Source organism: Lycium barbarum, chromosome 1 (genome assembly GCF_019175385.1).
Source record: "Lycium barbarum isolate Lr01 chromosome 1, ASM1917538v2, whole genome shotgun sequence".
NCBI lineage: Eukaryota > Viridiplantae > Streptophyta > Magnoliopsida > Solanales > Solanaceae > Lycium > Lycium barbarum.
Window position 1 is genome coordinate 3,508,471 of NC_083337.1, and position 50,567 is coordinate 3,559,037.

Below are 50,567 nucleotides of genomic sequence, written 5' to 3' on the forward strand. Positions count from 1 at the left end.
GTTTACGGACCGTATAGCAATTTACGGTCCGTATTTTGCAATTTACGACCACTGGGCAGTTGCAATTCTGCAACTTCTCATATTTCTTAGACTTCTCATTTTAATCACCCCCGTCCATGCACATGCATTGCTCACCTTGTATCTCATCTTAACTTAGCCAACTTCCTCGTCTCACATCGGATACTTTCGAAATCTCGCCTAAGGTCATCAAACGTCGTTTCTTGCTCATGGACATCATGCACTCATATTCATCACTAGTTCATTCTCTTGCGTACCAACGGAAAATTTTCCGAGGTGTAACAGTGTGTGTTTAAGTTATACATATATATAAGTTATATATATATATATATATATATATATATATATATATATATATATATATATGTATAACTTATATATATGTATAACTTACATATATATATATATATATAAGTTATATATAAATTAAACACACACACACACACAGATATATATATATATATATATATATATATATATATATATATATATATATGCTTAAGTTATATGTATACTATATATTATAAGTATATTCTTAGTATATTTTAGTTATTTTTCAAGTATATAACTTTCTAGTTTTTAATTTAAGTAGATGTAGACCATAAGTATATTCTTAGTATATTTTAGGTCTATTCCCAACTTAATATAAGTAAAAATATGAACACAAGTAAATAGAATAAAGCTCAAAGAGCCATATATTTTATTCATTCTTAGATAACATTTATTTGCAAGTTGTAGTTTTTTTTTAACTTGCAAATAATACATGAGTTGTAAAGAAATAGTAGAATAAAAAATCACCAATTCTCAATCATTTCGTTAATTTCCCCCATATCATATTCGGCCATGGAGATATCTACAAATTCTTCCATTTGGTCCGGTCCACTTGCTATCAATTCTTCAATTTCTTCCTCTTCGCCTTCTTCCGCTTCTAATTTTTGGTTGCGTCGCTCCGATCTAATCCAATCGCGAATGCACACTAGTACTTGCAAGCTAAAGCCGGATAATGAATGTCTATGGTCTCCAATTTGCTGTCTTCCTTGGCTAAATGCGCTCTCCGAAGTCACGGTTGATACTTGAACCGTAAGGATATCTCGAGCCATTCTTGAGAGTATCGGATGACTTGCCTTGTAGTTCTTCCACCATGCTAAGACGTCCAATTCATCCAGTTCCTTGATATCCACATTTGGCTGCATCAAATAAATGTTATATTCATCAAAGTTTGCACTACAAGAAGAAGTTGGCTGTGAATGTAAAACTTTTAAATGCGACAAACCCGACAAGCCCTTTTTGCTACTTTGAGAAGTAGTAGGGCGTGGAGCAACGGGTGTAGCACGTTCTTCCAAATTGGAATAATGAGTAAAAACTTTTCTAAACTCGTCATCAATAGCGAGTTCGGCTTCAACTAAAGATGGTTGAAGTCCCTGTTCAATTTCTAAAAATGTATAAATTTGACCAACCAATGCTTTAGTATAAGACACTTTTAAACAAGGATTTAAAAGAGAACCCAATATAAATAAAGTTGGGATGAGAAAAAAATACTTCTTAAATTTGATTATCATTTCAAAAATAGCCGCTTGATAACCGGGTTTATATTTATACTCTTGTAAAACTCTAGCTATTTCCGCTAAGTAGGCTAAAATTCCGGTTACCGTAGGATAGAATTGTCTAGAAAAAGCAAGAGTTGCATTATAAAAAAATTCTAAGAGTTCAACACATTCTTTAACATCTTCTTTATGCGTAAAATTTAACCAATCATCACTATTAATATTATATTTGTTGTGAACTTGTTGTATGAGAATCCTATACTCATATGCTTGTTGTAGCATAATGTAAGTGTAGTTCCACCTAGTCTCAATTTCTACTTGAATTTTCCTAGGTCTAAGGTTATTTTCCACACAAGCATTCTTAAAATCTCTAAGTCTTCCCCTATTAGCATTACAAAAAAGAAACGCAACCGCATCTCTAACTTTTTGAATAGAATCGTCAAAACACACAAGACCATCTTTAACAATTAAATTTAAAATGTGACAACTACATCTCACATGATTTATTTATTTTTAGCGGAGGGTTTAATTCTCTTTTTAAAAGACCAATCGCCTTTGTATTATTAGAAGCATTATCTAAAACAATACAAAGTGTTTTTCTATAAATATTAAAAAACCTCATAATAGTAGACATTGAATCCGCTAAAAATTTTTCATCGTGACGACCTTTTCCTTCATCATATAAAAAAACTATAATTCTTTTTTGCATAACCCAATTGTCATCAACCCAATGACATGTAATAGCAAAAAAATCTAACTTGTTAAGACTAAGACCCAAATCAGCGGTAAGAGAAACATTACAATTTAAAGAATTAAATACATGGCGCAAATAAAATCTATATTTTTTATACAAATCTATAACATCCGCTCTACAAGTAATCTAGGAATACCCTCAAATAACGGATTATAACAACGTTGAATGTAAGTAACAAACCCCAAACCCGAAGGAAAGGAAAATGGTAAACAATCATAAGCTACCATTTTAGTTATTTCTACACGCTCTTTTTTCTTGTCATACTTAAAATTTCTACTGGTTCGTGGGTCTATCGTCATTTGAATACCCCCACATTTGAACCCGTTTGCTCTCCCCAAACATCCATATGTTTCTTTCTCATATGACCATTTAGTGTACACGTTCCATCATCCTTACTAGTTCCTTGCCTAAAAGCAAATACTTGTCCACATAGGGAACATTTAACTGTTTGGCTTTTCCTATCCTTAGTCATAAATTTTCAAATTTTAGCGGTTGGCTTACAAGTTCTAGGCGGTTTGTTTTGTGTATGTGATTGTGTAGGACATGTATCTCCTTTGGGATTTTCGGGGGCTTGTGCTTCATCATCATCATCATCAATTTCATTAAAAGTGTCGGTAAAATGTTGTTGCATTGCCTCATGACCTAAAAGTGGATTATTTCCACCAACATCAATACCTAAATTATGTGTTTTTTCCACAAATTTTTCCTCATTAAGCCCACCCCTAACAATACCACTACTACTACCGGCACCACGTCTAAATCTCTTTGCCATTATTAAATAGAATTAATTTAAATCACACTGAAATAAATCACAAGAAAATAAATTGCAACAAATTAAATTGCGTAAATTAAATTGCGAAAAAATAAAGATAGAGTTGGAACGAAGGTACCAAATTGCCGGATTAATTTCCAACAAAGTGAAGGCGGCTAGAATTGCAAATCCACCAAAGCTACTTCGGATTGTTGCAAAATCACTAACTCCACCAACAATATTATAATTGCAAAATTAATAATTGAAACTATAATAAGACTTTATAATATTTATTTGAGAGGAATTTGAAGTGGCTAATTGTTACAAAATAACTATAATTGAGAGATTGAGATTTGAGAGAAAGAGAAGAGTGAATTGGTGTGGATTAAAATGAAAATGAAGAAGGGTTTATATAGGGGTGGGGGATGGGTTAAAGTGTTAAAAAAAAAAATTGGGGGGTTGGGGGGGGCAAAAAATGAGTTTATGGCCGTTTGGCAACGGCCATTTTTGCAAATGGACTGTTGCCAACGGTCCAATAACGGACAGCCCAACGGCTATATTAATTTTATTTTTTTTAATTTCACCGGTTTAACCGGTCTGGTTTCGGTTTTACCGGTTCTGGTTTCAAAAAAATCGAAACCTGACCGGTAAGTAATATATGGTTAACCGGAACCGGTTAACCGGTTCAACCAGTTCCGGTTCCGATTTTACCGGTAAAACCGAACCGGTTGACGGGTTTAGTATGTACTCTTCGAAAGAAGATCCAGAGCACATAGTTTCAGAACTAATTAAAAGTGGGGGAATATTCTTTTATTAGTTAGGTGAAGAAAGAAAACAAATAACAAAAATTGTCACGCATGTAATCGCTTAAATCAAATATGGCCGACAGATATATAATATATGTATAATTTATATATAATATATGTATAACTGTGTAATAATTAGTGTATAATTTATTAATATTGTCTAGGAAAAATAAGTTTTTGAGCCGAGGGTCTATCAGAAATAATCTTTCAACCTCCAAGGTAGAAATAAGGCATGCATACACTCTACCCTCCCTAGAACCCACTTTATGAGATTACACATTTACACTGGGTATGTTGTTGGCTAGGAAAAGTAAACAGTAAAATCGGACTGTTTATTATGTAAAGATCCAAAAAATAATAATAATAAAATAAATAATCAAATCAGTTTGGTGAAAAAGAAAAGAGATCCGTATATATTTTGCTGGTATTTTCTTGATGTCTGATTCTTACTTTCAGTGTGCTTGCCTTACTTTTTGTAGTCAAAAAAACAGAAAGTAAAAGAAAAGAACCGAAACTATGACGATAGTAGCTGCAAAAATCGACATATTCCCACTTTTTTTTCGTGGTAAGTTGGTTTAGACAAATGGTGTCATCTATTAAAAGCTGTGCATGTAAGTAATTAATAGTCCTGGCGGATCAAAAAAAGGGTGGTTTGATCTCACTATTAAAAAACCATTATTTTTTCACTGAAAAATGTTCAGTGGCTCTTCCCACTGAATATCGGTCGAGAAAACCTAAATAGTAGTATTTTCACATGAAAAAAATAAGAAAGTTTTCCAAGATTTCAATGGGAAACGATTTCCCACTAGAGTTTTCCCATTGAGCTGGTTCGGTTGGAATGAGGTGGGAAAATTACGTTTTATAATACAAAATTTTCACTGAATGTCAGTGGGAAAAACCTCTATTTCTAGTAATGTCCGGAGTAACCACTTGCTCTAGTAAAAAAATTTAAGGACGGACAAATGAAAGAGCAAACCCTACATTAATTCGATTTGTCATGGTAGAGAGAAAAAAACAGCTCACGGACCATACTCGAGCTCTAAATCAATGTCCCTAGTAACGTTCTATGCAACTCTTAATAAGATGAGGAAATAAAGTGAAAGATTCGCCGGATGTGAAATCTCATTGTATTCGAGGAATCAACAAAGAAGATACTACTATATGAGAAGAAAAAAGTAAGGTAAACCTGTAAAGAATGAGCTTTTAAGTAACTATGTGTCTATGTCTCTTGACCCAAACAACGTCTTAGAAATAAAGGAAAATCGGAGCAACATGAACGCCTAGACCATGTTTTATTCTGCTACTTGTCCCCTCCAATATGAAGAATATGTTTCCATAAAATATTGCTCCAATCGAGGTGCGCAGAAGCTATAGCATAAACGCCACAGTTATAAAAAAAAAAATGCTACACTGATCTGACTTTAGTCATCTCACATTATACACCAAGAACAACGGGTTGATCATATACCGTGCTACTGTCTCATATTCTTTCTTCAGACCGGATTTTGAACTGAAAATTGAAGGATTAACGTGGTGGATAAGGTTTAGAAGTTACTGGAGCCAGAATTCCAGCTATTGATAAGGGGAAAAGAAAAGCAAGAAGTGAAATTTTAAGAGGTCATCCCAATTGGACCAAGACTAACTGCGAGTTTAAATTGACGTAATATGTCTAAGTTATTTACACTTATTCGACCTAAACTAATAAATCTTCCTCAACTGAATTTAGACAAATTCCACGTAAATCCCTACATCAAACAACTACTAACCTTAGATGATTGATCCACTATTAAGGATGAATCATTACCCAAACAACAATCCAAGAAGGAAAAAGACACCCAACAACTAGCTAGACAACAACCTAGATTTAGGTGTTGGCTAGTTTGTCCTCTGCTGATATTTGGCAAACCATTAAATACATAAACAAGGCAAAAAGGGCAAACCTTCCACTTCTTTCCCAAGATTCCAGACATTTATTAACTGAGAAAGAAATCCACCAGGGCAAAATTACAAGTCAGAATTGCTTTTCTATTTTAACTGGAAGAGGTAGAATTCTCCCTTCTTGTCGGGAATAGCCTAAGGAGGTCGTCTACAAAATTTGAATTCATTTAGTGGAGATTTGGACTGATATTGACAAAAATTGCAACTGGAAATCGTAGAAGAAGTTCGTTTATGTAGCTAGCAACGTGTTATACACTTTTATACATTGTACACTTTATACAAGGTTAATATATTTTTACGTAGCATTATGTATTTTCATATAAGTATATAAATATTGTATATTATTTTATAAGTGAGTTTAAATATTGTCACAGAAAAATATTAGCTATGTCGGTGTAAACTGAAAAATAAGGCTATGTGGATGCTAAGCGTTGAATTGGGTTGTATATGTTGGGATAGTAGGTAGCAGTCTTGATATTTGACCAACCATTCTCCTTTCTTAATTTTATGTCAAATTGAATTATATTCCAGCTATGCCTGTCACTATGATATATCAAATTTCAAAAGGTTAGACAAATTTGACAAAATGGTCCTGAAAATGTTTCTCTATAAGTAGAGAAATTATATTATGGACCATTGGGTACTTGTGGAGATAAAATTACTATGGGATACTTGATTTTCCAATATTTATGGGTAGTACAAGTCCAAGACTGGTTGAATAGAAACCTCAACTTCCTTTGTTGTTAGCGTTGGATTTAAGTTATGTATGTTGATAAGTGGCTAATCGGGAATTTATATATATGGTGTTTCAAAAATGTCAAATGTGGGATTCAAATCTATGACTAAAGCAATTTTTAATTCCTTTACCACTTTGCTTGACCTTTTATTTATGTCAGATTCAACAACCTATACAATATATAACAAAAGAAACAGTTTTTGCGCCATATGAACAGCTCCACACAGACATGGAGGAAATCAGCAAATCATCTAAAGAAAATATAAAAACTAGTAGTATGGAGAAGAACAGGTAGAATCCCATAATCTCCGGTCTCCACGGCGGCTCCTAGCTCTCTCTAGATCTAAAATTTACGTGATACCCTTTCAAACTCGACCAAGAGTCCTATTTATAGCGTTGAGAAATAACCCTATGCAAAGCCCATAAAAAACAGGTCTAAAATTAACACAAGTGAATTTTTCTCCATGCAGGTTGCTGAGCGCCCCCTAAAACTTGACATGGCCTCGCTTTAAGCCAAGCTCGGCGAGGTCGATGTGCCATTTTACACTTAATCGAATTTCTGGAATTTTTGCAATCTTGCACATCCACCTCGCTGAGCGAGGTCTAAGGCCTGCATTTGCCCTGCTTTGGACTGAGCTCGGCGAGGTTCGTCTCCACTTTGACACTTAGGCGATTTTGCGTTCAATTTCCATTTTAGTCCAAATCACCACTCATTTTCTCCAAAATGGCCCGATTGCAACAAACACATACATATTAGCTCGTAATGCAAGAATAATGATTAGTTAAGTGTATTTAGCTTAATGCATCCTTAAACAAAGTAAAATATGATTAATATACAGCAGTTAAGCGTATAAATACGCTTAAAATCACCTCCCCCACTTACACCTTCTCTGGTGCATATGTTAAAGATGTTAGACTAGAGACAAATTAAAAGGGGCGTGATCTGATTATCCCTACAATTGGGCTAGGATTTGTGGCTAGGATAGGAATATACCTAGGCACCGCGTTCAATTAAATACCATAAATGAATTGTGTTCTTAACAAGTCAATTCCATAGGAATATAGGCGGCGAGCTGTTTTGAATAGGCGAGTAGTAGTTCAGGAGAATACTACAAGAGCTAATAATCCGGTTAATTAGCAATCATCGATATTCGGATTAAGGAGAAATATTATGAGAACTCAATAGGATTGGTGAACCAACCGCAACCCTGGAACATTCATCTCATTCATAATATAAAAACTCGCTCTTTCTTCGTTGAAGTTCACTATTTGTTTCTTTTTATTTTTAATTAGTTTATAATCATAACCTTCATATATCATCTCTTGTGTAGATAATTAGGATCGTTTAATTTAGTTGACGATTAATCATAATTCCCTGTGGGTTCGACATCCAATTTCTAAAATAACTATATTACTTGTACGACCATGTATACTTGCGTGTGCGTTTGGGAGAAACAAGTTTTTGGCGCCGTTGCCGGGGACTTAGAATTTTTTTTTTCTAGATTAGACTTTTCCTTTTATCTTTACAAGTTTTTATTTTATTTTATTTTTCTTTTCTTTTGTGTATTTTCTTTTACATGGCGTTTTCATCTTGTCAAGACTTGGCAACTTAGGAGTACAACTTTAAAATATATGCTGCTCGACATGGTAAACTCTCAAATTGTTTTACTCACATAGCTAAAGAAAAGATTTAGTTCTTATATGAGCTTGAATTTTTTTTTTTTGGCTATTCACTACTTGAATGAGGATTTGAGTGCAAAGGTTGATGCGTTTAACGCTCAACAGTTTAGTGATAAGTTGTGTGTAGCTGAAAAAGAACTTAGAGCCTGTTTGGATGGGCTTAAAAAAAGTAGCTTATAACCTGAAACAGCTTATAAGCCCAAAAAAAAAAAAAATTGGGGTAGCCCAACTGATATTTTTTTGCTTATAAGCTATTTTCAGCCTATAAGCTGCATTTTTTAAGCTAAGCCAAATGGTTCAATTTATTTTTTGGGGCTTATTTTACGCACAAAATGGCTTATAAGTTGGCCAACCAAACACTCAAAAAAGCTAAAAACGGCTTATAAGCTTTTTTTAGCAACTTATAAGCTAAGCCAAACGGGCTCTTAAGAGGCAACTTGAGGAGCTAAAAGTAGAGTGTAAATCATTAGATCATCTTGATAATGCCGATGTTGAGACAAGTGAATTAGAGTCCTGTGAGGAAGTAGATAATATTATTTTTTATGTCTCTAGCTTGTGTATATATGAGGATGTAAATAGTAATGCAATTCATGAATTTGTGCGCATTGGAACTCATTCCAATTATTTTTCCACATTGTGTTTGGACAGTGAGATTATAATCAATCCATTTGAACGTTTGGTGGAATCAAAGGATGAGGGACAAAGTGACTATATTCTTGAATTTGTTGAGCCAGAAAGACAAAATTACATACATTATCAAAAGGCCAGGAGTTGCAGAAGAATACATTGGTTACCTGGCTCAATTGGATATGTACCACCACCCCTGAATCATAGCCGAAATCTTGAAATAAAATTGGGGGTACAATTCATAAGTTCGCGGTGGAGGAAAAAGCTGGTTCACGTCGTGCCGGGACGTTAAATCAAGCGCTTGTTGGGAGGAAACCCATCTTTCCCAGAAACTTCTCTGGCGCATATGTTAAAGAGTTATATGACGCATTCATCTATCTTTTAGAAGTAGTCGTGTGATTATCCCATAAATATTTGTGAGGTCTTTGCCCATTTAAGCAGAGAGGGGAAGAAAAGAACTATTTTCATCTTCAATCTAGCTTCTTCACTAGATACTATTTCTCATAAAAGAATTTTACGATATTTTTTCAAAGAAGGAAATTTAATTGAACTCTTTTTTTCTTTTCAGGATAGCTTTGCACGAGAATGTCTACCTTGCCTATCAAATATTCCAAGGTGAGTTTAAAGGATTCCTTTCCCCAAGGATAGCTCCGGAAGAATTCCAAATTATCAGCCATTTTAAACCAATCAGCGTCCACACCCCTGGACACATCTTTGGCTATTAAAATTGTATTGAGAAACCACAGAAGACAACATTTTAACTTTTCTTCTTTATTTAATCTAGGCCTTCTTGTCACCGACACTAGCTTGTCCGATGTAATCTTCTTCTTTCGAGTAACCTTTGCGTAGAATTCTTACCCTTTCTTAATTGCCCTGTACTCATTCAAGACAAAACACGCAGGCTTGTCGTTCATAAGGAACCACATTTCACGCTTCTTTTTCTGGACCACATAACGAAGAAGCATATAGTGGATCATTCGTCCGTTGAAATTGATGAAGAATTTTGGCAGCTTTCTAAAGTGACCAAAACAGGAACGCTTCCACATTTTCCTTAGTTTTTGATCTCTCAGCACATTGTTAAATTCAACTAATAACGACAGCCTGCTCCTACCAGAAACTTTTGCTACAAAAGTTTCATAGTCATCCAGCCAATTGATCAAGCCATACTTTTCAACGTTAATTGTCTTAGCACAATATGACAAGGACAAAGGATCAACATCTTCAGCAGCACTAGAGTGTTTTGAACCATCCCCAGATACACTCTTAACTCTACTATTAGCTCTATCTCCATCAACACTACACTCATCAATGGGATGCACTCTCAGCTTCTATACTTCTTTTTCTATCTCGGCTAAGTTATTCACCTCTTCTATTTTTATCTTTACGATTCGCATTAGAACGAGTTTCAACCATAGCACAAGAACGGGGGAGTATTTTTCCTCCTCTGCCTCTACACCTAGGCATTTATACGATCTATATACAAACAATAGAGACCTTGATCAATCACGATATAACAATAATCAACCAAAAGTCTATTGATAGACCATACATAATTTCAAAAAGCAAAAACAGAAAAACAAAGATTGAAACAAGCAAAATAAGCATAAATAACACACATTTCGACGAAAAAACAGGCAAAACAACAAAGGTTTTGAAAAAAGCAGATCTTTATGAACCCAGTTTTTTATCAAGATTAAAAAAAATAAAAAATTTCAGGACAATATGGAGCTTAAAATGCTCCGACGAAGTTGCAGAGTTAAAGAAATTACCTGTTTATGACGATCAAGGCGTGTTGGAGCTTGGGGGAGAGGTGGAAGTTTGAGAGTTCCAAGCTAGAAAGAGAAATAAAGAAGAGAAAGGGATGGATGAGGGAGAAAGGTTGTTTGTGTATTTTATTAGAAGTCAACTGGACTTAAGTTTATAACATAAAACTTTCAATCTTTTTAAAATTATGAAAAGTACTCCATTCCCATTTTTCTAAACCCTAGTACTGAAAATAATTGAAAAAAGAAAATGAGCAGCCACACTCCCAATTAAAACTTAGAAGTGGCCTTTTTGACAAATCTTCTCAAGTAACAAACTAAACAATTATTTAAAAAAATCATCACTAATAGTACTACATAATTCATCTTAGGCTCATTATCATCAATATATTATTAAAAAGAGGATAAATAACAGATAAACTTCTCCCAAATCTAGTTGAAAAATAAAAATAAACCTGAATTTTCTGTCATGTCCCGAACCATGGTTTAGGCGTAACACGGCACTCGGGCCTTGCTTGCATGTGTCCGAGCGAACCTCATGGATTGCTTGTCAACATAGGCATCAAAACAATATAATCTATATGATGCAATTTAAATGAATCATGAAAATGTAATTTGCGGAATAAAGTCTTGAAATTATCTCATAGCATGAAATATCATGAAACCATAATAGTCTGCAAACATGAAAGCACAACTGACTCTGTGAACTAACATATGTCTATGAAACCTCTAAAACATGTCTGAATACTAACTACCAGGACATGGCCCTGGACTACCATAAACTGAATACTAATGCAGATTCTATGTTGAACCCCGAGAGGAGTGGGGCTCACCAATAAGCTGATAACTGAAGTGACCCTACTGCGCAGGTGTATGCTCCTGAAAATCGGTATCTGCACCGTGAAGTGCAGTTCCCGGGCAAAAGGGACGTTAGTACATGGTGAATAGTACTAGTATGTAAAACCTGCTGAAATGAAGAACATGGCACAACATAGGTATAAGACATGAACTGAAACTGAATGTAACTTGAACATGAGCATGAAACGTGAGTAAAGTCTGAAAACAGTAAATCAATGGAAATACATGTATGTAAAACTGCTTGTAACGTGGGGAACGCTATAGTATAACCGACAACGTGATCTGGTACTTGCGTCCTACCAGGAGAACACTCACACCTTTCCAGGGATATGAGATTTAAGTAATAATAAGCATGTAAGGATCCAAACTGCATAATGAAGGTGTTGCCTCCTTGCTGACAACCCTTATCCTACGGTGGCAACGTAGTTTCAGGATATCTGAGCCTTCTCGATTAACTAAGCAATTTCCAAAAACATGAACATGATATAGTTGGCTAAGAAGCCCATGATTTTCGTGAAATAACTTGTAAATAACTTGTAATCATGATTTCATGAAATAACCTGTAATATGGTTTCATGAGATAACTTGTCATAGTCTTGCAAACATGTTCTTGATTCATGAGTAATAACAATAGTTCATAATTATGTATATATATATATATATATATATAATTGACTTGAAAACATGCTTGTAACTTGCTACATAAAATCATAAAAGTTTCATATAAACATAATGAGAACACATGAGGAAGAATTCATGATTCATGGATTAAGCTAGGGTTCCTAATAACCGTAATGGAAGATTAGGAATACAATAACGAATATAGATACAAAATTCATGTACATAAATACATAAATACGGGCTACCAATATGTTGGGTTTAATGCCCTAGGGTTTGAACTCCATGGTTATCAAGAATACGGAGCATGGGGAAGAATGTAGAGATTCCAAAATGTGGATGGAAGTTCTACATACCTTAATTGTTCCAAAACTTGAATTAAAGACTTGAGCTTTGAAGAATATTTCCAAAATCTTGAATTCTTGAACCTTGAGATGGGTTTTCTTGAAAACCCTAGATTAGGAACAATAATTTCTTGCTTAGATTATTAGAGTATATGTTAGAATTGACTTGGAATAATTCACTACCAGAAATTGAGCCTATGGCAACAGATTGTTTAGCCACGGTTCTTAAACCGTTGTTGTAGATGTTATATTGCAACGGTTAAAACCGTTGCCAAACGGTTTTGGGGACACGGGTACAGGTTAATAATTAAACCGTTGCCACTGTACAAAACCGTCGCTATAGGTTTACCTATAGCAACACATTTGTTAACCGTTGTTGTTAATGTTATCTGTGACAGCTATTAAATGAAATATTTTATCTATTGGAACGGTTTTAATTCCCTCCACCCTTTAATTTCCCCGCTCTATTTTTTGCTTAACCTGCCAAAATCATTTGTTTTCTTTTCGTTTTACATTTATTTGCTAAATCAAAACTAATATGTCTTCTCTTTCATCTGATGAACGTATCAAACAAAAAAATCCTCTCCATTAACGATTCTCCATCAGAACTCCTCTCCGTCAGAACTCCTCATTTCATCTTCTCTGTATATTGTTGTTTGGTCTTTTTCAACTGAATTTTCAAAATATTAGTGTAGTTAATTTCTAGGGTTGAAGCTGCTAAATGGTTAGAAGAAGTGGTTGTTTGAGAAATCTAAGAAGACATATTTGAGACATCATTAGCTGAAGAAATTGTAAGTTCTTTGCTAATTATTTTTGAATTTCTTCTTTAATCTCTTATTTTTTCTTTAATCTGTGAGGTGTGGGTAGTGTATTTGATATAAGCTAAGTTCAGGAAACTCGTATATAAGCTAAAAAAATAGAACCCCTTTTGTGATATTCAACAAACAATTAATTTGGGTCCTTTGTCGAAGTGGGTTTGAAATAATTTTAAGCCTTTTGGTTGGGTCTTTGCTTTGCTTGGTTCTACAATATCACTTTTCTTCCCTATTTTTGTTGTCAAAAGAAAAAGCTGAGATTTGCCTTTTTTCCTTTTACTTTCTCTGCAATTTCACTCTTGTTGGGTGCATTTTATAGTGGCGATTTCATATAGTGTGGTGAAATTGTTTTCTCTGGACCTGATGTTGGATCTAAACTTGTTTCTTCTTGTAATTTTTTGTATAACTTTAATCGACCATATCTTGAGTGACTAAAAATTACCATGGAAGTGGCTATAAAGTATAGAATGTTTATCTTTTTCTCGACATGGTGTTTTTGAATGGCTGAAAAGATACAGTTAAAAAGCCAGATTATTGCTGCTCTGCTTCGTAAATGTAGTTACAGAGGAAAATTTTATTGGTTTCAGTTAGTAGAATAATGTATTTTTGGAACAATATTCATGTGATTAAATTCAAAGGAGAAGGCGTTAAGTCAAATAGTAAATGAAGAAATCTCTTTAGGTACAGGGAAGTGGAAGACAAAGGAGAAACGTTTATGCAATATTGTGTTCTGGTCCAAATAAAAAAGGTTCATATAGTGTATTTTATTGCTATTCTAGATCCTAAAATTTGAAATAAGCCACCTGCCACATGCAAATAAGCCTACATATTGTCATATAATTGCTTGACCTATTGGTTTGTTGTTGATGATGTGAAAAGAATTCAATGGTCTTGGCTAACAGGAAAAAGAAAGTTTTTTCTTTAAGGATTTTGATTGTTCTCCCAGAATCCCAAGTGTTCTTCAACGACACTTTATCACGTCGTAAACGACTGGTTCGACATCGCAGAGCACAGTTTTTTCTTTAAGGGTGTTGACTGTTCTCCCAGAATCCCAAGTGTTCTTCTACGACACTTTGGTCACTTCGTAGACGACTAGTTCGACATCGCAGAGCCCGTGAATCGCTAGTGTGAGGTAAGGGCTTTTGATTTCTTCATGTCCCTTCATCTTTTTCTTCGTTTTCATTAAAATTTTGATTTTGGTTTGTTCAAATTATTGAGTTTTTGTCTCAATATTTTTACAATATCTGGTTGCTTATTTTCCTATTATATCATTTAAAGTAGATAAGAAATGGATGGAACTACTTCAATTTAGTAAATATCTAGTGAAATGTGTGAGCTTTACTATTTTCAAATAGCTAAATCATGGTTATTACTAATTTCCTGAAGTTAATGCTATGTCTAAGGTTGGAGTGTTCCAATTTAGGACTTGATGATGTCTTGAGTTGGTGCTACAAAAGCTTAAACTATGTATGTGGTAAAAAAACAAAAACTTGATAAAATGAGTTAATGATAGAATTCTGCATGCAAGGTTGTGTCCTGCTGCTCATCTTATTGGTCACACCAGGTGTAAAACTGCAGTAACTCATACTGCTATTGCACTGCATTCCATCAGTACTTGTGTCAATCAAATTTTTTCCCAAGCTTGGCCCCTTGATGCACAACTTGACCAACTATCCTATCAAGAAATTACTCAGTATCTTAGTGTAATTCTTTTGCTTGACTGATGTGTTGTAAAAAACCAGCAACAATACGAGGAGACTGTTAGAAGCTGCAACTTGCTACACTCCCAGGATTGTCTCTCATTGTGTGACTCTGCATAATTTCTTTGTTGTTTCCATGCAAAAGTCATGTATCCATATTCCACATGAAAAACAGCAACCATTTGAATCCTGCACAACTTAACTATAATGTAGCTCTTTTGCTTCAATGAAATTTCTGGAGGAAACTAGCACCAGTGCAAATTTTCAACTATTGCATACTCCCTAAAGCCAATACCATTTCCACATATAGTCAATTCTTCAGCAGGATGAGCATATAATGCTAATACCACACACTGAAGAAGAGTCAATACATAGATCCTGTATGACCATACTGTCTATCTAACTAGTAACAGCAACCCCACTTCAGACTGTGCAAACCAAAGTTGGTGTTTTGTGACTTGTATTACCAACAACACCTGCAGCTTCTGTGAGCTCTGCATTTTGCTATCAATACCAATACAAACCAACACTAGCTGCATTTTTGATGAACCTGCATATCTGCAAATTAAAAAACCAGTAAAACCAGTCACACTGTTAATCTGCAGACTACAGTTGTTTATTTTTGTGCCAACTCTGTACTTTATATCATTTCCTGAATCTGTGTAAATTCTTGCAAAGTTTTTTCCTTCAATCAATACTTCACCTGCAAAGAAGAAAACCAGCTTAAAAATAACAGCTACCCTTCTACTCTCCTCCCAAAGAATTTGAGTATGGAGATAGCAATGGATCACTGCATTCCACTGTATCTTTTCATCATAAGCTGCTGCAAATAGCAGCAACTCATTTAGCCAGATTAAGTAGCATAGTGCAGCATCCAAGTGTTTCAATCCTCTGAATTTCCAATCTGCATGATTTCCAATTAAGACCAATTTAAGGTTTAATTTTTTGCTTATCTGTTTCAGTTTTTTTTACTGTAATTTTATAAACTGCTAAACTCAAGATTTTGTGTGGTCGATAGGAACTTGTAAGTATCATTACTTTTATATAAGAAGTTGCTTATTTGAGCTGGACTTTGTGAAGTTAACTAGTGGACTGGTAGGCTAAAATGATGCTATATTATAGTTGCAACAAGAATAATAAGTTCATTTAGCTATTTACTGTTTCTTTTTTTAAGGCTTGAGTGTTACTATAACAAAATGGTTAGCTATAATGGTTATGTCAGTGTGAGCTTGCTTATATTGTGCTAGTAAATAACCCGAATAAAGGAGGAGGGTGGTGGTAGCCAACCCGCGTAAAACTTGCGAGATTAAATGGTATCACTTTATCAAAAAGTGGCATTTCCAGTGAGTAAAAAGAAATACTCTTCCACATAAAAAACTCAGATTTTGTACTTCTGTGGAGAAAGATTGTGAACAAGGAACACCTAGTTAGGAAGTTTAATTTATACTACAGAACTGGACCTTTTTAGATCTGTACCACCCCAATTTCCTTAACTTGATTTAAGTGCATCTATGTTCAAAGCTTTGCTTTACCTAAATCCTGACTTCACTGAACATGTCTAGAATTTTATCTTTATTTTTTATTACTTGTTGCTAAAGGGATCTGGTGATCTTGACTTCAGTTTCTAAGTTTAGCATGAATCTTAATTTTGGTGATTTGCTTGTGATATGTAGGATTAAATGGATAATGGAGATAAAAGTTGGATGAGTCACCTAAGATGGAGTGAATTATTTTCTTGATAAGGCATTTGAACGAGCTTCTCAAGGAAATGAGATATTATGTCCTTGCAAGAAGTGCATGAATCGCTATTGGCATTACAGAAATGTGGTGGAGGATCACTTGGTTGTTCATGGTTTTGTTGATAATTATACCAAATGGGTTTTTCATGGAGAAGGGGTTTCATCGAGAAATACACCGCATCCAATAAATGACGATGAAGGTTCTAACTTGCGTGATGACATTGATGGACTACTTCATGATACATTTAGAAATGTAGAGGGTGAGTCAGGGCATGAAGAAGTAGTGCGACACGGTTTATCTGCAGATGCAAAGAAATTTATTAAATTATTGGAGGAAGGGAAACAGGAGTTATATCCGGGTTGTGAAAATTTTAATAAATTGAGTTTCACCATTCGGTTGTACTTATTTAAATCATTACATGGTTTGAGTAATGTAGCATTCTCGGACTTGTTAGATTTGATAAGAGAGGCATTTCCCTTTGCTCAGATACCAGAGTCTTTCAATAAGGCTAGACAAGTGATTAAAGATTTGGGTCTTCATTACGAAAAAATACATGCATGCCCTAACGACTGCATGTTATTTTGGAAGGACAATGAGAAAGCAGATAACTGTTCTGTCTGTGGAACTTCTAGATGGAAGAGTGTTGGTGATGCCTCGACTAATTCACGCTCTAAAATTCCTGCGAAGGTTTTAAGGTACTTCCCCTTAAAGCCTAGGCTACAGAGGATATTCATGTGTTCTGAAACAGCTGTTGCAATGAGATGGCACGCTAATGAACGACCCAATGATGGAAATTTAAGGCATCCTGCTGATAGGGAAGCATGGAAGGATTTTGATCGTTTGTACCCAGACTTCTCTCGAGATCCTCGTAATGTTAGATTGGGTCTGTCAAGTGATGGTTTCAACCCATTTAGAACCATGAGTATTTCTCATAACTCGTGGCCTGTTATGTTGATGAACTATAATTTATCACCATGGATTTGCATGAAGCCGGAGTATATTATGTTGTCAATGATCATTCCAGGTCCATCATCTCCAGGAAATGATATAGATGTGTATCTACAACCACTAATTGTAGAATTGAAGGAACTATGGGAACTTGGGATAGAAACATATGATGCTGAAACCGACCAAACATTCCGAATGCGTGCAGCCTTATTGTGGACAGTTAGTGATTTTCCAGCATTAGCAATGCTTTCAGGATGGAGCACCAAGGGAAAATTGGCATGCCCCACTTGTAATTATGACACATGCTCTCAATATCTCAAACATAGTCGTAAGATGTGTTACTTGGGTCATCGTAGATTTTTGCCTTCTGATCATCCATTGCGAAAAGATAAGAAGTCGTTTGATGGTAAGGAGGAGCATAGACTTGCACCTACACCTTTGTCGGGTATAGAAGTGCTTGAAGAGTTGCATGAATTCAACAATGTGTTTGGAAAGGGCAAAAAAAAAAAGGCCTCGAGATAATAAGGGTCCGTGGAAAAAAAGATCTTTTTTTTTTTTGAATTGCCATATTGGGCACATAACAAATTGAGGCACAATCTTGATGTGATGCACATAGAAAAGAATATATGTGACAGTTTGCTTGGGACTTTACTGGAGATAGATGGAAAGTCAAAGGATCATGTAAATTCTCGCTATGACTTACAAGAAATGGGGATACGAAAGGAGCTACAACCAATAGAAGATAATGATGGAAATGTAAGTTTGGCTCAAGCTTGTTTCTCCATGAAGCCCGAACAGAAAAGGTTGTTTTGCACCGTCTTGAAAAATGCCAAATTACCAAAAGGGTGTGCTTCTAACATATCACATCGTGTGCAAGTGTAGGAGATGAAAATATCAGGGTACAAGAGTCATGATGCTCATTTTATAATGCATTACCTGCTCCAGGTTGCCGTTAGAAAAGTGCTGCCCAAGATTGTTTCATTAACCTTGATTAGATTGGGCAATTTCTTTAGAGCTATATGTAGTAAGGTTATAAGTAGAAGAGATCTTGAGAAATTGGATTCTGAAATTGTTGAAATAATATGTGACCTGGAAAGGATTTTTCATCCAGCATTTTTTGATATAATGCCACATTTACCTATTCATTTAGTGAATGAAATTAAGCTTGGGGGTCCGACTCATCTTCGCTGGATGTATCCCAATGAGAGGCACCTATGTAAGTTGAAGACATTCGTTCGTAATCGATCTTGTGCAGAAGCATCAATAGCAGAGGGTTTTTTGGCTGAAGAGTGTTTGACCTTTTGTTCAAGATACCTACGCGATGGTGTGAAGACAAGATTCAGTAGGTACGAGACTGAGGATGATGAATGTGCTCAGAATTTGTCACCTATATTCCCTAAGATAGGTCATCCAATTGGAATTGAGAAGAAAAAGGATTCGACTTTTATGATGGATCCACAGTTACGTTATGAGGCACATCGATATGCCTTATTCAACACTGGAGATGAACAAGTTGAAAAGTTTATCGAGTAAGATCAAATACATAACAATTACTTATATTTTAAACTTCATTCATTTCGTTATGATAACGCCTGTTAAGCTCAATTTATAAAGTCCTAAATATTAAATTTCAAATATTCATGATTGCAGGGAACATAAGAATGTAATGAGTAATCATACTAGATCAAACGCATGGGCAAGAGCAAGGAATCATAGTCGGGAATTCAGCAGTTGGTTTGAAGAGAAAGTTAAAAATGTTGAAGTACCCGATTATCTAATATGGCTATCTAGAATGCCTAATATGGTGGGCAAGAGATACACTGCATATTTCATTAATGGATACCGATTTCATACAAAAAGTCGGGATGCCCCACGAAAGACTCAAAATAGTGGAGTGACGCTAGCAGCAACAACAGATAGTTTTGCTAGTTCTAGGGACCAAAATCCCATAGATGGAGAGGTTATTTATTATGGATTTATTCAAGATATCATTGAGATTGAGTATTATGGCCATTTTAGTGTTGTACTATTTAGATGTGATTGGTTTCATAATGAAGTAGATGAATATGAGTTAACTCGGGTATACTTCAATAAGTTATGCAGTAAAGATGATCCTTTTGTGTTGGCATCACAAGTTCATAAAGTTTTTTATGTGGCGGATCCAGTTGAGAAAGATGTTTATTATGCAAGGAATAAAGTCCCTGTTGATTTGTATGATCTAGAGAAAGAGAATTGTCCTAATATAGGAGACACATTTTGGAGGGAGCCTAATGATGACACTGGTCCCTCAACTAGATTAGATGACGGTGACGTTAGATGGTCAAGAGAAGATGTGCCCGCTGATGTCGTTGATATTCCATCTAATGCACAACATTCAGAAGATACAATTATGGAAACATCGGAAGAGGAGGATGAGTTTGATGATGCTGATTGGGATTCCATGGAGGAAAATGATTAGACAATAAAGTTCTGAACTCTTTTTATATATGCTCATCATTGTTTCATTTTTTATTTTGAGCGTCTGATAAATGCCTTTTTTCATACATATTTTATGATCTTTTCTTGAATTTCTACAAGAATATCCCTTCTTAATGCAAGCAAATCATATTTCTGTTTGACTGTTAATTTGCCTATTTTGTGTGAACTTTTATCTATTTCTACTTAGATTAATGCCCTGCCTACTTATAGTAGAACTCGAGTTCATAGTCCTAGTTTGTGTCACAATAGTACTAGATAATATAATCCTACTGCCATTCTGATTGATTTCGTTTACAGCACTGACATTCTGCTAACCAATTTTATATTTCATATTCTAAAACTTGCAGAGACTTGAGTAATCATGAATCAAGACGGGAGTTTAAGAAAAAGCAAGAGAGTTAAGAACTCAAACTTCATTCCACCTGGATCAGTTGCATCTTTGCTAAGCCAAAGAGTTTTGAATCACAAGCACAAGCAAAACTCAAAATACATTCCAGAACCTTATGTTAATAAGTCAAATGATAAGCATTACAAGCACAAGCAGAACTCAAACTACATTCCAGCTGGATCTGAAGTGGAACAAGTGCAGCAAGTGTGTCCCGATTCTACTTGTCTTGCAGCACAAACAGTACATGAGCAAGTCTTGTTGGATTCCACCACTCCTGAATCACGAGAAGCACAAGAACAAGTGCAACAAACCTTACAACTTTCCAGCATTCCTGCATTACAAGCAGTTAACGAACAAATCCAACAAGATCCACATGATTCTACTAATCTTGAAGCAAATGACCAATCTGGCGAAGGAGGCAAGATTTTACAGATTTAAACTACATGCACTTGAAATTAGAATTAGTCTTTAGCTTATAAAATCTGATAGTTGTATTGTCTGGATTTAGTTTTAGAATTAATTTTTATCTTACTAAAAATAGTTCATAAGCAAGCAGGCTCATGTTCTAAAATTACTAAATTTGAAATAGGTCCGGACCAATTGTCTGCATAACTATAAACTGTTTGGTTCATATTATTACAGGCCCTTCCACTCAAAAAAAGAAAAAGAGGTGGAACACAAATGCAAAGTGTACATGGACGGAGTGAGCGCAAACTGATCGTGCTAAATGAGTTGCACCAACCCATTGGTCCTACTGAAGCAATTGTGAAAGAGTTGGGTAGCTTCCTCGGCACATTGGCAAGGAATGGGACCTTCTGTCCTCTGAATGTGTTTAAATGGAAGAAATTGAAGACACATGATGATATGTGGAACTATACCATGGTTTGAATTTCTCAAATGTTCCAATTTTTACTTGAAAATATTTCAGATTTTTTGCACTAACCCAATTGCACCAAATTGTAGGAGAAATATGACATTCCTAAAGTTGCGAAAGAATGGGCTTTGCGAACAATTCAACTTGCTTGGAGAAAGTATAAGAATGGGTTGAAGAAGAAACACTACTATCGCTATGCTAATGACGAAATTCGAATGGCAAAAAGGCCTAAAGAAGTTTCAGAATCTCAATTTAAGGCTCTCCTCAAATATTGGAACTCCGATGCGGCTCAAGTAAGATATAAATCATAGACAACTTTCTTTTCTTTAAATTAGTGCCTTATTCAAAAGCAAAAGATATCTGATTTTTTTTTTTTTTTTGTGATTTTTGTTGTAATGGCCACATAAGCTAAATGATAACATCATCTATAGATCTTACCGTTGATATAATTATGTAAAGTTATACACAAAAGGAATCGCGCATAGCTTGTGGATGATGTGAAGATATGTTATGACAACTTTCAGCTGTTTCGATAAGTTGTTGAGAGTAGCAGGTGTATCCTTGAAAAAAGTATTGAGTATGCCATCTTAGTGTATTAATTCTCATTAGATATATGGGGTTATAGCAGTTTGTTGATTTGTTGAAAATGGGAATTACATTGCTGTTTCATGGGGAATTTTTGTGATTTTGGTTGTAATGGCCACATAAGCTAAATGATAACATCATCTATATTTCTCTTTTTGGTTCTTTATTTGTTTATTTTGTTTCATATTTAAGTATTGGTGACAAACTCCTTCCACCTTGTCTTTCCTTTTCATGCCTTACTTTTATTTTGGTCGTCTAAATGTAAGGCACTCATAATCTGCTGCTTTAACGTTCCCTTTTTTCGTGATTCGACGTATTTTCACCTACTCATGAAGTCTTTAGAAACTAGAAAGTGATACATTAGGAAAAAATCTTGAATGAGACGAGTACTGGATCACAGTAGCTGAAAATCCCTTATCATCTCCTATATACATTCGATGGTACAAACAACATGTCTTCGCAGTAACTAGCAACCAGTAGCAACCTTCAGATATTCAATTTATGCCCTTCATCTATATAACTTTTGGCTTCTATTATTTCACTAACTCATATTTTTGCAGGACATGTCCAGAAAAAATACAGAGAATCGAAAAAAGTTGAGGTATCCACACACTGTTGGCAAAACAAGTTTTGCTATAATCCGCGAGGTTTGGTGTTTTCTTGGATTGTTCATTTACTATGAACTTGTTGACTTTACTTGGGAAGATTTTTATGCTATCTTTTATCTAACTAGAAAAAAAAAAAAAAAAGGAAAATCCTGAAGCTTTGTCTAGTAAGGAGTTTTTTGTGGCTACTAGAAGAAGGAAACTAGGACGAGTATACAAGGACTCATATGAAGATACGGCTAGCAAAATAGTACGAAATTTTCTATTTAAAGGTTTATCGATATCATTTGCTTGTTCTTAAATATTGGATTAGTTTTATTTACTTGAGCCCTCTTCTCTTCAATCTGATTTGTAGGCTGAAATGGAGAGAATAGAAACTCAAGAAAGTGACGATGGCAGTCAATCAGTTGACGCATATGTATCAGTAATGGGACCTGATCATCCAGGTCGAGTAAGATTGTATGGACGTGGGGTTACCAAGACTCTCTTGAAACAGAAAGCGGCGGATACTGGACTCTCTTCAAATGTTACTGATGAAATGGAGAAAAAAATGGAGGAGATAGAAGAGAGGATGCAACAAAGAATGCAGGAAAAATTCAACGCGCAAAAGGATACCATGGAACAAGATATTACAATGAAAGTCATTGCAAAAATTCAGCAGCTAAATCCAGAATTCCGACTTGATCCTAATATGTTAAGGTTCAGTGTTCGCTCACCCGGAGAAGCTTCCTCTACACCTGGTAACAATCAAGGTCAGACTTATTCTGATCTCTTTCTTGCCTAAACTTAGTGAAATCTTATGCTTGCTTGTTTTTTTAATTTTCTTATGCTAGCTGATTTTTTCTTGCTGACATTACTGAAAAGTAGACTTTTTCCTGAAAAGAAAAAGGAATCAAAGTTTGCTTGGATGATTATTTGTATTTCTCTATATGTCTTTTACTGTTCAGTTTTTTCTTGTTCAATTCATGAGTTTGTATGTGTTTGGATTGTTGAAAGGCAAACTGAAAAAGGGTAGCAAGTCTTTTTTTTTTGGGGGGGTAAGTAAAACATTTTATTACCATGGATAATATTTACAAACAAACTAGACCCTCTAGAACTGGACAGCCCCAGTTTTAGCCTCAACTAAACACCAGCAAACAACTACTACCTTTCGAATCAAACACTACCAACATATAACACCTATACTGTGTAGGAAGCTAAGGATAAAAATTGAGAGTGACCATCATTCTAGCCAGCCTAGGAAAGGTATTTACTCGACATAAAACATCCTAGATAATTATCCTCACAACTTGGTCACCAAGAATTCTAAAAGACTTTGTTGTTTCTGTTTTCCCATATGTAGGGGACAGTGGCAGCCATTGCCATCCTATATATCTTTGCCTTAGAGCTTTTGTTTGTAGCAAAGTTCACAGCACATTGTAGTTCATCATGCCATCTTATTGCATGTCTAGTATAACCTTGCAATTTAAGAATTTTGCACCAGATATAAGAAGAGATAGGACATTAAAAAAAAAAGATGTTGAATGGATTCCTCAGTAGCTTCACACATTAGACATGTTTGGTCATTGATCATGCCTCACTTTAGCAATCTATCACTAGTATAAAGCTTGCCTTGGATTATGAGATAGAGCACAAATACCCATCTAGGATAACCAGCATTGGTGCAGGTCATTTTCCTCCACCAAACCCTTGGTAAGTCACCCCTTAGCATGTTGTATCTGTGCCTTATAGAGTATAGGGTAGCAAATTCTTAAAGCTAAAAGTTGGGGATAATCCTGCAAAGAACATTACTAGTCTTTAACTTGCTGCAACTTGTTTGCCATATTTTAACTTGAATTAAACTAATTTATTCTAGCTTTTATAACATCACATCCCAACCAACAGAACCTCTTTTTTTAAGTGGACATGGTAAATCTATCATGCTTGGTTTAATAGAAACATCTTTTCTGGTGATAAATCCTAGTTCATCTTATTTGCCGAACATTTCTAGAATAAGATGACAGTCTTATGACTTGATTAAGGTTGGCTAATTTCTAACATAGGCTTCACTTTACCACCTTAGTTTATGATGCAAACTTAGCTCAGATAAGCTATTTGCTCCATTTTATCAAAGTCATTAAGGTCTTGGGTTCAAAATTCCACTTTTCCATACAAATATTTAAAACCTGGGGCTTAAGGGTTATATTGAAAAAAAAAAGGAAAAAAATAACAGATCTTTTCTGTCAAAAATGCTAAATTACTGGAGGAAACAGATCTAGCCTAATTAGAATGATAAAGTGAACTTGTCTAACTACAGAAATCCATACATTCCAGTAGGTGGTGGAAATAGAATTACATCAACTGTCCTAAATAATAAGCTAGTTTTTGACCAATCTTGCTAATAAAATTGTTTCTTTGAAGTACAATTTTTCTGTTAATGTGCTGGACCTGCTGAAATTTTGTATGTGTCCCAAGTCTGGTCCCTTTGGTGCACAAATTGGCAGCAATGCAAAAAACCAGCAATAGGGCTGAACTGCTACCAGTTGCTGCAGTCTTTCTTTGGAAAAACTAGCAGGAATCTTGAATGTATGGCCTTGTCTTGTGTCCTTGTATGTTGTCTCTGGTATATCTTGCATTGTTGTCCGGACCTGTTGAGGTGCAATACCAATAATACAAAGTTATACATGCTTCTGATACCATCACAGCAGCCATCCACCAACAACCACCTTATTTGCACAAGCTATCCAGCCTACTATTCTGAATAATAAACCAGTTTTTGACCAATCTTGCTAAGAAAATTGTTTCTTTGAAGTGCAATTTTGCTGTTAATTTGCTGCACCTGCTGAAATTTTGTATGTGTCCCAAGTCTGGTCCCTTTAGTGCACAAATATGCAGCAATGCAAAAAACCAGCAATAGTGCTGAACTGCTACCGGTTGCTGCAGTCTTTTCTTTGAAAAAACCAGTAGGAGTCTTGCATGCATGGCCTTGTCTTGTGTCCTTGTATGTTGTCTCTGGTATATCTTGCATTTTTGTCCGGACCTCTTGCGGTGCAATAGCAATAATACAAAGTTATACACGCTTCTGATACCATCACAGCAGCCATCCATCAACAACCACCTTATTTGCACAAGTTGTCCAGCCTTTGTGCAACTAATTAAGTAGCATACTATGATGTACCTCTTCATATCCCATTAGACTAGGATCATGAGTATACAAGTTAGTCACTGCAGACCCGAACCATGTCCCTGCCTGTACCATACCTGAATCACCAATATTTCTGATTTCCTTATTTTTCCATCTACTCACTTCCTTTATACCAATAACCAGCATCAAAATTTGCTCCATCCCTTCATTATTAGAAAACAACATCCACCAGAATTCCCTCAAAAACATGATGCATGTGTCATCACATACTGTAGTCATCATCAACTCACTGCATTTCTGATGTGAAAAACTAGACCAGTTATCCTGATTATTTTCAAAATGTATCAGTGAAGGTCTTCGTATAATTTTTTAATTCCTCGAGTTGTTTGTGTAATTTTAAGCATATTGTACGACATGTCTCTCTTTCTCCGTTTTGGTTGATATTGATTTTTTCTGTATTTAAATTGTAGTATAAAATTGGTATCCGTTTATAATAAGTTGTATCTTTGTATTATGTGCGTGTGCGTTTGAAGGGTAGTGACATTATTCATTCTCTTTTGTAGGTGTCGAAAATGAAGAAAGGGAAGGAGACAATGAACACGTTGATCTTACTTGAGAAGATCTTTTATGAAGCTTGTACATGTTCTAAGAATCTTTTTGCTATCGAACATGTTGAAACTTATCCTAAATCTTGAAATGTAAAACTTAACTATGCATTTTGGGTTGAACATTTTGCTTTTACGGGTATGTTGGATTAGGAATGTTGGATATATATTTTGGACTATGAATTAATGTTGGACATTTTGGATTATGATGAATGTTGGATATTTTGGATTATGAAAAATTGTGCTTTCTGATTTATTGAATTTGTAATGCGTGTATATATATATATATAACCAGGGCCACTATTTCAGATAAACTGTTGCAATAGGTCATGAGAACCGTTGCAATAAAGGAAAAAGCATGTTGCAATAACCTCTACGAAACCGTTGCAATAGCTTCAAAAGTCGTTGCTTAAAGGTCTATGGGGACAGTTGGAAACCGTTCCAACTAACACACAAAACTCGTTGCATCAGAAAGAGGAGCAACCGTTGCTGTAGATATGGCTATAGCAACGTGTTTTACCAACCGTTGCTGAAACCGTTGCCATAGATATATGGGCACGCGAGCAGATGGAACGCACCTTAAACAGTTACTATAAATATCTTGCAACGGTTCTGATATCTATAGCAACGGTTTTCTCGGCGTTGCCATAAGACTATTTTCCAGTAGTGATTAGAGTGGGCTTACCTTGATGTTCTTGATGATGGAGGAGGGTAGGAGGTCGTTCTAGGGCTTGAAGGAATGAAAAATAATGATGTGAACTGATACGGACGAATATATACTGTTCTGGAAAAATTGGATTTTCGGCCTAGTTAAATACTGGCAGTATTGAAATGCTGGCCGTATTTTGAAATACGGACTGCACTGCGTCTCTTCAATAAAATGGCCATAACTCTTTGCAAAGATGTCCATTTGACCCCCATTATATACCGTTGGAAAGGTATTTCAAAGCTCTACAACTTTCATCAAGGAAGTTTTCCCAAATTCCAAATGTATTTTAAAATACGGGCCGTATTTTGAAATACAGTCCGTATTTAACCATATGACATCCAACTGCCAAATTTCAGAATGCTCAGAAATCCTTGGTGACAGTATACGACTTGAATTACGGGTCGTATACTGAAATACGGTCACTGTTCATGGGCATAAACCCTCATCTTACAACTGAACATGGAAATTCCAATTCTCACATTCTTTATCTGATTTTCTAATTTAGGATCATCGTCAAAGCTTAGGCTAAAGGTATGGGGTGTTACATTTTCAAACCCAAAATTAAGAATATGATAAGATTTTACTTCTTAGTATAAGATAATACAATCTTTAATTAAATTAAATCTATTAAGTTATGCATTCCTAAATCCCTAGTAATTAAATACTACTTATATAGTTATATATTAAGTAATTTATATTAATCACTAAAAAATAAGGGAAAGCTTTAAGTAAGAGAAGTCCGATCGTTGGCTCGAATTAGATTGCCAAAGAAATTAATGAATACCGACAATAAGTTCGACTATGGATGACGTTTCTAACTTAGTGATTTGTGAGAAACTTGATAATGGAAAAATGGAAGAAGGGTTTGAGAATGGAGAGAGCCAAAGGAGTTTTTTTTTTTTTTTTTTTTTTTTTTTTGCTTATTGCGCTGGGAAAAGATGAGTGAGAAGTTGGAAAAAAATTACTTGTCCTAATTTTTTTTGATAATGTGTCAATGGATGGACACTCTCATATGATTTATTAAAGTGTTATTATAATATTTAAATAATGTTATGTCCTCTGTTTATTTTATTTTATTAATTATTGGCTTTTTTAGACAAATATTGGCCTTTTAAGTATCATTAATTGTCCTAAAACTCTTTTGATTATGTGTTCAATGAATGAGGACTCTCATATGATATATTAAAGTGTTATTATAATTTTTAAATAGTGGCATGTCCTTTTTATTTATGGCTATTTTAAATAAATATTGGTCTTTAAATATCATTACTTATCCTAAAACTCATTTGATCATGTGTTCAATGGATGGGGACTCTCATATGATTTATTAAAGTATTATTATAATGTTTAAATAATGGTATGTTATTTTTTATTTTATTTTATTTATTTATGGCTCTTTTTAGACAAATATTGGCCTTGTTAGTACCATTACTTGTCCTAAAACTCTTTTGATCATGTGTTTAATGGATTAAGACTCTCATATGATGTATTAAAGTGTTATTATAATATTTAAATAGTAGTATGTCCCTTTTATTTATTTATGGCTATTTATACAAATATTGGCCTTTTAAGTATCATTACTTGTCCTAAAACTCTTTTGATCACATGTTCAATGGATGGGGACCATTTAAATAGTGGAATGTCCTTTTATTTATTTTATTTACTTATGACTTTTTAGACAAATATTATCCTTTGTCTATACATAACATGTGAAAAATTATTACCCATGCGTGAAGTCGAGCATAAATGATAATTGCTAGCTATTGATGACGGTCGGTTTATGGTATATCTATCCATGATCCCTTAAATTTGTGCAATTTGGGATTTGTGATTTTATTTTTTTTGGCCGTACACTCTTCGTCATCACTATCAGGATCATCTTGTCACCTTGCTCATAGAAATTCAGTTCCAACATTTTGAGGTCTCCTCCCATTCAGCCATGTAATCACCACCTACTATAATATATTCTGCAATCGACGACATAATAAATCTATAATAGACTACGGCCATGGTCTATGACTACAATCAACGCCATACTAAGTCGCCCAAGGACTGATTTTCCGATGAAAAGCCTAAACTTTCGACGGAAACGGAATCTGAAATTGGATAAATCGGGAGCTTCTGGAGGGAAATATATTTTGTTTTGTAATTTTTTTTGGGGTACGTAACTAAAATGTTGGGGGTTGGGGGCCAAAGTGTAGTTTTTAAAACTTTGAGGCTAGAATTTGACATAAAACTGTTTGACATGCTGACATCATAAATAATGGTTGTTCCACCAATTTTTTGAAACTTGTGGTCTTTTGGCAAAATAAGTTTTCAAAGCGACCTTTTGGCCAACTGCCCCAACTTTCTTCTTCATAAATAATTTTTTCGTTCAAAATAATCTAATTGTGTGACGAAGAAATTTTTATACTTATAAAATTTATCAATAAGATATCATTAACTTGCAATACATTAAATTAATTATGCGATAGAAAAACGTGACACATTATACCTATTTAATAAAAATTTATATTTTTTTACATTTTGAGTTTGAGCACTAGCCTTCCGTAACTAGTATAATGCATACATTTTAATAAGTGAGTTGTGTAAATAGTTTTTACATCATTCGTACATAGAACTTAACTTGTAAATAGTTTTTACATCGTTCGTACATAGAACTTAACTACTACTATTACTACTCAACCTATAGTTAATATGACATCTTATAGCATGTAAGAGTAACTTGGTACTGTAAACATTTTTTGACAATGTCAATGTATATAATCAAGTAAAATCTTTTTCAATATACTTATATGCTTTAAAATAGAAGTGAAATGTTAATCATCTATGTATATCAATAATGTATTTGTTTAGCTCGTTTTATAAAACTAAAACAGTTACGTTAATGTAATAAGTTCAATGAAGCATAATTATTAGCCCACTACAATTTACCAAGGACTTAATTAAGATACATTTCAATACGTAAATATCAATAAACTTAAGAGATCTAGACCAAAAACAGGGCGTAGTACTGGAAATAAGAGAAATTAGATACAAAGAAATAAACAAGTATAGTGGAGTATCAGATTAGCTACCAACATATATATAAGCCAGAGAGGCGAAAGGGGTTCATCTGGACTTTTGCCGGTAAATCACACTGTATGTATAACATCAAAAAACTTTATTTGCATATACATAGTTGATAATAAATATTTTTGTAAAAGTTCTGTTTCCGCCAATATATTATATATATACATGTGTACGTACACTGTTAATTAATAACGCGTTTCATCTGCATAAACGCAAAGAAGTTCTTCCAGAGGGGGCAAATCATGGCGGATTTTTTGGCCATGGGATGCCGCCTGTATAGCCTCTGCCGGTGCCTGAGAAGAATTCATGCCGGTTAGTTTCTGCACTACAGATTTGAAGCTCTTTGCATCTGTTTCTATATATTCTGTGTTTATTATGACTATCTTCACAGCTGCTTTATCAGTATTTTGTTTTCTGGACATGTTTTTGGATAAGTCAATTTATAACCAATGGGTGTAGTTTCTTGATTTGGGTATATATAAGAAAAAGAAATGGTTTTTTTCTTGATGTGGGACTTAATTTTTTGGTCAGTTCTTAAAGGAGTAATTTTGATAAATGACGTACTTTCGAGGAAAGCAGGTGAAGGTGCCGGTGTGTGTTTGATTAGAGGACTAAATCAATGTAGTCATATATTTATGTGACTATACAAATACATCGACAATTCGTTAAATTTTTTAGTAAATTTTAATATTTAGACATTTGAATTATGACATGTTCTAATTGACTACCTGATATGATAAAATGTTTCTATTAGACACTTCCAGCTCAAATTTTGAAAAAGTTTTTGTGCGAGCACAAATTAAGTAGGCAAGTTAATCACATAAAATATGTTAACACCTTCAATTATACGCATTAGTCTTAATAAGCCATAAAACCTCAGGCCTGTTTCAATTGAGACTGATGTATATAATTAAAGGAAGTGACATATTTCTTATGAGTCATTTGTGCTATATATCACCCTAACATTTAGACAAGATGAATTGAGCGGATCAAAATGACTAAATCCATAAATTGACGAGTCAATGAATTTAATGGCGGAGCCAGAATATTTATTACGGGATTAAAAAATATAAAGAAGTAGACACGCGAATAAACCAAGGAAATTCAACACTACTATAAATACGTAAACCATAATTTTAACCAACAGTGTAATTTTTCTTTGAAATCCCTTTGCACCTTACTGGCTTCGCCCCCCCCCCCCCCCCCCCGAATGGACCGTGCAAACTTGTAAGCGAATTTGTCGAGTTATATTTTTACGAGTTAATTAATTTTTATTACCTATAAACGATCGTACATATTGTAGGGGTTTGTTTTTGTACGGCAAAAAGATTGACAGTCAAGAAAATGGTACTAGCAGTCTAGAAGGACTGCTCTTTGTGAAAAAGTCATGAGCATAATCCACAAAATTGCATCGATTCAATTGGGCCACTTGACTACGTGCATGCTTTACTTCAGGCACACACAGACAATCAACGGCGGATTTAGAGGGTGGGGAGGGTGTTTGTCCGAACACCCTCGACAAAAAATTATATTATATATATATAAGATGAATTTTTTGTGTTTATGTATATATATTAATTTTTGAATATCCTAAACAAATGTAAAAAAGATTAGTTCAAGCGGTCTAGGATTTCAAAAATGTCTCTAGTGTCCTAGGTTCGATTCCTAGGGAACAATATTATTTTTTATATTTAGCTTTTGTTATTTTTTCCGAACTCCTGAGTGAAAATCCTGAATCTGTCGCTGCACACGGTGAACTATATTCGTAGTTGTCACAAAATTTCTACATACTCATTCATATATTCTCTCTCATGAGGCCGGAACTATCGTTGACGAAAAGTGAACAATTCATGAATATTCTTCTCATGAAGATTATATATATACTAGATGGCCTATGCCCGTGCTGCGCACGGGCCCAACACTTCGGATTATAGTGTATCTATGTATATATAGTTGTGTTTAGATAATGATAATATATATATATATATATATATATATATATATATATATATATATATATATATATATATATATATATATATTATGTTCAAAATACGATTAATATAACATTATAGTTTGTGCTCCGTATCTAGAACTTTATTCTATTCGTGTTTGGTACGAAAATTTATTAATACTCTTTAAAAGAGAAGACTTGTTTAAAAAGAAACTATTTTTCTCTCTTTGAGATAAAACAATAGCAATATTTAAGCATCAGTTGATACTTTCAATTTTAATTCGATTAATTTAACGGTGTAAAATACTTATTATTTTTTATCAAATTTTGATTTAGATAATTCTAATTCAAATTATTAAATTAATTTTACATGTTTAAAAAGAAACAAAGTAGAAATTGATTTTTTCCTTATTCTAAAGAGTCCATCATTATTGATTTAATTGTTTGATTTTCTAAGCATTTGTTTTTTAACATTGTTTGTTTTATTAATATGGGATTCACATTTTTTTTTAATATTGCTTGATTCTGTTAATATGGGGTCCATTTTTTTTTTCATGTGAGTTTGGATGTGGTCAGTTCCACTTTTTTTTCTTCCTTTTTTTTTAAAAGGACAACGGACGATATATATAGTTTTTTTTTTTTTTTTTATATTGCTTGGTGTCGTTTAGTATGGGGCCCACCCTTTTGGACATTATTAGTTTGCATTATTTTTATGTGTGTGTGTATATATATATATATATATATATATATACTATGTTCAAAACACGATTGATATAACATTGTAATTTGTGCTCCGTATCTAAAACTTTATTATATTAGTGTTTGCTAAATACAAAGTCTGCACTTTTTTTTTTTGACATTGTTTATTTTTTTAATATGAGATTCACTCTTTTTTTATATATATATTGCTTGATTTTGTCAATATGGGATACTATGTTCAAAACACGATTAATATAACATTGTAGTTTGTGCTCCATATTTAAAACTTTATTATATTAGTGTTTGCTACAAATACGCATGGTGTTTAATATGGGGCCTACAATTATTTTCACATTTATTAGAGTAAGGAAAAAATGAAAAAGTAATTAAATTCTATCTTATTTTAATATATAAGTATTTTAAGTATGTTACTGTACAATAATTTCATTTGCTCCCACTAATGGATTGATACGCACGCGGTAATGAATCCATCATTATTGACTTAATGAGATACTTTGGAAATTACATGAATATTGATTGATTTTTTAATATGGGATGCACTTTTTTTTTTGGACATTATTAATTTGCATTATTTTTCTGCACATATATATATATATATATATATATATATATATATATATATATATATATATATATATATATATATATTCAAAACACGATTAATATAACATTGTAGTTTGTACTCCGTATCTAAAACTTTATTATATTAGTGTTTACTACGAATACAAAGTCTTTTTTGACATTATTTTTTTTGAATATGGGGTTCAATTTTATTTTTTTTGATATTGCTTGATTTTGTTAATATGGGGTCCACTTTTTTTACCGTGAGTTTGGAGATGGTGGGTTCCACTTTTTTTTTTAATATATTGCTTGATGTTGTTTAGTATGGGGTCAATATATATGGGGCCCACATTTTATTTTTAATATATATACTATGTTCAAAACATGATTGATATAACATTATAATTTGTGCTCTGTATCTAAAATTTTATTATATTAGTGTTTGCTAAGAATACAAAGTCTCCATTTTTTTTTTTGATACTGGATGTTGTTTAATATGGGGCCCACAATTATTTTTAATATTGGATGTTGTTGAATATGAGGCCCACAATTTTTATTCTTTTTTACAATTTGTTTTTAGGGCCTGTTTAATATGGGGCCCAAAAATATGAAATTCACTTTTTTTTTTTTAATATTGCTTGATTTTGTTAATATGGGATCCACTTTTTTTTCCCGTGAGTTTGGATGTGATGGGTTCCACTTTTTTTTAATACTGGATGTTGTTTAATATGGGGCGCACAATTTCTTTTTAATACTGGATGTTGTTGAATATGGGGCCCACAATTTTTTTAATTTTTTTTTAATACTGGATGTTGTTGAATATGGGGTTGTTGAATATGGGGCCCACAATTTTTTAAATTTTTTTTTAGGGCCTGTTTAATATGGGGCCCAAAAATATGGGATTCACTTTTTTTTTTTCAATATTGCTTGATTTTGTTAATATGGGGTTCACTTTTTTTTTCCCGTGAGTTTGGATGTGGTGGGTTCCACTTTTTTTTTTAATACTGGATGTTGTTTAATATGGGGCCCACAATTTTTTTAATACTGGATGTTGTTGAATATGGGGCCCACAATTTTATTTTATTTTTTACAATTTTTTTTTTAGGGCCTGTTTAAAATATGGGGCCCAATTTTTTATTTTTTTTTATGTTGGTGGGGGGGGGGGGGGTCCACAGACGGACGTTTTTACAATTTTTTTTAGGGCCTGTTTAATATGGGGCCCAAAAATATGGGATTCATTATTTTTTTTAATATTGCTTGATTTTGTTAATATGGGGTCCACTTTTTTTTCCCGTGAGTTTGGATGTGGTGGGTTCCACTTTTTTTTAATACTGGATGTTGTTGAATATGGGGCCCACAATTTTTTAAATTTTTTTTAATACTTGATGTTGTTGAATATGGGGCCCACAATTTGTTTTTAAATTTTTTTTTTTAGGGCCTGTTTAATATGGGGCCCAAAAATATGAGATTCACTTTTTTTTTCAATATTGCTTGAATTTTTAATATGGGGTTCACTTTTTTTTTCCCGTGAGTTTGGATGTTGTGGGTTTCACTTTTTTTTTTTAATACTGGATGCTGTTTAATATGGGGCCCACAATTTTTTTAATACTGGATATTGTTGAATATGGGGCCCACAATTTTATTTTATTTTTTACAATTTTTTTTTAGGGCCTGTTTAAAATATGAGGCCCATTTTTTATTTTTTATTTATGTTGGTGGGGGGGGGGTCCACAGACGGATGACGAAAGAAGCACCAACCGGTGCTTCTAATATAGTAGAAATATATATATATATCAAATGCTATATATATTACTCTTTTCTTTTTTTAACTTGTTCAGTAGATTAAAGATAGATTTTCTCATTTACTTGCCGAATATTTCAATAAACTGAGTTTTTTTTTTCAAGTTTATCCTTATCATACCATTGCTCAAACTAATTGAAGTAATAATAGTCCAATTTAAATTTTTAAATACAATAATAATAAATTTATTAAATAAGTACGCTTATTAATGCTTTCTTAACGAAATGCAAAAAGACTCGATAACTAAAAGGGAACCAAGGAAGTAAATCTTCAGCAACATTAGCAAATTATTGGGTTTGAGAAAAAAGAGAAAAGAAAACATAACTACAGGGATTTTATAATATTAAATGTTAATTACTAACAGATGATAGCTACATCAAATCAAAGTTGAATTATTTATTACATGCACTTTAAAAGTCGTCATCTAATTATTATACATGAAATTATATAACGTTCAAACCTGTTGTTGAAATATGAAGGTGCCTTGATTTACTATACCATCTCTCATTAATTTTGACTATAAGACTTGACCAATATCAATCGAGCAATGTTTTCAGAGGCGTTTTCGAGGTGAGCCTCGGGACGGAGCGTAACAAAAACTCTCCGAGCCGCAAATAAAAGTGTAGATCAATAGGGAGTACGCCCTAGAATTTGGGGCGTAAGTCCCGGGCGCAGAAGCGTAAGCGCGGGCGTAAAGGCATACTTCCCGGACGTTAATTTAATTTTTATTGTTTTAAAAGTATTTTTTGCTATAAATTATGATTTTATTATTGTTGTAGTAATATTTATACTTTATGTTATCATGTTTATGTTTTTGTGTTGTAGTGATTTTAAAATATATATATAAATAAAGAAAGGAACTCTCATAGAAATTAACACTGCCATAATTAGTTTTTAGATGATTATGTATGAAATTGATATGATTGAAATTTTATAGCACTATGTTCCTGAAGCAACTTCATCAACTTTTTGTCATTGCTCTTACACTTTTTGCCCTTCTCCTTCTTTGAATACATAAATAGAAGTCAGTGCAAATATTAGTTAAGGGTGGAAGGACTAATAAATTTGGATATTGATAATGAAGTGAATGAAGATTTAATTTTAAAGATTATTTAGGCTATTATTATTTTTTGTGTTGTGACCTTTGTCAAACAATAATTATAATAATTCTTTTTATATTATTGGTGATTTATTTGAATTTATTTACAGATATTTAATGAAAACTTTACATTTACTTATTTTTTAATAATAAAATTATAAAATTAAAGATATATGAGACATATACCCATAGATTCATGGGATTTACGCCCTGCTTACTGAATTAATACAATCAATTGTGGTTGCAAAATTATACACATCACACCCATTATGATTTTAATTTAATTTTGGGTCACGTTAGGCCCACCTGACTTGTTGTAATAAATAAAGTTTTGCAACTTATTTAAATAATAAATAAGATGAACACGCACTTCAAAGTGATATCAAAACATGTAAAAGGCCGTGGGCTCAAATTTTAGCACTGTGCAAAAATAAAAATAAAATTAAAATCTCACCATCACCCAAAGAGAGAAAAAAGTATTCCACGTGGTTGGTTTATTATAAGGAACCAAACCACAAACAAAGAAAGTAGTGAAACATAATATAATTAAGTACTTAGTATATGCTCGCGCTAATTCAAACTTTCTGATAAAAACTTCCTACCAAAAAGATGTTTATTCTCAGAGTTTGAAGCGGAAATCTCTATTTAAGGGCAAGGGTGACTTAATTATTTCAGCGAACGCTTAGGCGGATCTAGCACGTAACATAAATTTACATGAACTCATTAATTTTTGTCTAAATATATACATTTGACTATAAATTAATTATTATATATTTAATTGATGTTGTGGGGACCGGCATAATAGACTAGTAGTTCTGCTGCTGAGTTTGTCAACTTTGTTGATTAATTTGAGTCATTGACAAAAGGGGTCAACAGCGTTACGTTGCAGTCGACTGTTCTTTTAATTAATATCAATATTAAAATGAAGAACTTGCCAATAAAGTCAGTAGGTACATGCGTATATTTTAACGGGTAAAAGGGTTAAAGATATCCTTTATTTTATTTTAAATGATAAAAAATATCCTTCATTATAATTTTGGGTCATTTGGGGTTTTTTTTTTCTGTTATGTTTTACTTGTGATCTTAAATTATTTGTCATATTATATGCTCAGTGGTTTCTTTGCTCTCTCTCTTCCCTCTCTCAACGGTAACAACAACTCCCCACCCCACCCCCCTCCTTCCTGGCAGCTAACCACCGCCGGCGGGTATACTTTTCCGGCCAGGCCCTCTTCTTTTTCTCTCCTTCTCTCTTCTCTTTTCCTTTCTTTTCTTTGTTTTTTTGCCTCTTGTCTTCTCGTTTCTGCACTTGGAAACCTCCGCCAGTGGGTTTCCGGCGGTGAACAGTGCGGGCAGGGCAGGTTTGGAGTGGTTGACTGGATTATTTAATGTTATTTTTAAGACAGAAAAGATGCCTGAGGAATGGAGGTGGAGTATGATGCTCCCTTTGTATAAGAACAAAGGTGATATTCAAAGAAAGTGGCGTACGCGAGGTTGGTAGACAGCAAATATGAGGAGGAGAAGCGGACGACTCTTTCTGGCAGCTAACCACCGCCGGCGGGTATATTTTTCCGGCCAGGCCCTCTTCTTTTTCTCTCCTTCTCTCTTCTCTTCTCTTCTCTTTTCCTTTCTTTTCTTTGTTTTTTTGCCTCTTGTCTTCTCGTTTCTGCACTTGGAAACCTCCGCCAGTGGGTTTCCAGCGGTGAACAGTACTCCGGCGGCGAACAGTTTTTTTTGTTTTGAAATTGTTTTCACCTGGAGTTGGTACCTCTGGTGGCTCATATTAATTCATGTGTCTTTTAACCTTGTTAAATCTTGCCTGCTACACATTCTTGACTCTTGACTTTAAATTCTTGCCTTTATTCCTTTAGCTTATAGTGCTATCTTTCTTGTCATAGTAACCTGACTTGCATATAATCTCTTGTAACTGTGCTTTAGTATTGATTCTTGTTTGTTTTAGATAAATCTTTGATTTGCTTTTATTTCCCTTAGTGGCTATAGTGAGTGATGGTAGACTAGGGTCATGTTCTCGGTCGGGGACGGGGGCTAGGGTTAGAGGGGGTAAGTGGGGTCAGGGAGCGTCTAGGTTGAGAGTAGGGTCCTGGAACATTGGGACTTTGACGGGGAAGTCCATAGAGCTAGTTAAGATTCTTAAGGAGAGGAAGATTAATATAGCTTGCATCCAGGAGACCAAATGGGTAGGATCTAAAGCTAAGGATGTGGACGGGTATAAGTTATGGTTCTCGGGTAAGTCAATGTATAGGAATGGGATAGGCATTTTAGTAGATAGTGAGCTAAGGGACCAGGCCGTAGAGGTTAGAAGGGTCAATGACCGGATGATGGCAGTTAAGTTAGTTGTGGAAGGGTTTACCTTGAACATTATTAGTGCTTACGTGCCACAAGCGGGCTTGGACGAGGAGGAGAAGAGGCGCTTCTGGAGGATTTGGATGAAGTGGTGGGAGGTATACCGCCCACCGAGAAGTTATTCATAGGAGGAGATTTCAATGGACACATCGGCTCAACCTCGGGGGGTTATGATGAAGAGCATGGAGGTTTCGGTCTCGGAGTTAGGAATGGAGGAGGAGTCTCACTTCTGGATTTCGCTAAAGCCTTTGGATTGGTAGTAGCCAACTTGCGTTTCCCGAAAAGGGAGCAGCACTTGGTAACCTTTCGTAGTTTGACGGCTGCGACGCAGATAGACTTTTTGCTCCTTAGAAAAGAGGATACAGGTCTTTGTAAAGACTGCAAGGTCATTCCGGGTGAGAACCTTACGACCCAACATAAGCTTTTGGTGATGGATTTGGGGATTACGAGGAAGAAGAGGAAGAGGGTCGCGGATGACCTGCCAAGGATCAGATGGGGGAGTCTGACTTTGTCGAGTGCCCAGGAGATGGGGGAGAAGTTGATGGCTATAGGGGCTTGGGAGAGTAGGGGGGACGCGAGCAGTATGTGGGATAGGACGGCGAGCTGCATTAGGGAAACAGCTATAGATGTCCTGGGAGTCTGGAGAGGTCTCCGTGGTAGGCGACGTGGGGATTGGTGGTGGAATGGAGAAGTCCAGGGAAAGGTGGAATCAAAGAAAGTGGCGTACACGAGGTTGGTAGAAAGCAAATATGAGGAGGAGAAGCGGACGAATAGGGAAAGGTATAAGATTGCGAGAAAGGAAGCGAAGTTGGCAGTTTCGGCGGCAAAAACGACAGCTTTCGAACGTCTATATGCAGAACTAGAGGACAAAGGCGGGGATAAGAAGTTGTTCAGGCCAGCCAAGGTGAGGGAGAGAAAGGCATGGGACTTGGATCGAGTAAAGTGCGTCAAGGATGAGGATGGCAAAGTATTGGTAGAGGAAGCTCTCATTAGATGGAGATGGCAGTCATACTTCCATAAACTCTTGAACGAGGAAGGTGAGAGAGACATTGTGTTGGGATATTTGGAGTACTCTGAGAGGCGTCGCGACTTTGGGTATTGTAGGAGTATAAAGGTGGAGGAGGTTACGGGTGCTGTTCGCAGGATGCGCAGGGGAAGAGCTACCGGTCCTGACGAGATCCCTGGGGAGTTTTGGAAGAGTGCGGGCAGGGCAGGTTTGGAGTGGTTGACTGGATTATTTAATGTTATTTTTAAGACGGAAAGGATGCCTGAGGAATGGAGGTGGAGTATGATGGTCCTTTTGTATAAGAACAAAGGTGATATTCAAAGTTGCATCAACTATAGAGGGATCAAGCTGCTAAGCCACACTATGAAGGTGTGGGAAAGAGTGGTGGAGATGAGGGTGAGAAGAGGCGTGCCCATTTCAGAGAACCAGTTCGGATTCATGTCGGAGCGCTCGACTACAGAAGTCATCCATCTTGTGAGGAGACTAGTGGAGCAGTATAGGGAGAGGAAGAAGGACCAGCACATGGTTTTCATCGACCTAGAAAAGGCTTACGACAAAGTGCCAAGAGAGGTTTTATGGAGATGTTTGGAGGCCAGAGGTGTACCTGTAGCGTACACTAGGGTGATCAAGGACATGTATGAGGGAGCCATGACCAGGGTAAGGACAGTGGGAGGAGACTCGGAGTACTTCCTAGTGGAGATGGGGTTGCACTAAGGATCAACTCTTAGCCCATTTTTATTTTCTCTAGTGATGGATTGTCTGACGCGACGAATTCAATGTGAGGTGCCATGGTGTATGTTATTTGTGGATGACATAGTGTTGATCGACGAGACACGCAGCGGAGTGAACGCTAAGCTGGAGGTTTGGAGACAAACTCTAGAGTCTAAAGGGTTCAAGTTGAGTGATGTGCCGTGAATTTTGGCACATTTTATGCCTTTGTAACTAGAAATATTGCTTGATTTTAAGTGTTTTTATATTGTTTCTTATGTTATTTTTGTGTTTTATAGGGTTGATTAACTAAGGATCGGAAATGAGAAGTAATGCTGGAAAAACGGACAAATTTGAGCTAAGCGACGGTCCGTAACGGTGTCCGTAACTCATGTTACGGTTCGTACCTTTGAACCGTAACAAGGCCTGAATTTCCAGAAAGTTTCATTGAAACCATCAGTGTTACGGTGAAGTGTTACGGTCCGTAACTCATGTTACGGTCCGTAACATGTCACCGTAACATGAGCTAAATTTCCAGAGAGTTTCAATAAAATCTTCAGTGTTACGGTTTAGTGTTACGGTCCGTAACTCATGTTACGGTCCGTAACATGTCACCGTAACATGAGCTAAATTTCCAGAGAGTTTCAATAAAATCTTCAGTGTTACGGTTTAGTGTTACGGTCCGTAACTCATGTTACGGTCCGTAACCCTTCACCGTAACATCATCCAAAATTCCAGAGAGTTGCCAAGTAATTGTCACCACTTACGCTTCAGAAGGACGGACCGTAACACAGGGTACGGTCCGTCGCATGGTGGCCGTAACGTCGAAGTGGTCAAATGACGAAATGAAGGACGGACCGTAACCTGAGTTACGGTCCGTAACAATGCGGCGTAAGGGCATTTTTGTCCAGAAACTTGGCGCGATTTTTGGCTCTATAAATACATAATGTAGGGTTTTAATTCATTATTCAGATTTTATTTTAGAGGCATAAACCCTAGATTTTTAATCTTGAAGTGATTGGAGCATTTAAGGCAACAACTTCACTCTCATTCCATCTTGTATTAGTATTGTAAGTGTATTATGTTAATCTTTAAGCTTTTTCTGTCAAGAAACATTATGAGTAGCTAATTTCAATTCTAAGGTTGTGAATCCCATGATGGGTATTATGTGAATGGGTTTCTATTATTGATATATGCATAATGGTTGTTGTTATTTATTCTATCTTTGTGTTGTAACGTTGGGTAATGATTGCAAGCATTAGCCGAAGCCATTATATTGACTTTTCTTGGGAAAGAGTCAATATTGGTAAGATTGAATAACAATGACTCGAGGCGTTAACCCTCGTTTAATAGACTAACTTAGGAATAAGAATAAGTCTAAATTGGCATTATTGGTCGCTCTTCGATTGTAACTCTTTTATATTCGGAAGAATCATAAAGAGAAAATACTGCTTAACTGTTGGGAAACATTAAGAAGTCTTTAAGAGATCAAGTGCATATTCTTAGAACAACCATTAGAAGTATATCACATTGAAATCCGAAGCATAATATCTAATCAAATTGGGAAACACAACCTTAGTCTCTCTCTCATATTAATTACATTCTAAGTCAAAGTATTCAATTACATTATTCAACAATCAATTCAAACTATCCGGAATAGGATTAAAGCATTTAAAGATTGGTATCGCATACGATTAGTACTCTTTTCTCTCCATATTCCCTGTGGGATTCGACCCCAACCTTGTTGGGTTACTATATTTGACAACGTCCGCTTTATGCCATTAATAGGTGTAATTTGAGCGTATCAAATTTTGGCGCCGTTGCCGGGGAATACGGTTCAGAAATTACTAATTGTTGTGTACTATTCTTTAAAACTTTTTCTATTCCATCACACCTCGTTTGCTGTTTTAGTGAACCAGGTGAACATGGCTGGAAGACCCCATCGCAATCAAGGGAACCAAGGGGGGATCCAAGTGAACCATCCTGCACCAGAAGAAGAGGAGGATGAGAATGTATTTGCAGAATTCATCGACGAAGCTGATTATGCTTCTGCTGTAGTTCCCCCGAGAACAGGAAATGCTAATTTCAAAATTGATAGTTCTATCTATCAGCTATTGAAACTTGAAGGCTATTTCCGAAATTCTTCGGAAGACTGTCCACTTCGACACCTAAAGAATTTCGTGCATGTATGTTCCCAACAATCTCAAGGTGTTGTTCCTGCTGATGCACTGCGACTGCGGGTTTTCAAATATTCATTAGCTGGCCAAGCTAGGGAATGGTATGAAAAGCTCCCGAGCAATACTATTCATACCTGGAATGAGCTGGCCAATATCTTTCTAAAAAAATGGTTCCCACCCAGCAAAAAGGCTGAGCTTCGGGATAAGATTTTTGGGTTTAAACAACTTCCAGGGGAACAACTATATGCTGCATGGGAGAGGTTCAAATATTATCTAGCTCAATCTCCGAATCATGGATTTCCAGATGCAATTCTCACAGAGAAGTTCTACAAGGGGCTAGATACAATGAATCAAATAGCTGTCAACACTGCAGCTGGGGGATGCTTTATGGACAAAACCTTTGTCAACATCACCCGGTTGCTCGACAAGCTTACTACCCATAATCAAGCCTGGCATTCGACTGATAGCGAATTCCTATCATATGGTAGTCCCTCTGTGGCCGCGGTGGCCAAAGAAAATCATGAGCGAGATCATGCGTTCGCTCAACTGCAAACCACCGTGGATTTATTATCCAAAAGGCTTATGGAGAAAGAGGCCAAATGTGTAAACGTTATCGATGAGATGCCACCTCATGTTCCCGGAATGTATCAAGTTTCTGACGAAACTTATCTTGAGGGGCAGCCACAATATGAGGATGCGAATTATGTCAATAACTCGCAAGGGGGTTATCAACGGCAAAACTACCAAGGTTCCGGTAATCACCCATGGCAAAGGCCTCAACAAAATTACCAAGGACAGAATTATGGAAGAACTGATCAGGGTAATCCCAATCAAGGGAATTACAATAACAATAATTATGGCAACAAGAGCTCTAACCCCTACATTCCACCTAGGGGGCAAGCATCCAATTCCCAGCCATGGAAAGATAATTCAGCTACTAACTTTGCTGGTAACACGTCTAATGATTCTGCAGAACTGAAGAGTATGATGCAGAAAATGCTGATGAATCAAGACAGAACAGAGAGCACAATCAAGGGAATGTCCCAGGTCCAACTATCGCATTCAGCTTTCATTCAGAAGCTTGAAGCGCAATTCAGAGACCTTTCCCGAGAAGTGCATACTCCTCAACGGGGACAATTACCGAGTGATACAGTTCCTAATCCAAAAGGTAGTGGAGTGAACTCTGTGGAGAATGTACTTGCCATTAGCACCAGAAGTGGAAAAATACTTCAGGGTGACAATAAAAAGCCAATTGATCAGGAACCAATTGTTGAAAAAGAAACGCAGCCTAGTGTATTGGATGATATTGTCGAGGAAGAAGCAGGGGAGGAAGTCCCCATTGTAGTTGAAGAAGAGCTGAATCTTAATAAACCAAAGGAACCGGTGGAAAACCAGGAAAAGGGGAAGGCAAAACTTTCCGGTGCTCTTCGCCCTTTGAGCCAATTGTTTAAATCTTCACCGCCTTTTCCTCAAAGGTTGGTGAGAAAAACAGAAGATGAGAAGTGCTTGAGATTTTATGATCAACTCAAGCAGTTGACGATGAACATTCCTTTCATGGATGCTGTTAAAGAAATGCCTGGCTTTGCTAAGTATTTGAAGGATCTTTTAACAAAGAAGAAAAAGCCATTGAAACACGACACTGTGGGTATCACTCACCGCGTTAGTGCCATTCGTTCCAAAACCACTGTGCAAAAGAGGGAAGATCCTGGAGCATTCACAATTCCATGCACCATAGGGCAGCAAAATTTTGCCAGGGCTTTGTGTGATAACGGGGCTAGCATAAATCTTATGCCCCTGGAAATTTTTAAGAGATCGGGGCTAGCTATGCCAAGGCCAACTACCATGAGGTTGCAGATGGCTGACAGATCGATAAAAAGGCCAGTTGGAGTAGTTGATGATGTGCTGGTTCAAATCGGGGAATTTCTACTGCCGGCAGATTTCGTGATTCTTGATTGTGCTATTGATCAAGAAATTCCTATTATTCTGGGAAGACCTTTCCTTGCCACAGGGAGGGCTCTTATGGACTCCGAAAAGCACGAAATAAAGTTCCGGGTGAACGATGAGGAGGTGACTTTTCACGCTAGCAAAGGCATGAAGTTACCTAGTCCTTATCAAAGCATTTCAGTCATAAACTCTGTTGACAAGGTGGATGAAGCAGTGGAATTTAAAATGGAGGAAGAATGCTTGAGCGAAGCATTGTTGGCCATCTTGGTGAATTTTGATGCCGACCAAATGGAGGGATATAATGAGACAGTGAATTCACTCACAGGTCTGGGGTCTTACTCTTATGAGCCCAAGAAATTGTCTCTTGATCTAGAGAAACGAACAACTCCTCCAGCAAAACCATCAATTATTGAGCCACCGAAACTGGAACTCAAGAAACTGCCATCACATCTTAAATATGTATTTCTTGGAGAAAATGCTACTCTTCCAGTTATTGTGTCATCGCTTCTGAATGAGGGCCAAATTCAAAGACTCATCGTAGTCTTGAGAAAGCATTTAAGAGCTCTGGGTTGGACTATTGCAGACATCCGGGGGATTCCCGCCGGAATTTGTGAGCACCGAATACAGTTGGAGGAGGAAAGTTCGCCGAGTGTTGAACATCAGAGAAGATTAAATCCACCGATGCAAGAGGTGGTGAAGAAGGAGATCATTAAGTGGTTAGATTCTGGGGTGGTTTACCCGATTGCCAACAGCCCTTGGGTAAGCCCTGTTCAGTGTGTGCCAAAGAAAGGGGGCATCACTGTTGTCCCTAACTCGAAAAATGAGTTGATTCCAACAAGGACTGTCACCGGTTGGAGAGTGTGTATGGACTACCGGAAGCTGAATACCGCATCTTGCAAGGATCACTTCCCTATGCCTTTTATTGATCAAATGCTTGATCGGCTAGCCGGAAGATCTTATTACTGTTTCTTGGATGGGTACTCAGGATACAACCAGATCAACATTGCGTTGGAAGACCAAGAAAAGACTACTTTCACTTGTCCCTATGGGACATTCGCTTTCAGCCGGATGCCATTTGGTCTTTGCAATGCACCAGCTACCTTCCAAAGATGCATGATGTCCATATTCTCTGATATGGTTGAAAACTTTCTTGAAGTTTTCATGGATGATTTCTCGGTGGTGGGAGATTCATTCGATGAATGTTTGGGTCATCTTGATCGGGTGCTGCAACGGTGTGAGGAAACCAACCTCGTGCTCAACTGGGAGAAGTGTCATTTTATGGTCAAGGAGGGCATTGTCCTTGGCCATAAGATTTCAGAAAAAGGGATTGACGTTGATCAAGCTAAAATCGATGTGATTTCACAACTCCCTCCGCCCGTTTCAGTAAAAGGAGTTCGGAGTTTCTTGGGGCACGCCGGATTCTATAGAAGGTTTATCAAAGACTTCTCAAAAATTGCAAATCCCATGTGCAAACTCTTAGAAAAAGAATCCAAATTCAATTTTGATGAAAAGTGCATCAAGGCGTTTGACGAGTTGAAGCTGAAATTAACCTCCGCACCGATTGTGGTGTCCCCAGATTGGTCACTTCCCTTTGAATTAATGTGTGACGCCAGTGGTCTTGCAATTGGTGCTGTGCTTGGTCAGCGGCTAAACAAAATCCTACACCCAATTTATTATGCCAGCAAAACATTGAATGGAGCCCAGCTGAACTATACAGTAACGGAGCAAGAATTACTTGCTATTGTTTATGCTTTTGAAAAGTTCCGGGCTTATTTGTTGGGTGCCAAGGTAGTGGTTCACACTGACCATGCTGCATTGCGCTATTTGATGACGAAAAAGGATGCTAAGCCTCGGTTGATAAGATGGGTGTTGTTGCTACAAGAATTTGACTTTGAAGTCAGAGACCGGAAAGGGTCAGAAAATCAAGTAGCTGACCATCTTTCCAGACTGGAAGCACCAGGGAGACCGAGTGATGTGCTAGATATTGATGACACTTTCCCGGATGAAAGAGTTTTGGTCATTTCCAATGATGTGGCACCATGGTATGCCGATATTGCCAATTATTTGGTAACTGGCATCGTTCCTGAAGAGTTGAAGACATATCAAAAGAAGAAGTTCTTGCGAGACTGCCGACAGTATTGTTGGGATGAGCCTTACTTATTCAGAACGTGTGCTGACAATATGATCCGGAGATGTGTGGCGGAATCTGAGGTGATGGACATCTTGAAAGCGTGCCATGATTCTCCAGTTGGTGGACATCACAGTGGAAATCGAACAGCAGCCAAGGTGCTAGAGTGTGGCTACTACTGGCCAGCCATTTATCGTGATACAAATATGTTGGCACGCTCTTGTGATAAATGCCAACGCCAGGGCACAATAGGTCGGAGGCATGAAACTCCGATGAACTTTGTTCTTGAGGTGGAGCTATTTGATGTATGGGGAATTGATTTTATGGGGCCCTTCGTGAGCTCCTACGGCCTGAAATACATTCTTGTCGCAGTGGATTATGTCTCCAAATGGGTGGAGGCGGTGGCCTTGCCTAACAATGATGGTAGGAGAGTCAATGCGTTTCTCAAAAAGAACATCTTTACTAGATTTGGCACTCCTAGAGCTATTATTAGCGATGGTGGATCTCATTTCTGCAATAAACCATTTGCTGATCTTCTTGAAAAATATGGCGTGCATCACAGGGTTGCCACTCCATATCATCCTCAGACGAGTGGTCAGGTTGAGGTCTCAAACAGAGAAATAAAAAGCATCTTGGCAAAGACGGTCAATGTGAATCGCACTGACTGGTCTAAAAAGTTGGATGATGCTTTATGGGCATATCGCACGGCATTCAGAACGCCTATAGGGACTTCACCGTATAAGTTGGTATTTGGGAAGGCATGTCATTTGCCTATTGAGCTTGAGCATAAAGCCCTTTGGGCATTGAAAAATCTGAATATGGATTGGCATGAAGCAACTAAGCTGCGGTTGTTTCAAATCAACGAGATGGATGAATTTAGGTACAATGCCTATGAAAGTGCAACACTGTACAAGGAAAAGATGAAATACTATCATGACTCGAAGATCCTAAAAAGGGATTTTCAGCCAAAAGACTTGGTCTTGTTGTACAATTCACGCCTGAAGTTCTTTCCAGGCAAGTTAAAGTCTCGTTGGTCTGGTCCTTTTGAAATTGTGAGTGTGTCCCCAAATGGAAGCGTCATTGAGGTGAAATCCGAGGATGGCACTCGGACTTTTAAGGTGAATGCACAAAGAGTGAAGCATTACCATTGGTGTATTGATGATGGTAAGGTCGTGGATAGGTATCGTTTGAAATATGGCTCCTGAACTCGAAAATGAGGTACCACGTCGAGCCGTGACGTTAAACCAAGCGCTGTGTGGGAGGCAACCCACATTTACCGCTTTGTAAGTAGTTTAAAGTTTGTATTTTCATTGTATTCTTTTGTGTTGTTGATGTGCTAATATGGTGGGATTTTGAGAACTGAAGGGACCAAATAACTACCAAGTGATCCAAGGCGAGACGCTCCACGTTACGGCCCGTAACTCTTGTTACGGTCCGTATCATGAAGCGTAACAGGCAAAAAGAAAAAACGAAAAAATCACTGAAGGGTGAGGAAGAGTGTTACGGTACGAGTTACGGTCCGTCGTACGTGTTACGGACCGTAACACTGTGTCGTAACTTTGATGCAAAATATGGGCTTCACTGGAAATTTTCAACATGTTACGCCAGGTGATACGGACCATAACACGAGTTACGGTCCGTCGATTGGACTGCCAGGTCATTAATGAATAAACGAAACGGGGTCGTTTGATGAACCGTAACACAAGATACGGACCGTATCCTATGATACGGTCCGTAACAGGTAACGTAATTGTCGGAAATGTTTAAATACATTACCGACGGTTCCCATTCCAAATTATAACGATTCTTCACACGTTTTTCAACTCCCTCTCCCTCATAAATCCTCTCTTCTCTTCTTCACATCCTCCTCTCTTCATCCTCCTCCCATTCTCCCCCATATTTCTCTAAAATCTCATTACTATTTTCTTATCCACAATCACTGTTTTAAGTTGAGTTTCATCCTTACAATCGCCAACGATCAGGTATTACATGTCTTTACTCTTTTCTTTTAGCTATCAATGCGAGTTCTATGATGCTCATGAGTAATTTCGTAAAATATGTGTTGAAATTCGTGTTTTGGGCTGTGTTGATTGAGTTTGCATTTAAATTGATAAGTTATGGGGGATTTGACATTGGTTGGGGGTTGGGATTGGTATTGGTGTTGTTTAAAAGATTCGTGGGTACAAGCAACTGCTTCCCACTGAATTGGAGGGCAAATCCGGTTGAAGGTTTCATTCGTGAAATTACTAAATCGGTTTGCCCACCAACTGTTCGATACAAGTCCCCAATGAAAACTTTAATAAAATCGGGTGAAGTCTGAGTAACCCGAGGCATGTGAGGGGATATAATATTGTTTCACAACATACCCATGGAGTAACCCGAGGCATTTGTTTGCTACTCTGTTGCCCGTCATTATGTGTTACGGACCGTAACGTACGTTACGGACCGTAACATCACACCGTAACACCTCTCAAATTTCCAGTAACTTTTCTGGAAATTTTGATCACGTTACGGTGCGACGTTACGAACCGTATACTATGATACGGACCGTCGACTGTGTTACGGTCCCTTTGCTTAATTGAACCATTTCAGTTACGGATGAAGATACGGCCCGTAACACCATCGACGGTCCGTCGACTGTGTTACGGTACCTGACCTAATTAAAGTCTTTGGCTTAAATTCATAAGGTGTAAAAATTTTACAACTTCTCGTACATCATATCTAACTTTTCCTTCCACAGGTATGGGTAAACCACGACAATCAAAGAAGGCTTCACCTAAGGTCGCGCAAAAAGGAAAAGGTCGTGCTGCAAGCAAGGTAACCTCACGGCTGCGCGACGACGATCTGATCAAGGACGCCAGGCCTAAAAAGAGGCCGGTCGCACCCAGCAAGCCACCCCCACCAGTTGCACCCAGCCAACCAGACCCACAATCAGAAAGTTCCTCCTCGACTGAGGAGTTAAGAGAGTCGAGCTTGTCGAGTTCGTCGAGCCAAAGTGAACCCCAGCGGGCTATCACACCAACACACCGACCTCAACCACCCATTAGACAGTCTACTGCGGAGGAGCGCGAAAAAGAGCGCGAACAGGAAAGAAGGAAACTTGACATTCGGCTGCAAACTATGACTGAGAAGATCCTCCGGTTTAATGTGGAGGGATCTGAAGATTTGTATAACAAGGGGTGTGAGCGGGTAAAAGGTGAGGGAATGGACCCAAGGCGGAGTATTTTCGAGGAACGGAATGTCATCTTCGATGGAATCGAAGGATATCCCGGCATTAGTGATACTATCCGATTCCACAAGTTGGAGTTTTTGAAAAACCCCGTTGGGTCCTACATATCGGTTTTTGTTAGGGAATTCTACGCTTCATATGGGGCAGCTGTATTCAAAGTAGTGAAGAAAGGGCAGCGAGCAACTCAAGTACCGGCAATGAATGAGGTTGTATTCCGGACAAAGAAGATAGATGTCTCTCCATCGGCTATAAATAAAACACTATTCGGGGAAGATTATATAGAGCCTACAGCAGCGGAAGAAGGGGAGTTTGCCTACAAAATTGAACAGAAGGATGCAATCCCCGTCCGAAAATGGGTAGCTTCTGTTATTGCACGGACAACAGATCCTGAATGGGCCATAGTGCCAAAGTTGACAGCCACCACGCGGATTTGGAAAAACACCCTAACGCCAGAGGCAAAGTTTTGGTGGCAAATTGTTCTGTTCCGAATCCGTCCTACCCAATCAGATAATTATTTGACTCCAGACAGGGTTGTTCTTGTGGCTTCCATAATGTCGCGATATAAGATCAACTTCGGGCGACTGATAGCCGAAGACCTCCGAGAGAGAGCCACCCAGCCGGCCACTTCCCTCATTCATCCATGCCTGCTTACGCTACTATGCTTGCGTGCAGAACCAGAACCCCTACCCCATATCGATCACAGTGTGATTGCCAGCCATATTTATGACATCACAAAAGGGAAAGATGAGGTGTTCAGCCAGGGTTCGTTGCCCTCTGCATCGGTTTCTGAGGTGCCGGA

The 50,567-nt window shown here is 36.5% G+C and overlaps 3 protein-coding genes and 1 non-coding gene across 5 annotated transcripts; 3 read left to right on the forward strand and 1 right to left on the reverse strand.

The window, feature by feature from the left end:
- Positions 1 to 13,925: 13,925 nt before the first annotated feature.
- LOC132629333 (uncharacterized) lies at positions 13,926 to 21,137 on the forward strand. The gene is made up of 2 exons (XM_060345018.1): positions 13,926 to 14,384; positions 20,466 to 21,137. The coding sequence occupies exon 2, from the start codon at positions 20,480 to 20,482 to the stop codon at positions 20,942 to 20,944; it is 465 nt and encodes a 154-aa protein (XP_060201001.1). The 5' UTR covers positions 13,926 to 14,384; positions 20,466 to 20,479; the 3' UTR covers positions 20,945 to 21,137.
- On the forward strand, positions 16,750 to 20,098 carry LOC132627199 (uncharacterized). The gene is made up of 4 exons (XM_060342395.1): positions 16,750 to 18,136; positions 18,257 to 18,396; positions 18,586 to 19,169; positions 19,291 to 20,098. The coding sequence occupies exons 1-4, from the start codon at positions 16,750 to 16,752 to the stop codon at positions 20,096 to 20,098; spliced, it is 2,919 nt and encodes a 972-aa protein (XP_060198378.1).
- A 30-nt stretch (positions 21,138 to 21,167) lies between the features above and the next one.
- LOC132629312 (uncharacterized) lies at positions 21,168 to 26,555 on the forward strand. Of its 2 annotated transcripts, XM_060345005.1 has the most exons (5): positions 21,168 to 21,388; positions 21,470 to 21,673; positions 22,526 to 22,612; positions 22,716 to 23,322; positions 26,258 to 26,555. In XM_060345005.1, exons 4-5 carry the CDS (start codon positions 22,932 to 22,934, stop codon positions 26,308 to 26,310), a joined length of 444 nt encoding a protein of 147 aa, XP_060200988.1. In that variant the 5' UTR covers positions 21,168 to 21,388; positions 21,470 to 21,673; positions 22,526 to 22,612; positions 22,716 to 22,931; the 3' UTR covers positions 26,311 to 26,555. The 2 variants fall into 2 exon arrangements, with proteins under 2 accessions (XP_060200988.1, XP_060200993.1); XM_060345010.1 differs by lacking the exon at positions 21,168 to 21,388 and having other exon boundaries at positions 21,399 to 21,673.
- A 16,104-nt stretch (positions 26,556 to 42,659) lies between these two features.
- Positions 42,660 to 42,766, reverse strand: LOC132618755 (small nucleolar RNA R71). The gene has a single exon (XR_009574293.1). It is a non-coding gene; the product is annotated as a small nucleolar RNA R71 (small nucleolar RNA).
- Positions 42,767 to 50,567: the final 7,801 nt, after the last annotated feature.

Bases quoted from the DNA above. Each gene is read 5' to 3' on its own strand.
- LOC132627199 (XM_060342395.1), top strand. From the start codon at position 16,750: ATGAATCGCTATTGGCATTACAGAAATGTGGTGGAGGATCACTTGGTT. The intron at 18,137-18,256 runs GCAAAAAAAAAA...TGATGCACATAG, and splicing joins CAACAATGTGTTTGGAAAGG to AAAAGAATATATGTGACAGT. The intron at 18,397-18,585 runs GTAAGTTTGGCT...TACCTGCTCCAG, and splicing joins TAGAAGATAATGATGGAAAT to GTTGCCGTTAGAAAAGTGCT.
- LOC132629333 (XM_060345018.1), top strand. From the start codon at position 20,480: ATGAATCAAGACGGGAGTTTAAGAAAAAGCAAGAGAGTTAAGAACTCA.
- LOC132629312 (XM_060345005.1), top strand. From the start codon at position 22,932: ATGGAGAGAATAGAAACTCAAGAAAGTGACGATGGCAGTCAATCAGTT. The intron at 23,323-26,257 runs GTCAGACTTATT...TCTCTTTTGTAG, and splicing joins TACACCTGGTAACAATCAAG to GTGTCGAAAATGAAGAAAGG.